The sequence below is a fragment of the Salarias fasciatus genome, assembly GCF_902148845.1.
Source record: "Salarias fasciatus chromosome 7 unlocalized genomic scaffold, fSalaFa1.1 super_scaffold_4, whole genome shotgun sequence".
NCBI lineage: Eukaryota > Metazoa > Chordata > Actinopteri > Blenniiformes > Blenniidae > Salarias > Salarias fasciatus.
Window position 1 is genome coordinate 26,697,973 of NW_021941229.1, and position 69,685 is coordinate 26,767,657.

Below are 69,685 nucleotides of genomic sequence, written 5' to 3' on the forward strand. Positions count from 1 at the left end.
AACACACAGTTTCACTTTGTCGCCTGTAGTCAGGAATTGTTTGCGGTTCCTGTAATTCGTCAGTCAGTGGTTGGGGTCATGTGACCGGGTCTCTGGGAGTCTCTCAGTCTGGTTTCCTGTCGGCTCGCTCTCTCGTCAGGATGTGATTCGTCACAGTAACTTCAGACGTTCTGCCGTTAATCGTGGTGAAGAGTTAAAGCAGAACTGTGCGAGATTTGCTTTAGCGCTCCCCCTACTGGTCTCCTGTTGAAAGCTCACCGTCATAAACGTCCTCCGCATCACCCCCCCCCCCCCCCCCCACTCCCCCACTCCCCCACCTCCGCCCCCGCGTGCAGAGAGCGTCCCACTCCCGTTTTCTTTCTTTCACTCGTTAGACAAAGTTTTTTTTCTCTGTCTTTTTGGTTCTGCCATCCGTGAGCACCTAAGGGTGGCGTTGCTAACGCTAGCTAACGCTAGCTAACGCTAGCTAACGCTAGCTAACGCTAGCGAGGGTTTCATGTTTGTTTTACGAGCTTCTTCTGCAGCGGCAGTTCCTCGCTCTGCCTGGGAACTTCCTCCGGCTGCTCCCTCTGTCGCAGACATGCCTGCCTCGCACGCTCAAACTGATTGGAAAACAAACTCACTCAGACATGCTGCTTTCAGCTCAGTGCAGCGAACTCACTCGCTCAACACACACACAATACACACACACACACACACACACACAAGCTAAAGCTCGTGTCAGAAACAGTTTTATCAAATCCGGCTGAACAGAGGCCAGATGAGGACTGAGGTCAGAGGTCAGGAGGCAGGCCGACCCCGGTGCTGACAGGACGGTGCCGTCCCTGTTCTGGGGAACGTGTCACGTTCTCCAAGGAACCAACTCCGTCCACAGAGGCGGATCCCAGCTGGACTCTGGACTGACCTCTGACCCCGTTCATGACTGACCTCTGAAGCTCATGAGTGGATCAGAACCACCTCAGGTATCTGGGTTCTCAGGTTCCGGCCCAGCGGCAGAGCTGACCTGCCGTTCGGTTTGTTTTCCTGTGAAGCTCAGAGAATCTTCACACCCGAGGCTGGAGCGACAGCGTTGGAGGAGGACTGTCCTGATCCGCCGCTCTGCTCCCGTCCCATAAACCCCGTTATCTAAGGACCGGCGTCCCGAGCAAAGGGCTGATCAGGAGACAGAGCCACGGCTCCCGTCTTCATATCAGACGTCTTGTTCGATCCTGCTGCTTCTTGAGGAGCTGCGATCGACTCAAACGCTGTTTGAAGCTTCAGGACTTCAAACCTTTTCCACTTGAAACCCGCTGAATTTGTGAGTTCGCCTGATCGGACAGGAAGGGCAGAGCGTTCTGGTTGTTCACTGGTGACGGCAGCAGACCGAAAACTAGGCGGAAATATAGATAAAACAACAAGAACGTTTTGGAAAGTTCTGCAGTGAAATCCAACCAGATCCCTGCAGCAGAGAAACCCTGATCGCTCTGCGCCAAACGATCGCTGATCACACCAGAACACTCTGGTCCTGCTCGTCAGTGAGCGTATCAACATGTTCTGCAGCAGACCGTCCTCAGAACGCTCACGCAAGAAAAACAGGTTCAATCCCTTCAGTGTTTATATACGCGGTTATCACTTCTAAAGCATCCGGGTCGGTTTCCCGCAGCCGGAAAAGACGTGGCTTCATCGGATGTGGCGCGTCAGAATGTCGGTGGGAGTTCCGTGGTCCAGCAGACCCCCCTCCTCCTCCCCCTCCTCCGGGGTAAATCAGATAATTTGTTACTGCCAGTCTGGAAATACCCGACGCTCCGTGTCGACGGTCAGTGACAAACAGCTGATTTGAAGGATGTTTCAGAATAAATGGACTTCCTGGAGAGCGACAGTCCTTCCTCCTGCTGCGTTCTTACCGACACCCATCCCGGATGCTGGATCAGTCTTAAGAGCGGACCGTAATCCTCTGCCTCACTTCCAGGACTGATCGAGTTCTGACCGATGAAACGCTTCACTGTCAGACAGACGCTGTACGTAGAGCATGTAGACCGAACCTGCAGGAGCTTCTGTCGTCTGTCAGATCAGAACTGTTCCCACGTCCTCCAGACCGCCGTCGAGTGACGGCCGTTCCAGGACGAGTCTGCCGGTTCTCACCAGACGTCTCACCGGCTCGTTTCCATCGCCTGGCGACGGAGCAGAGGACCACCTGGAGAACGGGCCCTGTAGGGAGTCCTACCCGGTCCGTCCAACCTACGTACCTGGAGGGGCTGCACAAGGAACCCAGTCCGGATCAGAACCGAGTCATTTACAGAGTCAATCAGAAAATCCAGCTGTTAGGGGTCAAGGGTCAGGTGCTCTCCCCTCACCTGGACCTCACCGCTTCTCCCGGGGTCAAAGGTCAGGTGCTCTCCCCTCACCTGGACCTCGCTGCTTCCTCAGGGCAGCCACACATTCCAGCCTGGCCTCTGGGGAAACGCCTCCACCCTGGGAAGAGGGATGGAGGTTCAGGAAAGGAGGAGGACCGTCACCCGAACAGCTGGAGGACCAGGGGCATGTGGGGCTGGGAAGTCGGGGATTTTCCGGGCAGTCCCCGAGCAAGGCATGGGGCTCACCGGGCATAACTGGGACAAATCGCACTAGAGTCGTCAGCAGCACTGGCTTCAGGTCGAGGAAGCTTCCAGAAGGCGCCGGTGGACAAAAAGACACAGGCGGAGGTCTGATCAGGTCTCCTGGAGGAGGCGGTCCATCAGACATCTAGGACCGACTCGGGACGTCCCGCCAGTCGGACCTCGACACACAGCCTCACAGATCCGTGGTCGGTAGCACAGCAGGCTTCAGGGGAATCCGACACCGCCAACCCTGTCCTCCATCACACCGGTGGGTGGAGGTGTCTCGGCCTTCCAAGTAACCGGGTCGTACTTCGTTTTTATGGGGTGGTGGAGTTCAGTTGTCTGGTCCGATTCCATCAGATCTCAGAGGCTAGGCAGGGTCGGACCTGGCCAGTAGCTGGGCGTAGACCTCCAGGGAACCCTAGGGAGCCTGCGCCAGTGGTTGGTGGGTCAACGGTGCAGAAACAGCAGCCCTGCTTCTGCCGGCTACCCCAGGCTAAGCTGTGGCTCCTCACATAGCAACAAGAGAGCGTCCAAGTGTCCAGAAAACCACTGCATCGTTCACGAAGCTTTTGAACCACCAACCAACCAAAGTGACTCATGCAGCCGTCTAGTCTGACAGGAGCTCGAGGCTTCTGGCCTTCAGCTGGACGAGACGAGGCTTCGACTGAACTGCAGGAGTTCCAGGGGCCTGTGAACTTAGCCGTGATCAATATGGCCGCTGCTCAGGTTCCTCGAGAGGAGACGATTTTCAGAGATGCATGAAAAGAGACGAAAATTCATCTGAAGCTTTTATTTAATCAGAACTCGGCAACATCCTCAGAGCCACCAGCCGCCGCCGGGCCCACAGAGCCCGCCTCGCCCGAACCGTCTTCCTCGAAGCCAGCTGGCGTCGAAACCACGGAGCCCGCCTCGCCACCCGCAGCTGCTGCGTCTGAAGCACCCGAAGCGTCTTCCTTGCCACTGGACACCGCCAAGCCTGCAGAGCCCGAAGAGTCTTCCTCGCCAACAGACGCCTCGCCCGAACCGTCGCCCTCACCGCTGGACGCCGCCATGCCTGCAGAGCCTGAAGCGGAACCATCTTTGTCCTCGCTACCTGCCGCCGTTTCTGAACCTGCATCGTCTTCGGTCTCCACGGCCGCCTCCCAGTCCGAATCATCTTCATCCGTCTCATCTTCCTCGTCAGTCTCCAGGCCTGACACAGCATCGTCATCTTCGTCCATGGTCGCCTCGTCATCCTCGTAATCCACAGTTTCTTCCAGGTCTGAAGTGTCTTCATCGTCGTCTGAAGCATCTTCATCTTCATCATCTGGGGTTGCCTCCGAGTCTGAAGCGTCTTCATCTTCGTCCAGGTCTGAAGCTTCTTCATCTTCGTCCAGGGTCGCTTCTGCGTCTGAGAAGTCCTCATCCTCATCTTCATCTGGGTCTGTAGCATCATCTTCATCATCATCTGCCTCCAAGTCTGAAGTGTCTTCATCTTCATCCTCCTCTGAGGCTGAAGAGTCCTCCTCGTCGCCCTCCGAGTCAGAGACCTCTTCATCTTCATCCTCAGAGTTGGAAACATTGGAAGGTCCTGGACCTCCGAGGTGATGGTCTCTCTCGGTTCCCGCCGTTCCGTTCAGACAGGCGGACAGCAGGACAGACGTCTCGCCAGCAGCGTCCAGAACCGTCATTTCCAAGTAGGAATCCTGTGGAAACAATGTCTCAGTTTGGGGGTGGAGCTAACGGGGGACCAGATGGCGCCTCGGGACCGTCCTTACCGTGTACGCTGCTCTGGAGATCCGAACCAGGACCGAGTCCACGGTGGTCTCGGTGCTGATCGCCGTCCCGACCACGCCGTCCTCGCCCAGAGCTTCGACCCTCTGCAGGGCGCCCCCCGCAGGCAGCTGCACCGTCACGGCCGAGGCCGTGCACCTCACCTGCGGCGCCGCCGGATCCCTAGGTGCCGCAGGGTCCCGGCAGGAGGCCACAGCCGTCACGTGGTCCTGGAGCAGGTGGTCGAAGTACCGCAGCTTCAGCCGGTGGAACTCCGTCCCGTTTGAAACCTGCAGAGAGAACCAGGCGTCAGCAGGAAGCGCCCACCGCCACCCCCAACCAGCCACCGCCCCCCCGCCTCACCCAGGATTCCACGGGGCAGCCGCTGTAGGGGAACTTCAGCAGCAGCCACGAGCCGAAGGTCTGAGACGAGGCGCCACATTTGTCCGGCAGCGACGACAACCTCCGTCCATCTGGAGACACGGGGAGCACCAGTCAGACGGAGAGCACGGTCCTGAGGAGCAGCCACTCGGGGCGAGCCGGACTCACCTTCCAGACCCGGGTCCGAGTGCCGGACCCGCCTCAGGCGAACCGACAGCCACTGGGCGCTGCAGCTGAACTGCGGTCCGCCCAGATCCGGCGCGTCTGCAGCGCCTGCAACTGAAGAACACCGTCACCCTCCACCCCCCCGATGGCCGCGCTCCAAACCTCCCAGCGATGCTACATGCTAACGAGGTTCAGCATCCAAACAGCGATGCTACATGCTAACATAACTAAAACCTGACCAGTCACTCAACAGCGTAGACCAGGGGTCTCAAACCTGCAGGTTTCCCATGTCTCCCTGCTTCGACACACCTGAATCTCATGAAGGTTCGTCACCAAGTCCAGCAGAAGCCAGATAACGAGCCTCATTGCAATCAGCTGTGTTGAAGCAGGGAGACATGGAAAACATGCAGGTTTGCGGCCCTTGAGGACCGAGTTCGAGACCCCTGGCGTAGACCGACGCTAGACGGCAACACGCAGACTGGACTGACGGAGGCCACGCAGCCTCAACACGGCGGTTCACATCAACAGTCCATCCACAGAGCAGAATCAGGCTTTCTGGCATTAATAAGGACTCAGTGGCAGCAAGTAGCTGAAGATTAAAACTTCAACAGGAAGGAAATATCTAAATAATTGGGGGTTTTTTTTAGTTATCAAAATGTCTCTTGTTCATTTATACCTTCAGAAGAAACAGCTAGAGAACACCCTTTTATTCAGAACAACAAATAATTTGATTTTAAAGGACTAGTTTCACAAGACAGGTTCAAAATAATTCCTCAAGACTGAAGTTACCAAGCCAACGGCTCGCCACAGCAGAAGCAGTAACCGAGTGGACGTCTGTACCTTTCATGAACTTCCAGACCGGCACTGGCAGGAACCCCGCCTCTCCCTGGTCCTCCGCCCCGCTGAGCCGGGCCAGAACCAGCAACCCGAGCCAAACCCCGGTCCACGTCATGCTGCGGCGTTCCTCTTTCCCGGCTGGAGAACGTGTGAAGAGCTGCTGGAGGTTCTGCACACCTGAGGCTGAAGAAGGCTCCAGCCACCAGGCGCTGCCTCCTGATTGGTTAATTAGAAGTTGAGGTGTGTGCAGGTGCAGGTCTGATTCACAGGAAGTGACGTCATCAGGAGCGTTGGTTTGGAAGGTTTGATTGCAGTCGGACTGAACCTGCGGAGGATCTGCGTCTGCGGCTCCTCACAGATTCAACTTCCTGATCATTTCAGACTTTTTAAAAAGTGTCACCATCAGATCAGCGAGATCAGATGTTTGGTTAGTTTCTCTCTGGAGAACCGAGCATCGCTGGTTTCTCTGCCCTGAATTCATCGCATCCTCACTGCGTTGATTCTCCCAGTTAATTGTGATTAATCTCATTTTGGAATTCCTGTTCAAAACTTGTTTGCTTTTCCATTTCCAGTCAGTTTTCATCCAGAACATAAATGATCAGCGTCTTGAACACAGAGAAAATTCCCCTTTTTTTAATGTTCTTTCAAAATAAAGTTACATCGACCAACTTAACGCTGGTATTAACTAGGATTAGTTTCCAGATTGGAAAAAAAAGAAAAAGCCCAAACCCTCTTTCTGTGATTAATTTCGGTTAAAACATGAATCTTTTTCCCTTAATTAATCCTGATTACTCTGATTAACCATGATTATTGTTAACCGTGTTATTATTGTCCTCTGGTCTCTGTCCTGGTCTCTGTCCTCTGGTCTCTGTCCTCTGGTTTCTCTGTCCTGGTCTCTGTCCTCTGTCCTCTGTCCTCTGTCCTCTGGTCTGTGTCCTGGTCTCTGTCCTCTGGTCTCTGTCCTCTGGTTTCTCTGTCCTGGTCTCTGTCCTCTGTCCTCTGGTCTCTGTCCTCTGGTCTCTGTCCTCTGGTCTCTGTCCTCTGGTCTCTCTCCTGGTCTTTGTCCTTTGGTCTCTGTCCTGGTCTCTGTCCTCTGGTCTCTGTCCTGGTCTCTGTCCTCTGGTCTCTGTCCTCTGGTCTCTGTGTCCCCTGAGCAGCTGATTGGCTGCTGGAGCCTCTGGAAGCTTCCGGCTGGTCTCCAGAGGACCGGCCTGGATCGGGTGTTTTCCTTCAGGTCAGAGGAACGAGGCAGAAACTGAAGCAGTCGACACTTTAATTCTCCGAACCTCAAGTTTACAGAAATTCTCCCTGATTAAAAAACAAAACAAAACGAAAACGGTTCTAACTAAAGCTTCAACACACACACCAACACACACCGACGCGTCGCTCGCCGCCGCCGTGACAGAAGAAGAATCAGCTCAGCTCAGAGCCGCACAGGGAGAATTTTACATTCATGTTATGAATGTTTACAGCTGTTTTTTTTATCTGATTAAAAAAAAAAAATTCAAAACCTCATTTTTTTCACAGATTTTAAAAATTAAGAAAAATATCTTTCTTTGTAACTTTAAAACCACAGTTTAACAAAATAAAACAAGCAGTGGTGGTTTATTTTACTTTTTAACATGTGGATTAAAAAAGCTTTTTAAAAAACAAAAAACGTTCTCGATATTTTATTGTTTACATGTTTGGTTCCACTTTTCAACTCGAAAACAAACAAACTAGAAATAAATAAATGAATATCGGACACAAACTTTTTCATGTGATTTTTGAAATAAAATGAATTTCAGTGAATTTTATGGAATTTAAATGTTTTTGTTTTTAACTGAACTTCACTTGGTGGTAAAACGAATTCACAAAACATGATCCAATAAAAAGAATTTTCCAGATTTCTGCGGAGCTGAACTGAAAATCTCTGCTTCTGTTTTCCTTTCTTCGCTTCAGTCGAACCTTCCAGAACTTTCTTCTTCTTCTTCTTCTCTGCTGAGCCGCTCGCTCACTTCCTCCGACTCTCTCGCCCTCCAACGTTCACATCGAGAAAAAAAAACCCTTCTTTTTGTATCTTTTTAAAAATTTCTGTGCGTAAATAAGTTGAACCTGCAACGCGTGTCGCCATGACGACGGACTAAAACTCTCCAGTAGCTTCAGAGTACCAGACTTCTTCTTCTAACTGAAACCCCGCCCACATCCCAGGCTCCCAGAGCAGGCCCCGCCCATCTCTGAACACCCCAGGCCCCGCCCCTCCAGGCCCCGCCCGTCTCTGAACACACCTTCATATAGAGAACACCCCTCCAGGCCCCGCCCCCTCCAGGCCCCGCCCCCAAATCAAATGGAGTCTCTTGAGTAAATTATTAGACACATTAAAAGAAAAAGATTTAAAAAATACTTCAGTTTTTCATTCCTGATGTTTCCTTAACGGGAAATTAATTGATTTTTATTTAAATTAATTTAAATACTTCTTTGTACATTTATCTCAAGTCTGAATCTATTTGGGTGAAACGTTTTAAAACTGAAATTTCAAATTTCACTGAAAATTTAAACTTAAGTCATTTTCTTCTTCAGCCGTCGTTGATTTTTCTCTTAAACATGTTTTTTTATCACATTTTTGACATTTTTCCTTCAACATAAAAACTTAAAACGGAACCAAATTCTTTCAATAAATTCAATAATTTTTGTTCAAATTCTTAAATATAATCACGTTTCTTCGAAATAAACATTATTCTAATTCTTGCACTTTTAATGTTTTTTTTTAAATGTGAAATTAGTTTGCCAAAAAAAAAAAAAAAAGAAAAATTGAAATAAATTTTGTTTGGAGTCAACTTTTCATTATTTTTTTCAAAAGTTAAATTTTTTTTCTCAATTTGAATTTTGACTAAATATTCTTTCATTTTTTTTACTTTTTAAGAAATCCTTGGCATTCCTCTGTCGTCTCATTATTTATTCATTTCATCCTAATTTTTTAAATTTACTTATTGTATTTCAAATATTGAAATATATTTCAGAAATGTAACTTTTTTCTCAATATTTGGACTTTATTAAAATGTAGTTTTCCGTCTCAATGTAAATATTTTTCACAACTTCTTTTTCCAAAAATACAATTTTTTTCTCCTTCTCTAAGATAAAAAACTTTAGAGTTTTTCCGGTTCTCTGGACGGAGCGTCGCGCTCGGCGGGTTTCGAACTCACGTTGGGGGAGGAGCTTCGGTCTGAGGCATGGCCCCGCCCCCCACAGAAATCCTGCCCACTCAGAACAGGAAGAGGAATAATAACACTCGAAGGTAACTGTGGTGGCCCCGCCCCCTCCCCGTGGCCCCGCCCCCTCATGTGGCCCAGCCCTCCGACAGCCTCATGCGCTTCACCGACGGGCTGCGGCGGCCGTCCGGCAGCAGGAAGCCCTCGTTGCCGTGGCGATCATCGCGCTCCTCGCCGCCCTCGTACGAGCCGCAGCTGGACGCGCTGTCGGCGGGGGACCGGCCCGGCCCCGGGGGGCCCCGGCCCGGATCCAGGGGGCCCAGGGGGCCCCGGCCCGGATCCAGGGGGCCCTGGCCCGTCATGGTCATTGACGCCAGGTACCCGGTGGAGGACACGCCCCCTCCCCCGAGCCCCGACCCCACCATCCCCAGGCCTCGGTCCCGCGGCGGGGAGGCCGGCTCGGACTTGATGTGCAGGTTCTGGTTCAGGTTGGAGTTCTGGCACAGGTTCCTGCAGGGACACAGAGGACGCCGTCTTTAACCTGGCTGTGGGAGGAACCTGTTCCTGCACTCCTGGCCCCGCCCACAAAACTCAGGTTCAGGCCGGAGGCTCCCAGTGGGCCTCTACAGTCGGACCGTCAGTCAGACGGAGGTTACATCATCCACAGCTGACAGTCAGACGGAGAACAGAGAACTGGAACCTGACAAGATCAGAGATAAAACAGCTTCTGATAATAAAACCATAAATAAAGTTAACTGAATAAAACCATAAATAAATAAAGTCCTCTGAATGAAGTCACTTAAAAGGGGCGTGGTCTGTCTGAAGGGGCGGGGTCTGTTTAGGAGGGCCTGAGGGACTCTGAGGAGGGACCGGTTCCTTCAGGACACTGATGTTCAAAGAGCTCCCTCTAGTGGACAGTCATGGAAATAACATTCCAGAGAGAGAGGGAGAGAGAGAGAGAGAGAGAGAGAGGGAGCGAGAGAGAGAGAGAGAGAGAGACAGAGAGAGAGAGAGAGGGAGAGAGAGGACCAGACTCACCCCATGTGTCCCAGACTCTGGATCTGCTGCTGCTGCCAGGTCGACATCGAGGAACCAAGACCGGACCCACCGAACCCTGATAGGGAGGTGAGGTCCGACCCCAGGGAGAACTCTGGGGGCCAAAGGTCATCCGTGGTTATTTTATTCTCTATTCCAAACATGCTGATCCGAAGTAAATCAACATTTTCTATTGAAATGAATCCAAATATCAATATCCATCTGGATTGGTTGATTGGAACTGTGGCCACGCCCCCCATGGCCACGCCCCCCTGCTGACCTCACCTGTGCCGAAGGAGGACAGCGCCGATGGGTATCCGTCCAGCGGCGAGACGGCCGGCGTGGAGAGAGTCTGAGCGCTCTGGGAGTGGCCGATCCTCTGGGTCTGCAGAGAGACCAGGATTAGTCTGGGCTTAGTCTGGGTTTAGTCTGAGGTTTAATCAGAGGATTAATCTGAGGATTAATTTGAGGTTTAGTCTGAGGCTTATGCTGAATCCCATTTCCCCCCTTAGCCCCCCCCCCCCCCCCCCCCCCCCCCCCCCCCCCCCCCCCCCCCCAATGGTCGGAGGGGTTTACTTTCGGCCCTACGCCTTAGCACTCCGTTTCATAAGGGGAGGGCTAGAAAGAGAAATGGGATTGGGCCTTAGCCTGAGGTTTAGTTTGAGACCTAAACTGAGGCTTAATCTGAGGTTTAATCTGAGGTTTAATAAGGAAACTTCCTGTTTTTGGGGTCAGGGGTCGAACCGGGGTTCTTTGTGAGGAGCTACTCAGAGTCCTCACACTGCAGCGTTAGAACAGAGTCAGTTAGTGGCGGCAATCGGACCGGGTTACCGGCTCGGAGCCGGTCCTGGGACTCACCGCGGCGGGGGCGGCGGCCTTGCTGGCCGGCGGCAGCAGCGTCCTCAGCTCCGGCTTGCGGTTCAGGCTCAGGCTCGGGGTCAGGCTCGGGGTCAGGCTCGGGGTCAGGCTCGGGGGATTCTTGTCCTGCAAGGTCTTGGAGACGCCTCCGGAGGGGGGCAGCAGACCGGGAGAGGGGCAGTGGCTGCTGTAGCTGCCGTTCCCTGAACAGAGAGACGACGATGGAGGACATGAGGCAGCAGAGAGAGACGAGGCCTGAAGCTGAGGATCCAGGTGTCAAATTACACCGGAGCATCAGGAGAGGACTACTACAGATCACCGTGAGTCCAACCCACCACAAGAGAACAAGGTAACTGAGTCCACAGGTAGAATGTGAAGGGTGGTTAAATAGCAGCGTGATCATGCAAATGTGATATTGATCGTGATCATGCATATATGACCTCTGACCTCTGAGAAGGCCAGGAGCAGGTCTGGAGGCCCGGGGCGGGCAGAGCCGAGAGCCCAGGGCCCCAGGGCCCACCCAGATAGCATACGGATGTGGGCCACTTCAGGCAACAGTCTGGCACTGTAGGCATTCTTCTGGGCCACAAAAAACAGATGTAAGCCTAAACTGGCCCATGTGGTAAATACTACATTTGGCCCATACCTCATAAAACAAATATGGCCCATGTTTGGCAAATACGTGGCAGAGTAGGGAATAATTATTCTGTAGGTGAACCAAGGCTGGGCCACATATGGTTCGGCACACGTGGCCCACCTTTGCTGAAACTCATTTGGGCCACTTTTGGCCGAAAGACGGCAGTCAGCATCGACTAATCTGGATGTGAGCCCAAAGTGGCCCACATATGAGAAAATGCACATGGCCCATCTTTGCTGAAACACATTTAGGAAAGTTTTGGCCGAAAGACGGCAGTCAGCATCGACTAATCTGGATGTGAGCCTAAAGTGGGCCGCATGTAACATGGTGGGGTCCTTTGTGAAGTACAAATGTTGCAGGGCAAGAAAAGACAAGAAAAGCTATGTTAGTTTGCTTCTCTCATTGAACAGCTGTCCACTGTTACTTGCTCCTAGTTGTATCTACAATTTCAATTAGCAGACACTTTTGTCCAAAGCAACGTACAACAGATATAACATACAACCATTACACTCAAGAGCTTGTGGCGGCCAAGCGTTCATAGCGACGTCGCTTTTTGATCCTTCGATGTCGGCTCTTCCTATCATTGTGAAGCAGAATTCACCAAGCGTTGGATTGTTCACCCACTAATAGGGAACGTGAGCTGGGTTTAGACCGTCGTGAGACAGGTTAGTTTTACCCTGCTGATGATGTGTTGTTGCAATAGTAATCCTCCTGGGGGGGGGGGGGGCACCCCGAGATCCAGGCCATCACAACCACCCAACCTGGAAACGGGGGTGTAGAAGGCGCCATTGCCCACTCCTCCCCCCCACTCATGAGTGTTGAAGTACATATTGATTGCGATTAAAATTGAGGGGCAGCAACCACACCGTGCCGCGAGCGAGGCCAGGCGAGGTGAACAGCCCCACCCCCGACACGCCGTGCCCAGCCCCCAGATGTGTGTTTGTATATATTTGGTCGTGTTAGATGACTCAGTGCAGTTAAGACTGAGAGGCGAGCCACCGAAGGGTGGAGTGATTGAGGCCACTCAGACAGCGGAGGAGAGCGGGGTCCGGGGATGACGTTTAGGGGGAAGAGAACTACCCCCCAGAGGGCGAACCACAGTCGGTAGAAGGTGCCCTCGTCACCCAGGAGCCCCACGACGAAGGACAGGGCCAGGAGCGCTGCCCCCCCGCCAACCGGGAACCAGGGCGAACGGCGACCATAGCCAGAGAGCCACTGACCCAAGAAGCCCCTACCCATCATGCATCAGGAGGAGGGAAGGACAGAGGCGGAGTCTTACCCATGCTGGACACCATGGAGTTGGTCAGCTCTGCTGCCATCAGTCCTGCAGAAACACAAACAGCTGCTGCTGTGAGACGGACGTGACTGACAGCGAGAGAGCCTCACTGAGGCTGCTGCTGCTGCTGCTGACACTAACGCTGCTGATGCTGCTGTTGATGCTAATGCTGCTGATGCTAACGCTGCTGCTGCTGCTGCTGATGCTAACGCTGCTGATGCTAACGCTGCTGCTGCTGTTGCTGATGCTAACGCTGCCGATTCTGCTGATGATGCTAATGCTGATGATGCTAACGCTGCTGATGATGCTAATGCTGCTGATGCTGCTGATGCTAACGCTGAAGCTAACGCTGCTGATGCTAACGCTACTGATGCTAACGCTGAAGCTCACGCTGCTGATGGCAATGCTGCTGATGCTGCTGTTGATGCTAATGCTGCTGATGCTAACGCTGAAGCTCACGCTGCTGATGCTGCTGGTGGTGCTGCTGCTGCTGCTACTGATGGTAATGCTGGAGCTAACACTTCTGATGCTGCTGGTGATGATCCTGATGCTAATGCTGAAACTAATGCTGCTGATGCTAACACTGCTGATGCTAATGCTGGTGCTAACGCAGCTTGTGCTGCAGATGATACTGGTGATGCTAAAGCTGCTGATGCTACTGCTGATGCTAATGCTGCTGGTGGTGTTCCTTATGTTAACGATGCTTATGCTAACACAGATACATGTGATCCAAATGATAATCCTGCTGCTGATGGTCCTGATGCTAACGCTTCTGATGCTAATGCTACAGACTCTGATACTGCTGGTGACGATCCTGATGCTCATGCTGCTGCTGCTTATATTGGTGATGCTAATGGTGCTGGTGATGGTTCTGATGCTAATGCCACTGATGCTAACGCTGCTGATTGCAATGTTGCTGATGCTAATACTGCTAGTGGTGGTTGCAATGCTAATGCCGCTGATGCTCATTCTGCTGGTAAGGGGAATAATGCTAGTGCTGCTGATGCTAATGCTAGCGGACCTGCGCTGCCAGTGCTGGGGGGCCTCTGGGGGGACATGCTGGTCCTCTGCAGGCCGGAGTGAGACAGCGGCAGCAGGCTGTGGCTCCCCAGGCTGCCGCCGCCGCCGCCGAGGCCCTGGTGGGAGTAGAGCAGGCCGCCGGGGGCACCGCCCGGGACCGGCACCGCCATGTCGTAGCCGGAGGGGGGCAGACCCTGCTGGACGGACAGGAGAGCCGCGTCAGTCCTCCGGACCACCGGGGACGGGCGGACAGGCGGACAGTCGGGACGACTCACGCAGAGCCGCTGCCGGCCGACCAGCAGCTCCAGGTCGTCGCTCATCTTCCGGAACTTGTCATCTGACTCGGGGCTCTGGCCGGCAGAGTCGTCCTCCAGGTCGGGGCTGTCGCAGCCGTTCAGGCCCTTCTTACGCAGCGTCTACACACACACGCACGCACGCACGCACGCACGCACGCACACACAAACCACACACACACACACACACACACACACACACACACACACACACACACACACACACAATCACCTCATCAGCATCTGGAGTTTCCCTTGAAGCACACATTTGACCACATGAGGGCGCCATCACAGCAGGTTTCCCCAGCAGAGGCTGTGAGCGCAGCACAGACGTGTGTGTGTGTGTGTGTGTGTGTGTGTGTGTGTGTGTGTGTGTGTGTGTGTGTGTGTGTGTGTGTATGTGTGTGTGTATGTCTCCCTCCACAGATCGTTATCTGGCTCTGTCAGCAGTCGTATCACAGTCCAGACATCCCAGTCATGCCCACCTGTTGGGGTTGAGAGGGGTGGGGGGTGAGTGTGAGGGTGTGTGTGTGTGTGTGTGTGTGTGTGTGTGGTGGGGGGGGGGGTGTAGGGGGGTGGGGGGAGCAGGGTGGAGGAGTGGGCGCGGCACACAGGGACGGCCGTAGAAGGCTATTTTTCACTCCAGTCACTCCTGACACTCCCTCACTATCTGACAGTCTGGACGCTGCATTAAAACACACACACACACACACACACACACACACACACACACACACACACACACACACACACACACACACACACACACACTGCCCTCCAGCTAAAGAAGCGTTTCTTATCTCAGAGTTCGACGGACCGAAGGAATCTAGAATCAAGAATCTGAATTTGTTTAGTTGTGTCACCGACAGTCACACCACCCTGACCCTGACCCTGACCCTGACCCCTGACCCCTGAGGTCAAAACCCAACCCTAACCCCTGGCTCCTGACCCTAACCCTAAGCCTGACTCCTAACCTCTGACCCCTGACCCTCACACACAGCAGAAGAACCAGAGAGTCAAGGTGTTCAGTCCCTCCATCCTCCACCTCTTATCCGGGTCCGGGTCTCAGGGCAGCAGTCTCAGCAGGCATGTCCAGACTTCCTGTCCCCGGACTTCCTGTCCCTGGACTTCCTGTCCCCAGACTTCCTGTGCCCGGACTCTTCCTCCAGCTCCTCTGGGAGGATCCCAAGACATTCCCGGTCCAGCTCGGAGACATGGTCTCTCCAGCGTGTCCTGGTCTTCCCCGGGGTCTCCTCCTGGTGGGACATGTCCAGAACTCCTCCCCAGGGGGTCCAGGAGGAGGTTCTGATCCTCATCCCCATCACTTCACACCGGGCTGCAGACCGCCCCAGTGCATGATGGTCCAGATTGGATGGAGCCAACAGGACGACATCATCTGCAAAAAGCAGAGATGAAATCCTGTGGTCCCCGAACCGGACCCCCTCTGGACCCTGGCTGCTTCTAGAAATTCTGTCCATAAAGATTTTGAGCAGAACCGGAGACAAAGTCCAGCCCTGCTGGAGTCCAGGTCTGACTTACTGCCGGCATTGTGGACCAGATTGATACTGCGGACCAGACGGCCCTGAACAAGGGGCCCCGGACGCGGTCCAACGCCTTCTCCAAGTCCACAAAACACATGTGGACTGGTTGGGTGAACTCCCACGAGCCCTCGAGAACCCTATGGAGGGTCTAGAGCTGGTCCAGGGTTCCAGGACCAGAACCAAAACACCATCGTTCCTCCTGGATCGTGGTTGGACTATCAGTTGAATCCAGGACCTGGACCAGACTGTCCCAGGGAGGCTGAGGAGTCTGACCCACCTGTAGCTGGACCGCATCCTCTGGCCCCCCTTTTTAAAGCAGAACCAGCACCCTGGTCTGCCAGTCCAGGTTTTGTCCCCGACCGCCAGGCCATGTTCCAGAGACGAGTCCACAAGCCGCTGTGGCTCAGTGGGAGACCGGTCGTCCCACAATTTGGAGGATGTGAGTTCGATTCCCGTCTCCCCCTGTCTGCATGTCGAAGTGTCCTTGAGCAAGACGCTGAGCCCCGAAATCTACCTGAACAAGTGTAGAATTGTAGAAGACAGTCCTGAACGTCCAGAGACTGAAGAGACTCAGGAGAACCTCCTCCACCCCCGGTGCCTCGAGACCCAGGAGCTGACCCACCACCTCAGAGACCTCAGTCCACCTCGGGGCCCTCAGTCCAGATCAGAGACCTCAGTCCAGCTCTGATCCCCTCTGGACCCTGGTCCCAGAACCAGACCCCCTCAGTCCACCTCAGAGACCTCAGTCCACCTCGGAGACCTCAGTCCACCTCGGAGACCACAGCCTGGGTCTCGACGGTCTGAACCAGCTCAGGGTCCCTGTTAGTGAAGAACGATCCGCCGCCGGGTGAATCGTTCAGTTCCACTTCTGAATGACGGATCATCAACAAACAGGTTAAAGAAACCAGGATCCACCGATTCACAGCGAGCAGGAGGAGCCTGCTCTGCTTAAACCTAAACCTGCTGCTGTGTTTAAACCTAAACCTGCTGCTGTGTTTAAACCTAAACCTGCCGCTCTGCTTAAACCTAAACCTGCCGCTCTGTTTAAACCTAAACCTGCCGCTCTGTTTAAACCTAAACCTGCCGCTCTGTTTAAACCTAAACCTGCCGCTCTGTTTAAACCTAAACCTGCCGCTCTGCTTAAACCTAAACCTGCTGCTGTGTTTAAACCTAAACCTGCTGCTGTGTTTAAACCTAAACCTGCCGCTCTGCTTAAACCTAAACCTGCCGCTCTGTTTAAACCTAAACCTGCCGCTCTGCTTAAACCTAAACCTGCCGCTCTGTTTAAACCTAAACCTGCCGCTCTGTTTAAACCTAAACCTGCCGTTCTGTTTAAACCTGCCGCTCTGCTTAAACCTAAACCTGCCGCTCTGCTTAAACCTAAACCTGCCGCTCTGTTTAAACCTAAACCTGCCGCTCTGTTTAAACCTGCTGCTCTGTTTAAACCTAAACCTGCCGCTCTGCTTAAACCTAAACCTGCTGCTCTGTTTAAACCTAAACCTGCCGCTCTGTTTAAACCTAAACCTGCCGTTCTGTTTAAACCTGCCGCTCTGCTTAAACCTAAACCTGCCGCTCTGCTTAAACCTAAACCTGCTGCTGTGTTTAAACCTAAACCTGCCGCTCTGTTTAAACCTAAACCTGCCGCTCTGTTTAAACCTAAACCTGCCGCTCTGCTTAAACCTAAACCTGCTGCTGTGTTTAAACCTAAACCTGCTGCTGTGTTTAAACCTAAACCTGCCGCTCTGCTTAAACCTAAACCTGCCGCTCTGTTTAAACCTAAACCTGCCGCTCTGCTTAAACCTAAACCTGCCGCTCTGTTTAAACCTAAACCTGCCGCTCTGTTTAAACCTAAACCTGCCGTTCTGTTTAAACCTGCCGCTCTGCTTAAACCTAAACCTGCCGCTCTGCTTAAACCTAAACCTGCCGCTCTGTTTAAACCTAAACCTGCCGCTCTGTTTAAACCTGCCGCTCTGCTTAAACCTAAACCTGCCGCTCTGTTTAAACCTAAACCTGCCGCTCTGTTTAAACCTGCTGCTCTGTTTAAACCTAAACCTGCCGCTCTGTTTAAACCTGCCGCTCTGTTTAAACCTGCCGCTCTGTTTAAACCTAAACCTGCCGCTCTTCCCTCTGTGAGGCTGAAAACGGCTCCTGACGTTCCGTCATTAGAATCAAGTCCCTCAAAGCGAACGTTCTGCTGCATTAGAGAACCGCAGGAGCAGCGGTGTGATCGGTTGCTTCACACTGGTGTTCTCTGACGGTGGTTCTTAAAGTGTTTGGACTGTGGCGACTGCTGACTCTGAGCTGGGACCCCCTTCAGAGGGACTGGAGGTGGTCTGGACTAGTCTGGACTGGTCTGGAGAGTCCAGGACCACATGTCCAGGGTCTGAACTGGTTCTGAACTGAACCTGCAGAGTCTGACTGTTTCTGAACTCAGACGGGAAAAACAGGAGGAGGAAGAGGATCTGAGGGGAACTCAGACTGTTACTCACACACACACACACACACACACACACACACACACACACACACACACAGGCGGACCGTCATGCTCTATTCTTAGCCTGTTCTGGACTATTTTTAGAACGCTGCTGCTTTCCAGCCATTCAGAGCAGGGAACTGAGCAACACACACACACACACACACACACACACACACACACACACACACACACACACACACACACACTGGAAATAAGGTTAGCGGAGTAAAGTGAGGAATGCGACGCGCCTCCAGATCTAAAAATAGCAGCAAGGTTCCCAGACTGAGACAATAAACTGACACACACACACACACACACACACACACACACACACACACACACACACACACACACTCCAACACAAAGGAGCCTCTCATCAACCAAATTCCTCTCTGGTAAATATTTCGTTGGAGCAGTTTTTCTTTCATCAGCATCTCGCTGTCGATAAAAAACCTCCCCCAGTCACTAAAAACCTCCACCAGTCCCTAAAAAACCTCCACCAGTCACTAAAAACCTCCACCAGTCCCTAAAAAACCTCCACCAGTCACTAAAAAACCTCCACCAGTCCCTAAAAAACCTCCACCAGTCACTAAAAAACCTCCACCAGTCACTAAAAAACCTCCACCAGTCCCTAAAAAACCTCCACCAGTCACTAAAAACCTCCACCAGTCCCTAAAAAACCTCCACCAGTCCCTAAAAAACCTCCACCAGTCACTAAAAAACCTCCACCAGTCACTAAAAACCTCCAGCAGTCCCTAAAAAACCTCCACCAGTCCCTAAAAACCTCCACCAGTCCCTAAAAAACCTCCACCAGTCCCTAAAAAACCTCCACCAGTCACTAAAAAACCTCCACCAGTCACTAAAAACCTCCACCAGTCCCTAAAAAACCTCCACCAGTCACTAAAAACCTCCACCAGTCCCTAAAAAACCTCCACCAGTCACCAAAAAACCTCCACCAGTCCCTAAAAAACCTCCACCAGTCACTAAAAACCTCCACCAGTCCCTAAAAAACCTCCACCAGTCACTAAAAAACCTCCACCAGTCACTAAAAAACCTCCACCAGTCACTAAAAAACCTCCACCAGTCACTAAAAACCTCCAGCAGTCCATAAAGAGTCAGGTTCTGGACCAGCTGGTTAACTACTAGTTAACACAGGTTAGTTTGACCAGGGTGGTCCGGGTTCTGAGTCTGGACCAGATCTGAACTGGTTTTGGACTAGTTTGTTGTGGTTCTAGATCAGTTCTGGACTGGTCTGGACTGGTTTTAGCTGGTTGTGGTTCTGGAGACGTTTGCATGATCCTGCTCTGGAATCCACACCTGTAGAACCTGGACTTGGACCGGGTCCGGTCTGGGTCGGATCATTTTCAGCTGCTTTGGGATGAGATTGAAATAAATGGCGTCACGGCGGCGTCAGGTTGGCGCCGCATGATTCGTCGATCCAGCAGACAAACAGGAAGTGTCCGTCGGTCCAGACAGGAAGCTGCTTATCACTAAAGGGAGCGAGACCCGTTTCCACGGCAACAATTTCAAGCGACAATACAGGAGCTTTCTCTGTGTCTTGGGGTTCCGTCTCTATGACAACAGGGCTCAAAACAACTGGTTCCAAAGGCTCAGACTCCGTCTCCATGGGAACGGGAGACACTGTTGTTGTTCCTGATCAGTTCCTCTGACTGTTCACACCACATGTACAGGCGGTTTCCATGGAAACAGGGCAAACAAGACTCCCTGGATATGTGCCGAAGCCGTCTCCGTGGAAACGGAACTTTTCCTCAACTCTCATCCTGGATCTTCCTTTCAGAAAGGACATGAAAACAAAGGGTTTTCACCTGTCACCGTGGAAACGAGGCCTCGGGGTCGAGACTGTTAACCAGGGGTCATAGGTCAGGGGTCAGGAGTCATGGTGGGTCAAGGTGTGTGTTGGAGCTCCGATTACAGAGACCAGCTAAACGGGATTTATTGGGATTTATTCAACACACACACACACACACACACACACACACACACACACACACACACACACACACAAGGCTCCTCCTCTTTCAGTAACTCTCACTCAGGAGTAGGGGTGGGCGATATGGCAAAAATGTCATGTCACGATTTTTTAAAATCAATATCACGATCACAATTTTATCATGATTCTTTTTTATATTGATTTTTCTAGACTAATTTGTAAGTTTGACCATTTTTTCCCCAATGTTAAACATATAAAACGTATAAAATGTATTTAAACATGTCAAACCCTCAAAGAAAAAAAAAGAAAATTTAAACTAAAGAAACTGGATTTAATTCAAATAGTACAAGTTTTTTTCGAATCAAAATGTGCAATGAACACAAACATGAGTGCACTTTTGTAACACAAAAACTAAACACACCAAATAGATTATAAAAAAGGGTCAATAAAAATGCAAACTTAGCTGGTAACCCCTTAAGGGCAACAATTTAGAACAAAAACAATTTAACTTTAATATCTATAACCTGAGTGAAGAATACAGCTGCTTGAGAACAATTTTTTGTTCAGAGATCTGAGCTTTTATCTCCTTTTAAAAATGAGGTAAAAGATAATGAACAATAAAGTTACTTTTGCAACACAAAAATCTAAACACATCAAATAGCTTTTTAGCAGTTTTAATGGGATAAAGTTTTAATAGTTGCGCTATCTGACCACTAGAGGGCTCTGCCTCCATTGAAATGCAGCCCCTCATCATCCGTTAAACCAAAGACGTTCCACTACTGATCAGACTAAAGGTTCATTTCAGCTGTTAACTTGATGGTTTGTTCACTCAGTGTCTTTTCACATTTCTGTGATTTGTTGTATATAAAATCCCTCATGCTAGCTTGTGAACTGCTAGCGGTAGCTCGCTAGCTAGCGTTAGCATCAGTGCTCGCTTCAGCGTCTCTCCCTCCAACTTTTCGGGGTGTTTCTCTATGGCGGCTGGTCTCTTGATCTCCCGTCCTGCTGCTGTAAACCAGCTCTGCCTGACCCAGCCTCCACCCAGTCTCCACCAGCCTCCACCAGCCTCCACCAGCCTCCACCCAGCCTCCACCAGCCTCCACCCAGCCTCCACCCAGCCTCCACCAGCCTCCACCCAGCCTCCACCAGCCTCTACCCAGCCTCCACCCAGCCTCCACCAGCCTCCACCAGCCTCCACCAGCCTCCACCCAGCCTCCACACAGCCTCCACCAGCCTCCACCCAGCCTCCACCCAGCCTCCACACAGCCTCCACCCAGCCTCCACCCAGCCTCCACCAGCCTCCACCCAGCCTCCACCAGCCTCCACCCAGTCTCCACCAGCCTCCACCCAGCCTCCACCAGCCTCCACCCAGCCTCCACCCAGCCTCCACCAGCCTCCACCCAGCCTCCACCCAGCTTCCACCAGCCTCCACCCAGCCTCCACCAGCCTCCACCAGCCTCCACCCAGCCTCCACCAGCCTCCACCAGCCTCCACCCAGCCTCCACCCAGCCTCCACCAGCCTCCACCCAGCCTCCACCCAGTCTCCACCAGCCTCCACCAGCCTCCACCCAGCCTCCACCAGCCTCCACCAGCCTCCACCCAGCCTCCACCCAGCCTCTACCCAGCCTCCACCCAGCCTCCACCAGCCTCCACCAGCCTCCACCAGCCTCCACCCAGCCTCCACACAGCCTCCACCAGCCTCCACCCAGCCTCCACCCAGCCTCCACCAGCCTCCACCCAGCCTCCACCAGCCTCCACCCAGTCTCCACCAGCCTCCACCCAGCCTCCACCAGCCTCCACCCAGCCTCCACCCAGCCTCCACCAGCCTCCACCCAGCCTCCACCCAGCTTCCACCAGCCTCCACCCAGCCTCCACCAGCCTCCACCAGCCTCCACCCAGCCTCCACCAGCCTCCACCAGCCTCCACCCAGCCTCCACCCAGCCTCCACCAGCCTCCACACAGCCTCCACCAGCCTCCACCCAGCCTCCACCAGCCTCCACCAGCCTCCACCCAGCCTCCACCCAGCCTCCACCAGCCTCCACCAGCCTCTACCCAGCCTCCACCCAGCCTCCACCAGCCTCCACCAGCCTCCACCAGCCTCCACCCAGCCTCCACCAGCCTCCACCAGCCTCCACCCAGCCTCCACCCAGCCTCCACCAGCCTCCACCAGCCTCTACCCAGCCTCCACCCAGCCTCTACCAGCCTCCACCAGCCTCCACCCAGCCTCCACCCAGCAGCAGCTCCAGGCAGAGAAGCTCCACAGCGCTCTGCTCGCTGTTAGCTGCCTTCACGTCCCTGAACGCAGCGCTGGCTGTGGCTGCGTTTTTTTTTTCCATCATCATTAATGTTGCTCCGCATGTATCTATTATGTATGTGGATAACTGCACTAGAGGGAATATTTAGTTGATATTATCTGAAGCTTTCAGGTAACATCATCACTCCAAAAAAATATTATATACAGGTGAAAAAAGAACGAGGAGGAGAACGTGCCCGACGATTTAACGATCTTTCTGATTTATGAGATCGTCTCGACGTTAAAATCCTTAACGATCTTATATCGTCATATCGCACACCCCTACTCAGGAGGAAAATCGATCCGTCAAAAAGTTTTCATTCCGTCAAACATCCGAGTTTCAGAGATGATACGGAGACAGAGCTGGAGCTGCGATGGACGAGCATCCAATCAGAGAGCAGAGTCAGACAAACCAGCGTCCAATCAGAGAACAGAGTCAGTCACACACATCCAATCAGAGAGCAGAGCCAGTCACACACATCCAATCAGAGAGCAGAGCCAGTCACACACATCCAATCAGAGAGCAGAGCCAGTCACACACATCAAAACATCCACAGGCGGCCTGATTCATCCCGAGGTCGTCCAAGGTCACCACAGGCGGCCGTCTGGCCTGAGGTGGTGAGATTCAGCCCCAGGCGGCGACCTGAGGCGACCTGAGGCGACCTGAGGTGACCTGAGGTGACCTGAGGTGACCTGAGGCGACCTGAGGCGGCCTGAGGCGACCTGAGGCGACCTGAGGCGGCCTGAGGCGACCTGAGGCGACCTGAGGCGGCCTGAGGTGACCTGAGGCGACCTGAGGCGACCTGAGGCGACCTGAGGCGGCCTGAGGCGACCTGAGGCGACCTGAGGTGACCTGAGGTGACCTGAGGTGACATGCGGTGGCGCGCGGCGGCGGCGGCGGGCGGGGCGTCCACTCACGTCCAGGATGTCGGCGTTGGTGCGGCTCTCGTGCGGCTCGTTGTACTCGGTGTACTTGAGCAGCACCTTGTCCATGTCGGTGCTGGCGTACTGGAACAGCCGGTTGGCGCTGTTGAAGACGATGAGCGCGATCTCACAGTCGCACAGCACGCTCAGCTCGTACGCCTTCTTCATCAGCCCGAACTTCCGCTTGGTGAACGTCACCTGCCGGGGCACCACCGAAGAAGAACCGTCACACACAACACACACACACACCACCGAGAAGAACCGTCACACACAACACACACACACACCACCGAGAAGAACCGTCACACACAACACACACACCACCGAGAAGAACCGTCACACACAACACACACACCACTGAAGAAGAACCGTCAGACACAACACACACACCACCGAAGAAGAACCATCACACACAACACACACACCACTGAAGAAGAACCGTCACACACAACACACACACCACCGAAGAAGAACCGTCACACACAACACACACACCACCGAGAAGAACCGTCACACACAACACACACACACACCACCGAGAAGAACCGTCACACACAACACACACACCACCGAAGAAGAACCGTCAGACACAACACACACACCACCGAAGAAGAACCGTCAGACACAACACACACACCACCGAAGAAGAACCGTCAGACACAACACACACACCACCGAAGAAGAACCGTCACACACAACACACACACCACCGAAGAAGAACCGTCAGACACAACACACACACCACCGAAGAAGAACCGTCAGACACAACACACACACCACTGAGAAGAACCGTCACACACAAACCACCGCTTGGACTCAGTGACACCTCTGAACACCATGGCCTGAGGACACTTGCGTCCCCTGCTGGTGAGCAGCGCTGTGGCCCGTCTGGACCTGCTGGTCCCCTGTCTGGGGACGGTCTGCCGTCCAGCGCCGGGGACAGACTGAACATGGAGGACGAGTCTCAGCGAGCCCAGAGCTTGACGTGTCCACGCCGAGCAGTTCCAGACGTTCTCCTGTTAGAACCCGGCCGGGACTTACGTGTCGGTTCCGTTCATCCATGATCCGAGCGATCTGGATCTTCTTCCTCCCCATCTTAATTCTCCTTGGTTCTCCTCCTCAGTTCTCCTCGGTTCTCCTCGGTTCTCCTCCTCGGTTCTCCTCCGGAACGTCTTCTGCAGGTTCTCCTGTCTTTCTGCTGCTTCAGTTATTGCAAGGTTCCGTCGTCACGTCTCAGGAGCCAACTGCTGGACGGGACCTAAAGAACCAACAGAACCACACGGAACGTCAGCCTGAAGAACCAACAGAACCAACAGAACCACACGGAACGTCAGCCTGAAGAACCAACAGAACCACACGGAGGAGAGAACTTGGTGGAACCAGCCCAAAACGCGCATGAGCTTGGATCTGAATCTAGTCTGAACCAGTGTGAACCAGTCACAGCCAGTTCCAAACCACTTCACATCAAAGTGTGATCATGGTTTCAAACCAGTCTGAACCGGATCCAGAACCAGGTCTGAGTCCGGTTCAGAGCCGGTCTCAGAGTCCAGTCTGAACCGGACCCAGAACCAGGCCTGAGCTGATCTCAGAGTCCAGGTGAGTCCAGCTGAACTGGGTCAGCCGGACGGTGAGACAAAAAAATGACAGTGTGAAAAGGTTCCGCCTCCGTTGTTGTGGAAACGGGAAATTGCTCAGCTCAGCAGGAAAGCGAGGCGTTGTCATGGAAACGGGGCCGGAGGAACCCGGAGGACATGGGGACGTCTGTCCTCATCTGCTCTTCTGCAGCTGATTGGACGATGCCTGGTCCCGGCTCCGCCCATCAGGACACGCCCACTACTGAGTCGACCAATCACATCGACAGTTGATGTTTTACTGCCTCATATCGCACACACACACACACACACACACACACACACACACAGGAGGCTGTTGGCAGCGTAGCCAGAGGAGTGATGGACTGATGAAGATGATGATGATGATGAAGGTGTGCTTGCTAATAGGAGGAAAATGTGGGCGGAGCTTCATTCTGTCAGTCCTTTTAATCAACTTCATTATTCAACATGTAGCATGTAGCATGTAGCATGTAGCATGTAGCGTGTAGCATGTAGCATGGCTGGGAGTAAGGTCCCTTCGACCAGCTGTTTTCCACCATCAAACCCGAGACCGACGCAAAACCAAGACTTTAACAAAGACTGAGTCAAGACCCAGACCAAGACCTGAAGGCACCCAGACCGGGTCCAGACCGGGTCCAGACTGGGTCCAGACCACAGCTGCTCTGGTCTGGAGCTCTGTCAGCAGCTCGTCCTGAGACCCAGCAAGATCTGCAGAGAGAGTGACCAGGCCTGAGAACACCGCTCCACCCAGGACAACACCAACAGGACAACACCGACAGGACAACACCAACAGGACAACGCCGACAGGACAACGCTGACAGGACAACACCGACAGGACAACAGCGTCAGGACAACACCGACAGGACAACACCAACAGGACAACAGCGTCAGGACAACACCATCAGGACAACACCGACAGGACAACAGCGTCAGGACAACACCATCAGGACAACACCGACAGGACAACAGCGTCACGACAACACCGTCAAGACAACAGCGTCAGGACAACAGCATCAGGACAACACCGACAGGACAACAGCGTCAGGACAACACCGACAGGACAACAGCGTCACGACAACACCGACAGGACAACAGCGTCAAGACAACAGCGTCAGGACAACAGCATCAGGACAACACCGACAGGACAACAGCGTCAGGACAACACCGACAGGACAACACCAACAGCACAACACCGACAGGACAACAGCGTCAGGACAACACTGACAGGACAAAAGCGTCAGGACAACAGCGTCAGGACAAAAGCGTCAGGACAACACCGTCAGGACAACACCGTCAGGACAACACCGACAGGACAACAGCGTCACGACAACACCGACAGGACAACAGCATCAAGACAACAGCGTCAGGACAACAGCATCAGGACAACACCGACAGGACAACAGCGTTTAAATTCAGAGCCTCGCTCAGGAGGAGGGAGTTTTCATCAGGAAATCAAAAATCAGGAAGCAGCGTCTCTCTCACACACACACACACACACACACACACACACACACACACACACACACACACACACACACACACACACACACACACACACACACACACACACACACACACACACCGGCTACTTCCAGCCTCTGGTGTAAAACAGAACTCCAAAATTAAAAGTTGAACTTTTGACCCCGAGCAGCAGACAGAGCAGTGACTGTCTCTCTTTCTCTCCTCAGCTGCTCCCTCGCTCGCCCCAGGCGTCGTTTCCACGGCAACACTTCAGGAGGAAACACAGCGTTTTTACGTGTTTGTCTCAGAAAAGATTCACTTTCACACGGCAACACCGAGAAAACCAGGTCTGTTTCCATGGAAACGTCAGAAACACCGAAAACCACGGAGGTGGTGGATGTTCTCAACTGAGCAGGACACCAGGACCAGGACCAGGACCAGTATCAGGATCAGGACCAGGATCAGGACCAGAGTTTAAACCATCATTAAGGAGACAGAAGTTGAGTGTTTTCCAGAAGTTCCAGACTGGCCCCTCAGGAGAACCGCATCGTTTCTGACTGAAGGTGGAGGAAGGTGGAGGAGTGTCAGGCTAATGGAGGGTGGAGGTTCTTCAGGTCTTCTGAATGGATGAAAGTTTAACCAGCAGAAGATGACACCACAGAGATGTGTCCTCGCCCCCCTCCTGTCCTCTCTGCAGCCCCGTCCACTCCACCAGCACCATGATCTAGTTTGCCGAGGACTCCACCGTCGTAGGACTCGTCGTAGGACTCGTCGTAGGACTCGTCGTAGGACTCATCGCAGACGAGAAGTCGGCCGAAAGGGACGAGGTCCAGCTCCTGGTTCCAGGGTGTCTCAGTAACAGCCTGGACCTGAACACCAGCAAGACCAAGGAACTTTTTTTGGACTTCAGGAGGACCAAACACCCGGAGCGCCCCGTCCTCTGCAGGACAGGAAGTAGAGACGGGCAGAGGTTCAGATCCACCTGGCTGTTACCACCTCCTGCCATGAGGGGGCGGCGCAGCAAAGACCGGACGTCCTCAGGAAGCTGAAGGAGGCTCGCCTGTCCCCATGGAGAGTCTCCTGAGACAGCAGACTCACTCCTCTGGACTCACTCCATCACTCCTCCTCTGGACTCACTCCTTCACTCCTCTGGACTCACTCCTTCACTCCTCTGGACTCACTCCTTCACTCCTCCTCTGGACTCACTCCTTCACTCCTCTGGACTCACTCCTCCACTCCTCCTCTGGACTCACTCCTCCACTCCTCCTCTGGACTCACTCCTTCACTCCTCCTCTGGACTCACTCCTCCACTCCTCCTCTGGACTCACTCCTTCACTCCTCTGGACTCACTCCTTCACTCCCCCTCTGGACTCACTCCTTCACTCCTCCTCTGGACTCACTCCTCCACTCCTCTGGACTCACTCCTCCACTCCTCCTCTGGACTCACTCCTTCACTCCTCCTCTGGACTCACTCCTTCTGGACTCACTCTTTCACTCCTCTGGACTCACTCCTCCACTCCTCCTCTGGACTCACTCCTTCACTCCTCTGGACTCACTCCTTCACTCCTCCTCTGGACTCACTCCTTCACTCCTCCTCTGGACTCACTCCTTCTGGACTCACTCTTTCAGTCCTCTGGACTCACTCCTCCACTCCTCCTCTGGACTCACTCCTTCACTCCTCCTCTGGACTCACTCCTTCACTCCTCTGGACTCACTCCTCCTCTGGACTCACTCCTCCACTCCTCCTCTGGACTCACTCCGTCACTCCTCCTCTGGACTCACTCTTTAACTCCTCTGGACTCACTCCTTCACTCCTCCTTTGGACTCACTCCTTCACTCCTCTGGACTCACTCCTTCACTCCTCCTCTGGACTCACTCCTTCACTCCTCCTCTGGACTCACTCCTTCACTCCTCCTCTGGACTCAGTCTTTCACTCCTCTGGACTCAGTCCTCCACTTGACTCACTCTTTCACTCCTCTGGACTCACTCCTTCACTCCTCCTCTGGACTCACTCCTTCACTCCTCCTCTGGACTCACTCCTTCACTCCTCTGGACTCACTCCTTCACTCCTCCTCTGGACTCACTCCTTCACTCCTCCTCTGGACTCACTCCTCCACTCCTCCTCTGGACTCACTCTTTCACTCCTCTGGACTCACTCCTTCACTCCTCTGGACTCACTCCTCCACTCCTCCTTTGTACTCGCTCCTTCACTCCTCTGGACTCACTCTGTCACTCCTCCTCTGGACTTACTTTTTCACTCCTCTGGACTCACTCCTTCACTCCTCCTCTGGACTCACTCCTTCACTCCTCCTTTGGACTCACTCCTTCACTCCTCCTCTGGACTCACTCCTTCACTCCTCCTCTGGACTCACTCCTTCACTCCTCTGGACTCACTCCTCCTCTGGAATCACTCCTCCACTCCTCCTCTGGACTCAGTCTTTCACTCCTCTGGACTCAGTCCTCCACTTGACTCACTCTTTCACTCCTCTGGACTCACTCCTTCACTCCTCCTCTGGACTCACTCCTTCACTCCTCTGGACTCACTCCTTCACTCCTCCTCTGGACTCACTCCTTCACTCCTCCTCTGGACTCACTCCTCCACTCCTCCTCTGGACTCACTCTTTCACTCCTCTGGACTCACTCCTTCACTCCTCTGGACTCACTCCTCCTCTGGACTCACTCCTTCACTCCTCCTTTGTACTCGCTCCTTCACTCCACCTCTGGACTCACTCCTTCACTCCTCTGGACTCACTCTTTCACTCCTCTGGACTCACTCCTCCACTCCTTTGGACTCACTCCTTCACTCCTCCTCTGGACTCACTCCTTCACTCCTCTGGACTCACTCCTCCACTCCTCCTCTGGACTCACTCTTTCACTCCTCTGGACTCACTCCTCCACTCCTTTGGACTCACTCCTTCACTCCTCCTCTGGACTCACTCCTTCACTCCTCTGGACTCACTCTGTCACTCCTCCTCTGGACTTACTTTTTCACTCCTCTGGACTCACTCCTTCACTCCTCCTCTGGACTCACTCCTTCACTCCTCCTTTGGACTCACTCCTTCACTCCTCCTCTGGACTCACTCCTTCACTCCTCCTCTGGACTCACTCCTCCACTCCTCTGGACTCACTCCTCCACTCCTCCTCTGGACTCACTCCTTCACTCCTCCTCTGGACTCACTCCTTCTGGACTCACTCTTTCACTCCTCTGGACTCACTCCTCCACTCCTCCTCTGGACTCACTCCTTCACTCCTCTGGACTCACTCCTTCACTCCTCCTCTGGACTCACTCCTTCACTCCTCCTCTGGACTCACTCCTTCTGGACTCACTCTTTCAGTCCTCTGGACTCACTCCTCCACTCCTCCTCTGGACTCACTCCTCCACTCCTCTGGACTCACTCCTTTTGACTCACTCCTTCACTGCTCCTCTGGACTCACTCCTTCTGGACTCACTCTTTCACTCCTCTGGACTCACTCCTTCACTCCTCCTCTGGACTCACTAGTTCACTCCTCCTCTGGACTCACTCCTTCACTTCTCTGGACTCACTCCTCCACTCCTCCTCTGGACTCACTCCTTCACTCCTCCTCTGGACTCACTCCTTCTGGACTCACTCTTTCAGTCCTCTGGACTCACTCCTCCACTCCTCCTCTGGACTCACTCCTCCACTCCTCTGGACTCACTCCTTTTGACTCACTCCTTCACTGCTCCTCTGGACTCACTCCTTCTGGACTCACTCTTTCACTCCTCTGGACTCACTCCTCCACTCCTCCTCTGGACTCACTCCTTCACTCCTCCTCTGGACTCACTCCTTCACTCCTCTGGACTCACTCCTCCTCTGGACTCACTCCGTCACTCCTCCTCTGGACTCACTCTTTAACTCCTCTGGACTCACTCCTTCACTCCTCCTTTGGACTCACTCCTTCACTCCTCTGGACTCACTCCTTCACTCCTCCTCTGGACTCACTCCTTCACTCCTCCTCTGGACTCACTCCTTCACTCCTCCTCTGGACTCAGTCTTTCACTCCTCTGGACTCAGTCCTCCACTTGACTCACTCTTTCACTCCTCTGGACTCACTCCTTCACTCCTCCTCTGGACTCACTCCTTCACTCCTCCTCTGGACTCACTCCTTCACTCCTCTGGACTCACTCCTTCACTCCTCCTCTGGACTCACTCCTTCACTCCTCCTCTGGACTCACTCCTCCACTCCTCCTCTGGACTCACTCTTTCACTCCTCTGGACTCACTCCTTCACTCCTCTGGACTCACTCCTCCACTCCTCCTTTGTACTCGCTCCTTCACTCCTCTGGACTCACTCTGTCACTCCTCCTCTGGACTTACTTTTTCACTCCTCTGGACTCACTCCTTCACTCCTCCTCTGGACTCACTCCTTCACTCCTCCTTTGGACTCACTCCTTCACTCCTCCTCTGGACTCACTCCTTCACTCCTCCTCTGGACTCACTCCTTCACTCCTCTGGACTCACTCCTCCTCTGGAATCACTCCTCCACTCCTCCTCTGGACTCAGTCTTTCACTCCTCTGGACTCAGTCCTCCACTTGACTCACTCTTTCACTCCTCTGGACTCACTCCTTCACTCCTCCTCTGGACTCACTCCTTCACTCCTCTGGACTCACTCCTTCACTCCTCCTCTGGACTCACTCCTTCACTCCTCCTCTGGACTCACTCCTCCACTCCTCCTCTGGACTCACTCTTTCACTCCTCTGGACTCACTCCTTCACTCCTCTGGACTCACTCCTCCTCTGGACTCACTCCTTCACTCCTCCTTTGTACTCGCTCCTTCACTCCACCTCTGGACTCACTCCTTCACTCCTCTGGACTCACTCTTTCACTCCTCTGGACTCACTCCTCCACTCCTTTGGACTCACTCCTTCACTCCTCCTCTGGACTCACTCCTTCACTCCTCTGGACTCACTCCTCCACTCCTCCTCTGGACTCACTCTTTCACTCCTCTGGACTCACTCCTCCACTCCTTTGGACTCACTCCTTCACTCCTCCTCTGGACTCACTCCTTCACTCCTCTGGACTCACTCTGTCACTCCTCCTCTGGACTTACTTTTTCACTCCTCTGGACTCACTCCTTCACTCCTCCTCTGGACTCACTCCTTCACTCCTCCTTTGGACTCACTCCTTCACTCCTCCTCTGGACTCACTCTGTCACTCCTCCTCTGGACTTACTTTTTCACTCCTCTGGACTCACTCCTTCACTCCTCCTCTGGACTCACTCCTTCACTCCTCCTCTGGACTCACTCCTTCACCGCAGGACGTCTCTCACCCAGTCAAAGTAAACAGTTTCTCCACATCAGGAAATCAACGAGTAAGATTTTCAAAATAAAACATTTCAGATTTAAAAAGTAGCGACACACAGATTCCACTTTAATTATCATATTATTATACTTATTGTGTGTGTGTGTGTGTGTGTGTGTGTGTGTGTGTGTGTGTTTGATACATTATTTTGCAATCATTTAAAACTTCTGAATTCACTAGAAAAATTAACTCCAGAAAAATGTAGAAGTATCGTATAATTTCTGTAAAACTGATTCAAAACGTCTCAAAAATCTTAGAATTCAGGGTTTTCCCCAGAAAACTTGCTAAGCCCGGTGGTTGGACTGCTGGCGAAGCCCACCGTGTTTATGTTAAAAAAAAAGTTTTGTGTTATTGTAAGCATTTATTAATATTACTTAAACGCAGAGTCTTACAAAAAGGCATAATCTTAAATAAGGCTTTAACAAACACAAAAATACAATTAAAAAAATATCAATTGTTTTCAATTAAGTTAAATCCTAATGCATCTTAAAACAAGGCATTGCTGTTCACATTTAAAGGTAAAATAAATTAACAAAAATAAAAAAGTGTAAACATGATCAAGGTGTAAAAACAGGGACTCAGAGGCTGAAGAGGTATCTGCTGGACTGTCTGACCTCGTCTACTTTTTGAATGGAAAACAAAAGAAAAATGATTAGATTGCTTACAGTTAATAATATTCTTATGTTCTTTACGTATTTGTTGTTTAGATGGAGTTCACAGCAGTGCAGCAGTCCAGCAGTACCTCCTTCAGTCCAGCAGAGGGCGCAGTGTTACAGTTAGATGTATAGTGCAGTGTGAAGCAGTAGAAGAAGAATGTGTACTAATGGAATCCCCCAGACTGATGAAGCATGTTGTTCGTTCTGCTTCATTAAACAGAAGCACCGCAGTTCCACCGTCTGGACAGTGAATCATTCTGAGGATAGAACACGAACCATTTTGTATTAAATCCGCTAGTTTGATGTTTACCAACGCGACTCACAGAAGGCTGCTGTGGCGACGTGCTAGCATCCATGCTAGCCCCCACCGGCTCTGATGAAAACACGCCTCACCTCTGACCCCTGTGTGTTCACGTATCGACCAGAAGGTGTCGCCATTGCAACCGTATCACCAGATGCCATTAAAAGCTCCAGAGACCGTCTTTGGTGTCGCTGTTTTGGCTCATAAAAAAAAAAAAACATATTTACGAAAAAAAAAACAAAAAACACCGACGCTTAGCCTGGCGGGGGGGGGGGGGGGGGGGGGGGGCAAGTAAAGCCTGGCGGAAGCTCTGAGGGAAACCCTGTAGAACTGTTTAAAAAAGTAGCAAAGATCTGAGCAGCTGGAGGAATCCAGAACGTCAGACTATAATCCACCAAAACTTCAGACTATAATCCAGAACATCAGACTATAATCCAGAACGTCAGACTATAATCCACCAGAACTTCAGACTATAATCCAGAACATCAGACTATAATCCTGAACTTCAGACTATAATCCAGAACTTCAGACTATAATCCAGAACATCAGACTATAATCCACCAGAATGTCAGACTAGAATCCAGAACGTCAGACTATAATCCAGAACGTCAGACTAGAATCCACCAGAACTTCAGACTATAATCCAGAACGTCAGACTATAATCCAGAACATCAGACTATAATCCAGAACTTCAGACTATAATCCACCAGAATGTCAGACTAGAATCCAGAACGTCAGACTAGAATCCAGAACGTCAGACTAGAATCCACCAGAACTTCAGACTATAATCCAGAACGTCAGACTATAATCCACCAGAACTTCAGACTATAATCCAGAACTTCAGACTATAATCCACCAGAATGTCAGACTATAATCCAGAACGTCAGACTAGAATCCAGAACGTCAGACTAGAATACACCAGAACTTCAGACTATAATCCAGAACGTCAGACTATAATCCAGAACATCAGACTATAATCCTGAACTTCAGACTATAATCCAGAACATCAGACTATAATCCAGAACATCAGACTATAATCCACCAGAATGTCAGACTAGAATCCAGAACGTCAGACTAGAATCCAGAACGTCAGACTAGAATCCACCAGAACTTCAGACTATAATCCAGAACGTCAGACTATAATCCAGAACATCAGACTATAATCCAGAACTTCAGACTATAATCCACCAGAATGTCAGACTAGAATCCAGAACGTCAGACTAGAATCCAGAACGTCAGACTAGAATCCACCAGAACTTCAGACTATAATCCAGAACTTCAGACTATAATCCACCAGAACTTCAGACTATAATCCACCAGAACTTCAGACTATAATCCAGAACATCAGACTATAATCCACCAGAATGTCAGACTATAATCCAGAACGTCAGACTAGAATCCAGAACGTCAGACTATAATCCACCAGAACGTCAGACTATAATCCACCAGAACTTCAGACTATAATCCAGAATGTCAGACTATGATCCAGAACATCAGACTATAATCCAGAACTTCAGACTATAATCCACCAGAATGTCAGACTATAATCCAGAACGTCAGACTAGAATCCAGAACGTCAGACTATAATCCACCAGAACTTCAGATTAAATGAGTCTGAAAACGTCCTGGAAATCTCAAGTGAAGTTCAGGAGAGAGGAACCAGTTTAAAAACAAAAGCTGAAAAAGGAAACGCATCATCAGAGGGTTTAAAACCTGCGGCGGCGGCCCTCACACTGGGACCAGGTCTTGGTTCCGTCTCTGGCTGGAGTCTGCATGTTCTCCCTGAGCGTCTGGGTTCCTCTGAGAACAGACCTGCTGACGCTCTCTGCCCGCTACTGGTAAAGCCGCCAGAGAAGAAGAAGAGCTGCACTTCCTGCTTCCTGTTCAGCCCTGAATGGATCCACTTCCTGTTCGGATCTGGATAGACCCACTTCCTGTTTGCCCCTGAATAGATCCACTTCCTGTCCGTCCAGCAGAGAGGATCTGAATGGACCCGGTTCCTGCCGAGTCCGGATCAGACCGTCACTGCTCCAGACCAGCTGAGTCTCCATCAGGAGGATCACTGGATCACTGATCAGATTCCAGCGGATCAGTGGATCAGATCCACCCAGGTGTTTACATGACACCTTTACAATCTAATTAGAACGCTAACGACCCCCCTCCTGTCACCCAGTCCATCCCCTGCTGTCCCCCCGTCCCCCCCTTCCTGTCCCCTCCTGTCCCCCGTCCCCCCCCTTCCTGTCCCCCGTCCCCTCCTGTCCCCTCCTATCCCCCTGTCTGTCCCCCGTCTCCCCCTCCTGTCCCCCTGTCCCCCCTCCTGTCCCCCCATCCTTTCCTGTCCCCCTGTCTGCCCCCCCTCCCCTCCTGTCCCCCGTCCCCCCTTCCCATCCCCTCCTGGCCCCCCGTCCCCCCTCCTGCCCCCCCACCCCTCCTGTCCCCCGTCCCCCTCCCCTCCTGTCCCCCCCCCCTCCCCTCTGGACCAGACCAGAAGATAAAGTTATAAAATCAACATTAAGGTTTGTTTTTTCATGTTTTCAGAGACTGAAGCTCCAGAACCTGGACTCCAGTCCGGATCCTGAAGGATCCAGGTCCAGACAGGAACCAGGATCCAGGCTGGGGGGGTAATTACAGCAGATATCTTCCCCGGCCCAGGGGCCCCCCGGAGGGTTCCAGGGTTTGATTCCCCTCCTCTAAAACTTTCTTACCGCTGCTGGACCGGGACGTCGCGGTTCCGGTTCTCCTCCCTCACCCGGACCGGCGCGGAGATCCGTTTCCATCAGAGGAGCGCGAGCTGTCCGAGCTCACCGGCTCTCTCCGGGTCCGGGTCTCTCCGGGTCCGGACCCAGCGGCGCTCCGGTCTCCGGTCCCGGGACGAGTCGCGCGTAAAAGCCGTGCGTAAAGTCCGAGAGCCGCGAGACGGAAAACGAGCCGCTGCTGCTCGTGAGTGTTTATCACCGCGTCTAACTCGCACGCGCACACAGACACGCTTCTCCACGCAGGCAGGCGCGCGCACACGCACACACACACACCCTCCTTACCTCCGCGTGCTCGATCCCGCGCGTCCCGCTGTGTGATCCGTCCCGCGGTTCAGTCCATCCGCTGCAGAGCGCGAGCACCTGCACGTCAGGCACGCACGCGCACGCACGCACACAGAGAAAATGAAATGTTTCCTGTTTAAACAAGTGAGTGAGAAAGAAAACATGAAGAACAGAGGAGAGAACAGAGGAGAGAACAGAGGAGAGAACAGAGGAGAGAACAGAGGACAGAACAGAGAGGTTCTCCAGGTTTCAACAAGTTTCCAGACTGCTGGAGGCGGACCGGCGCCCCCCAGCGGACACTGCAGGAACTGCTCTGACTGCCGCACAGTCTGCACGTTCCACCCGAAACACACAAAACACACAACACGACAGCAAAAAACACACAAGACAACACAAACAACACATCAAAAACATACAAACAAGACAAAAAAACACACAACAAGACAACAGAGACACGAGGAGGACGGAGGAAAAGACACAATGATGAGAGTAAGACACACAACACAACAAAAACACACAAGCAACCAACAAAACAAAAAGACACAAAACCAACAAGACAACAAAACGACACAAACATCCCACAAACAGAACAGACAACCAACACAACAACAAAAACACAACCAGCGAGACAACAATCATGAAAGAACCAGAGGAAACACCATGAAACCAGAGAGAGACCCACAAACGACACAAAACAGGCAAAACAGAAAAGACACAAGACGACCACACACACACACACACACGACACAGATTCCCAGACACACACAGTGAAAATCTGATTGTTGATCAAAATCACCTAAAATGTTGATTAAAAAACAACGAGACAAAAGAACAACAACAGCAGACCGATTACTACACTAATGATGACAACAGTCACTGATTCTACAGCTGGTCGACTGACTGTATCCTGGCTGGAATCCACTGGACTCTGACTGTATTCTGACTGTATTCTGACTGTATTCTGACTGGAATCCACTGTACTCTGACTGCGTTCTGACTGCGTTCTGACTGTGTTCAGTGGTTGTTCTAAAGTGTTTTCTGAATAAAGTGGAGTTTTCCGTCTGCATTCCGGCTGTTATACTTGTATTCTGACTGTATCTTAACTGTGATTGTACTCTGACTGTATTCTGACTGTATTCTGACTGTATTCTGACTGGAATCCACTGTACTCTGACTGCGTTCTGACTGTGTTCAGTGGTTGTTCTAAAGTGTTTTCTGAATAAAGTGGAGTTTTCCGTCTGCATTCCGGCTGTTATACTTGTATTCTGACTGTATCTTAACTGTGATTGTACTCTGACTGTATTTTGCAACTGTTGTAACTGTATTTTGACAGTGTTGCAGCTGTATTTGGGCTGTGTTCTGACTGTAATGTTTTTGTGCTCTGATATTATTCTGACTGTGACCTGGCTGTATTCTGACATCAGTCTGACTGTGATCTGATTGCGTCTGACTGTATTTAGAGTGTTCTACCATCTGTGTTCTGACTGTATTTTTTACCGTCTTCTTTTTGTATTTTGATTGTATTCTTAATGTCTTTGGACTCACTTCTGATTGTATTTTGGCTGTATCCTGTCTGTCTTATTGTAATCTGACTGTTGTCACTGTATTTTGACTGCATTCCAGCTGTATTCTGATTGTAATTTGATTCTAATTGAATTCTGACTGTATTTCAGCTGTCATCTTATTGTAATTTGACTGTGTTCTAGTTGTATTCTGTCTTCTTAATGTATTTAGTCCTTGTTCTGACTGTATTCTGACTGTATTTTGAGGCTGTCCTCACTGTATTGTGATCATAATAAAACACACTCAGAGGGAACAGCTGCAGGCTTCGGGTCTTCTGAACGTTCTGAAGTTAAATCTGATTTCTTCTAAAATAATCCTAAAAAACAGAAACCACAAAAAATTCACTTTCAAATCTAGATTTAGTCTTAAAACCCGAGTCTGGTTCCGTCAGAGGTTCCGTCTGGACCCTGGTTCCGTCTGGACCAGTGATCCCGGGTCCAGCCAGACCCGCCTGACAGAAGCAGCTCTGCCACTTTTCAAAGTGACTCCTCAGAAATGCGGTTCTCCGGAGAACAGCGACCACTCACCAGCTCGGCGGTCTCCACCTGAGGGACGGCGTCTCCCAGCAGATCCAGCTGTGGGACCTGGTCCTGCAGTCCCCCGTGTCAAACCGGTCCGGATTCCTCCAACAAAAACCCAAAAACCCAGAAACCAGGAACCAGAAAGCCTCGGTAAGCCAGACCAGCTGGCTTAGAGCAGACCCGGCAGAGGGGCAGCGCTGGGGTCTGAGCTGCTGGGCTCCGGCGGCAGAGGTCGTCTTACCCACCCCCCCACCCCCCCTCCCCCCTCCAGACCCCCCTCCACCCCCCCGCCCTGCCTCACACCCTGTGACCCCCCACCGGGTCCCGCTGCAGCCTGTAGACCGGCTCGCTCACCTGTCGCTGCTGCTTCAAGTATATTTAGACCCCGAGCTGTCAGAGGGTGTGTGTGTGTGTGTGTGTGTGTGTGTGTGTGTGTGTTGAAATGTGTTGCCGACACTCAGGAGGGTCTGAAAGCTTCGCTGTGAGACTCCAGAGACCCTCCAGACCCTCCAGACCCGGCTTGTCACTGAGGGGCTGCTCATTACGGTTCTAAAACCCAGAACCCCAACGCTGGGGTTCTAGTGGGTTCTGGGGTTCTAGTGGGTTCTGGGGTTCTGGGGTTCTAGTGGGTTCTGGGGTTCTGGGGTTCTGGGGTTCTGGGGTTCGGGCTAACGGTTCATCTGGTCAGCGTTCAGGCCTCTGAGGACCAGAATGACTGAAACAGGCTCTCAAACAGACCCTCACAGTCTGGACCTGAAGCCCCGCCTCCTTCCTGAAGCTACTTCCTGTTTGGGAGGAGCTTCTGGAATGAGTCCAACACCAGTTCAGTCAGACCAGCTCCCAGGGTGGACCGGTCCGGTCCTCTTCCCGTCCGGTCCACCTCCTGTCCAGTCCACGTCCTGAGGGTGTGTGTGTGTGTGTGTGTGTGTGTGTGTGTGTGTGTGTGTGTGTGTGTGTGTGTGTGTGTGTGTGTGTGTGTTCATGCAGTTGTGTCTCGTCCCTCAGATCAAGTTACCCTGAAGTCTTGGGTCTGTCCTCACCAGAAGACTCCAGGTTCTCAGCAGAACCTCGGTTCTCGGCCTGTTTACGGGAGAACTCTGGTGTTCTGGTGTCAGAACGGTTGTTCTCGTCACACGGTGACATTTTGAGAACAGCGCCATCTCCAGGTTCGCCTCTGCTTTCCCTGTTTTCGTTTGTAAATCGAAAACTGATTCAGATTCCTGACGGACAGTGACGTCACGGTGCGTTCAGGGACATCACGGACATCGGGACGTCACGTCTTCACTTCCTGTCCACTGGGGTTCCGGGTCCGATCAGAACCTGCGGGTCTCTGGGGACTCTCCGCATGCCGGTCATTCCCAGAGAGCATTGCGGCCGACGGCGGCCGCGCAGGTCGGGGTCATGCTAACGGGCGGGGTCAAAGGTCACGGCCTCCACCTGGACGCCAATGTCTCCTGTCCAAATGACGTCCAGAGCCGAGGATGTTTCAGGACCCGGCGCTGCGGGGTCTCGGGGGTTTCTGGGTTCCACTGGTCGGTTTCTTTGAGAGAAACTTGGGTCAGGTGTCGTCAGTGTTGATGGTTTCTGGTAGTTTTTGGTCATTTGTGTGTGTGTGTGTGTGTGTGTGTGTGTGTGTGTGTGTGTGTGTGTGTGTGTGTTTGTACCCGTATTTCTATCCTTGTGGGGTCCAAATGTCCCCACAAGGATAGGAAAACCTGGAACGATGTGCCTTGTGGGACCTTCTTCCGGTCCTAATGAGGGAAACAGTGCTTTCTTGACCATGTTGTTACTGAAAACAGTCAAAGGTCAAAAACATTTCTGTAGGCTGTGCGCATGTGTGTGTGTGTGTGTGTGTGCGTGTGTGCGTGTGTGTGTGTGTGTGTGTGTGTGTGCGCACGCGCCACCAGGGGGCGTCTTGAAGTGTGTATCTGGGGATAAAGTGTGTGTGGCTATTTCTGGTTCCCAGACAACAGCTGAGCATCTGAGGCAGTGAGGATGAGGAGGAGGAGGAAGAGGAGGAGGAGGAAGAGGAGGAAGATTAGGAAGAGGAAGAGGAGGAGGAGGTGAAGCGGGTCTCAGACTCCACTTTATCAGTCATTGAAGGGCCTGTTCGGAGCAGCGGCGCCCCCTGGCGGCCGGCTGACAGGCAGCAGCAGGCAGCAGGCAGCAGGCGGACCAGGAGCAGCAGGACACCGGTGTTCTGGACCGAGTGGAGACGTCATAAAACGGCGACACGTTTCAAACGTTTATCAGCGGAAATGAGCTGAAAGGTTCAAGTTTAAGTCACAAGAAGAAAAACTGCCTGAAAAACCCGAGACCTTAAAATCATTTCAACTCAACAAGTGAGTCAGACGGTCAGGAGAAGTTCTGAAATCAGGAGAAGCAAACGGCATGCTGGGAGGGAAACCGTCTCAGGAAACTCAAACCTGTCAGAGAATAAAGAGACGTTTGAAGAGAGACGGAGCCAGGAGGGGGCGGAGCCAACACAACTTTATTTTAATACAAAATAAATAGAGAATCAAACTGAATCAGGACAGGAAACAGGAAGTGACCCGGCGCCGAGTCCTCCAGACAGGAAGTGACTCAGGGCCCAGTCCTCCAGACAGGAAGTGACCTGGCGCCCAGTCCTCCAGACAGGAAGTGACCTGGCGCCAAGTTCTCCAGACAGGAAGTGACCCGGCGCCGAGTCCTCCAGACAGGAAGTGACTCGGCGCCGAGTCCTCCAGACAGGAAGTGACTCGGCGCCGAGTCCTCCAGACAGGAAGTGACCCGGAACCGAGTCTTCCAGACAGGAAATGACCAAGTCCTCCAGACAGGAAGTGACCCGGGGCCCAGTCTTCCAGACAGGAAGTGACCCAGCACCGTGTCCTCCAGACAGGAAGTGACCTGGACCAAGTCCTCCAGACAGGAAGTGACCAAGTCCTCCAGACAGGAAGTGACCTGGGACCAAGTAGTCCAGACAGGAAGTGACCCGGGGCCCAGTCCTCCAGACAGGACGCTTTCTCACAGGAACGTCCACGACGCTTTGTTCCGTTTCAAGAATCCAGCCTCCAGGCTTCAGGACCAACAGACCCCGAGCGAGTCCCGGTTCTCCAACAGTCCACAGCTTTGAGCGAAATCTGATTCCCAGGAGACGAACCGAGTCCAGCGAGTCTGGAGTCCTCCGACTGGTCCCGGGGCTGGAGCCGGGTCAGGAGTCTCCGGTCATGATGGCCAGGAACTCGTCCTGGTTTACTGAAATCAGATCCAGAGGCAGGCTTCAGTCTCAGGACTCGGTTCACTGTGAGTCACATCAAACGCTTTCCGGAGCGAAGCTGAAGCTGAACCTCAAACTTTAACAGAAACTTGATAAATCCAGGCGCCCTCTGCTGGTAAAACACGAAGATCACACTGAAGAGCAGAAAAGCTGTAATTCTGGAGGAATTCCAGCAGGGGGCGAAGATGCTGGTTTAAAGAGTCCTGGTCTCAAAAGAACCCATTAGAACCCATTAGAACCCATTAGAACCCATTCAGAAATGGTGATTTTCAGAGTGTAAATAAACACTTTAAGCTCCTGGTTCCAGACCGGGTTCTGGTCTCTGGCTCTGGTTCTTCTGGACCAGACTCTGATTTTCACGTCAATCTTCTGTTGATTTGATTTCAGGGGTTAAAGTTCAGCATCAATCAGCCAATCACAGCTCCTCCTCTGTCCAGGTGACGTGGTCATGTGACCGACTGGACCAATCACATTACACCTGGTTTACAGAGTCCAGTATGGAGACCACCTGCTGGAAGCTTCAGGACGCCACGTTAGCCCCGCCCACCGCACGTTGGCCCCGCCCTCTTCATATTAGCCCCGCCCACCTTTATATACAGTCAGTGGATAACATTCTAAAACTAAAAATTAGCCGACAGACTTTCATGTTAAAGGTGTAATACAACATTTTGATTTCCGGGTGGATCACCTAAATAACTGGTGGGTCTGTTTGTCAATCATTCTGACGAGCTGCTTTCGTAAGGCGGTTCTCCGTGCTTGCGCCCAATCACCCTTTTGCGCATTCAGAGTGTTTATGTAGCCGGTGAGCTTCTGAGCTCGTACTGACCGATGGCGAGTCTGACATAATGAAACTGTAACTGTTTCGGAAAAAATAGCTTTATTTATGAGCGAGGCGGATCGCAGAAACTGTAAACAGAGCCGTGCACGCCGGAGAAGAGGAGATCGCGCTCGTACACTTCCGCGTTTCCTGGGAGAAGCAGGAGAGCCGGGCGACAGTCTGGCGCATGGCGTTGTTCAAAAAGTGAGTAACAGACGTTTGGCTTCGTCTTTTCGAGAAAATTGTGTATTAGACCTTTAAATAAGTTTCAATTCACGAACATTAAAGCCTCGTTTCCACGGCGACACTTCAGGCCGCAACGCTCAGTGTTAACGTTCTACTGTACTGTTCTCCGTGTTCTCAGTGTTAACGTCTTTGTGCTTTCACTTCACACGTTGATATGGTTTGTTTTCCTGTTCCGCCTTGGGGGCGTGGCCTTGCACAACAGCCAATAGAAACACTGCCCTGTATCTCTAAGCCCCGCCCCTTCCCTGTACCGGTCAGTCTATAGAAGTGTTTTCTGGCCCGGTGCTCTTTGGGACTCGAACCGAGCGGCGGCGCGGCGGGACTCACTCTCTCCGTCGCCGTCGCCGTCGAACTCGTCGATCATGCTGCGCAGCTCCTCGTCGCTCACGTCCTCGCCGAGCTCGCGGGCGACGCGCCGCAGGTTCCGCAGGCTGATCCGGCCCGACTCGTCGTCGTCGAACAGCCGGAAGGCCTTGAGCACCTCCTCCCGGGGGTCCCGGTCCAGGATACGCTCCGTCACTGCGGGGGGGGAGGAGGGGGAGGGGGGAGGAGGGGGAGGGGCGTCGTCAGGACGCCGCCACTTCCTGTCTGCGGCGGCGGCGGCCACGCCCACTCACCCACTTCGCTGAAATCCTCGAAGGTGATCTTCCCGTTGCCCTCCCGGTCGTAGTCCTTCAGGATCTTCAGGACGTCCACCTTCTTCACCTCGAACCCGAGCGCACGCATCGCCACCTGGGGGTCAAAGGGCACCAAGACCTGACCTCTGGAGGACCAGGGTCACCCTGACCTGACCTCTGGAGGACCGGGGTCACCCTGACCTGACCTCTGGAGGACCGGGGTCACCCTGACCTGATCTCTGGAGGACCGGGGTCACCCTGACCTGACCTCTGGAGGACCAGGTCGCTCTGACCTGACCTCTGGAGGACCAGGGTCACCCTGACCTGACCTCTGGAGGACCAGGTCGCTCTGACCTGACCTCTGGAGGACCAGGTCGCTCTGACCTGACCTCTGGAGGACCAGGTCGCTCTGACCTGACCTCCACTTCCTGCTGGCTGTGGTGGGACTGGTTCTGATCTCAGGAACCTCCTGGTTTAGAACCAGAACCTTCTCCAGGCTGAGGAGAGACCAGCACTGATCCCAGCTGCTGCTCTACGGCATTCAGCACTGTTAGCACGCTAGCATCCGTTAGCACGCTAGCATCCGTTAGCACGCTAGCATCCAGTAACAAATGAACATTTAGTACTACATAAAGGCACAAAGTAGTGAAAACTGGTACCGATACCGATTCCCAGGTACGGGTTCTGGAACCGTATCGGTCCAAATGTGAGCGGTAGACGTCCTTAGCGGTGGATCTCTGGTCACATGACCCGATGACCGACCTCCAGCTGGTCATGTGACCCGCCTCCAGCCTCCCGCCGGTCATGTGACCCGCCTCCAGCCTCCCGCCGGTCATGTGACCCGCCTCCAGCCTCCCGCCGGTCATGTGACCCGCCTCCCGCCGGTCATGTGACCCGCCTCCAGCCTCCCGCCGGTCATGTGACCCGCCTCCAGCCGGTCATGTGACCCGCCTCCCGCCGGTCATGTGACCCGCCTCCCGCCGGTCATGTGACCCGCCTCCCGCCGGTCATGTGACCCGCCTCCAGCCGGTCATGTGACCCGCCTCCAGCCTCCCGCCGGTCATGTGACCCGCCTCCCGCCGGTCATGTGACCCGCCTCCAGCCTCCCGCCGGTCATGTGACCCGCCTCCAGCCTCCCGCCTCCCGCCGGTCATGTGACCCGCCTCCAGCCTCCCGCCTCCCGCCGGTCATGTGACCCGCCTCCAGCCGGTCATGTGACCCGCCTCCAGCCTCTCGCCGGTCATGTGACCCACCTTCAGCTCGTGGTAGTCGATCTCTTTGTCTTTGTCGGTGTCGAACAGCTCGAACGCTTCTTTGATCTCATGTTTCTGCTCCTCCGTCAGCTCCTTCCTCTTCTTACGCTTGGTCCTGTCGGCTGCTGGGTCTGGTCTGAACACACACACACACACACACACACACACACACACACACACACACACACACACACACACAGGCTTCAGAAATATGACTTTAACCTTTAAATTCCTGATTTTATTATTTATATGATTAATGAACCCAGCATGAGGGAGAGCTAGTGGACAAGCTGGAGGATGAACAGCAGCAGGGAGGACACACGCGCACACACGTACGCCTGTGACGCAGTAAAAACAGCAGATGCCTATTGGCTGAAAACCCGGAAGCTGCTCTACATCTCACGAAAGAGCGACATAATTTTCCATTTTTCTGGTTTTGAATTAATCCCAACTTCTCCCGCCCCGGAGCTCTGGAGGAACCAGAGGAGCGTCGCCGGTTTGCGGCTCAGCAGGAGGAGAAACCTGCAGCACGAGCCGAACAAGAGCCCGGTGTGCTAACAGCTAACAGCCGCTAGCCCGGCCGAGCTAACCGCAGTTCCAGCGCGTTAGAGCTTGACTTCAGAGCGGGTGTTCGCGCGGTGGCGGTGCGGGGCGGTGCGGGGGGGGCTCACCTCAGGGACAGACTCATGGTGCGGGGCCGTGAAGATCCTTCAAACCCGCGTTATCCTGCAGAAAGCAGCGCAGAGCTCATCCGGCAGCGCCGACAGTCGGTTTATCCGCGCTCACACGGAGACAGCTGATTGGACGCTGGTCGCTGGGCAACAGCACGGCGCGCTCTGATTGGCTCATATAATACACACAGTCTTCTGCTGTGCTGCCACCTGCTGGCGAGACGCAGCAGTACAGAGAGAGTGATTTATTCAGTCCTCGCCCTCCTGACAGAAATCTGTTCTTGAGGAAAACAAGTAAAAAGTTTGAGGTTTTTCTTCACAGAACAGAGACTGTAATAAAGTCAAAGTTGAAGAAAACAAGTTAATTTAATAAAGAAGCACAACGTTACATGTTTTTCTGAATAGTGGATCTGTTTCACTGATCATGGTGCAACAGGAAACATTAACATGGCGAGAAAAGAGAAAACATGAATGTTGTGTTTTTCTATTCTATTCTATTCTATTAATATCAGAACAAGTTTCAGTCAGAGAAACACTGAAAATGGCTCTCCAGTTTTAAAAATCATGCGTGCACACACACACACACACACACACACACACACACACACACGTTTGTACTTCAATAGGTGTGAGGACACTTATTGACACAATGCATGTCCTCGCCCCTCACCCTCACCCTAACCATCAAACTAAATGCCTAACCCTGACCTGAGCCCTGAACCTCACCTAAACCCGACTGTAACCCGAAACCAGAAATCAAGCCTGACCCTCAAAAAGGCCTAAAAAGGTCTGTGGAATCGTGAGGACCGGCTGAAAGGTCCTCACTCTGCTGGTTAAGGACTAATCCTGGCCCTTACTGTTGAGTATGTACAAGAACACACACACACACACACACACACACACACACACACACACACACACACACACACACACACACACACACACACACACACACACACACACACACACAGCAGCTGGAGCCGTGGCTCTCCTGTTATCTGGAGCAGCGTCTCCTGCCTCACATGTGTCCTCTGAGATAGACGGGACGGTATCTGAGGACAGGAAGAGGACGGAGACAGGGTGGAGACAGGGTGGAGGGAGACACCAGGAGACACCAGGAGACATCAGGAGACAAACCGCAGGCTGCTGGAGCCTCGTGAGACGGGGACATGGGAAAGTTCCACCTGGGAAAAGAGTTCTGAACGCTCAAATGAAAAGATCTGAGGAGAACCTGGATCTGGATCTGGATCAGAAGACTGAATCTGGATCAGAGTGACTGCACTTCTTTAGCGCTCTTCCTCTGCATTAGCAGAGCCCAAAGCACTTCACACTGCATTAACACATTCACCCATTCACACTCACACTCACACACCAGAGGACGCGGCCGCCACGCAAGGCGCTCAGTCCGTCCACCGGGGGCAGTTCAGGGTTCAGCGTCTTGCCCAAGGACACTTCGATATGCAGACAGGGGGACACAGGAATCGAACTAACAACCCTCCCGATGGCAGGGCGACTGCCCTCCCCGCTGCCCCACAGCCGCCGGACCCACAGTCAACCAGAAGCAATCAGCCTGCGGAGGAGGACGAGGCGCTGAGGGGGAACCGAGGATTTCCAGACGGAAGCAAACGGAACAGGAAGTTTCTTCAAGCTGAACGTCGTCCTGGAAGCTTCAGAGTTCCTGAAACAAACAGAATCCTGAAGAGACGAAGAGCGAGGAGGAGAAATGCTGAATGAGCCGCAACGTTGAGAAACCGGACCGAAAACCAACATACTGGAGTTAGCTTTAGCATTAGCTTTAGCATTAGCATGTCTCCTCTGTGGTTAGCATGTTTCAACAGCAGTTAGTCCAGACCAGACCAGTCCAGTCCGGTCCAGACCAGTCCAGACCAGACCAGACCAGGACAGACTAGTCCAGACCAGTCCAGTCCAGTCCAGTCCAGTCCAGTCCAGTCCAGGACAGACCAGACCAGTCCAGACCAGACCAGGACAGACTAGTCCAGACCAGTCCAGTCCATTCCAGACCAGGACAGACTAGTCCAGACCAGTCCAGTCCAGTCCAGTCCAGGACAGACCAGACCAGTCCAGACCAGACCAGGACAGACCAGACCAGGACAGACCAGGACAGACCAGACCAGTCCACCCCAGGACAGACCAGGATAGACAAGTCCAGTCCAGACCAGTCCGGTCCAGTCCAGACCAGTCCGGTCCAGACCAGACCAGTCCAGTCCAGACCAGGACAGACCAAACCAGTCCAGACCAGGACAGACCAGACCAGACCAGTCCAGACCAGGAGAGACCAGACCAGTCAAGTCCAGTCCAGACCAGACCAGTCCAGGACAGACCAGTCCAGACCAGTCCAGGACAGACCAGACCAGTCCAGACCAGACCAGTCCAGACCAGTCCAGACCAGTCCAGACTAGGACAGACCAGTCCAGACCAGTCCAGACCAGACCAGGACAGACTGAGGACTGGGAGCCCACCTCATGAATGATGAATGGAGAACGGGTGGAGCTGCTGTGTTTGTGTCATTAGGCTGAGTTTCCTCTGAGCCCCACCCTGGAGGCACAAAGACCCCCTGTTCGAACCCCCCCCCCCCCCCCCCCCCACCCCCACCTGGAGCCGGAGGACCGGGAACATGTCCTCCACTGGATCTGAGGACCAGACGGTCCAGAGACCTGAACGTCTGATGTGTCCCAGAAAAGACTTGGACCAGATCCCTCTGAGGAGGAACCGGGTCTGGAACCTCAGAACCAGGACCCGGTCTCTCTGGTCCAGAACAGGACCGGTTTCCCAGGAAACCAGCGGATCTCAGAGACTCTGCTGGAACAGCAGGAAACGCTCTGACTGTCCGTCACCGCTGGACTCCCGCAACAGCCGAAATGTGAAGCGTCTGGATCCGTCTCCCTCGGGACAGGGACCCCGGTTCGAGTCCCGAGCGCCCACTCCACTCCGTCCGCTCACCGTGCCACGTCCTGCGGTTCCAGAGTCTTTCAGGTCAGATGGTCCGGCCGCCTCCTCGACCCACCGCCAAATCCACCGCAGGTCTGGAGAACCGGGTGGAGAACCGGGTCACGGGGCCGGCAGCTGGAGAACCGGGTGGAGAACCGAGTGGAGAACCGGGTCACGGGGCCGGCAGCTGGAGAACCGGGTGGAGAACCGAGTGGAGAACCGGGTCACGGGGCCGGCAGCTGGAGAACCGAGTGGAGAACCGGGTCACAGGGCCGGCAGCTGGAGAACCAGCTGGAGAACCGGGTGGAGAACCGGGTCACGGGGCCGGCAGCTGGAAAACCAGCTGGAGAACCGGGTGGAGAACCGGGTCACGGGGCCGGCAGCTGGAAAACCAGCTGGAGAACCGGGTGGAGAACCGGGTCACAGGGCCGGCAGCTGGAGAACCGGGTGGAGAACCGGCTGGAGAACCGGGTCACGGGGCCGGCAGCTGGAGAACCAGCTGGAGAACCGGGTCACGGGGTCGGCAGCTGGAGAACCGGCTGGAGAACCGGCTGGAGAACCGGGTCACGTGACCAGCAGCTTGTTAAGTCCGGCTGTGATTGACTCCCCTCCTCGCCGACCGCTGACCTTCACGGCGTTTTACAGCCTGAAGCTCGCTGACCGGGGAGGACGGAGCCGGAACGCCGCGCTGCTCCGGGTTCAGCAGTTAACCCCTGAAAGACCACCTTCTTCTGGTCCAGGACCAGGACCTGGGACCTGGAGGAGCTGATCCTGCAAACCGCCCCCTGATGTTCCAGAGACGAGTCAACAAGACAGTCCTGAACGTCCAGAGACTGAAGGGACTCAGGAGAACCTGATCCACCCCCGGTGCCTCGAGACCCAGGAGCTGACCCACCACCTCCGAGGCCTCAGTCCACCTCCTAGACCTCAGTCCAGCTCAGAGACCTCAGTCCAGCTCAGAGACCTCAGTCCACCTCAGAGACCTCAGTCCATCTCAGAGACCTCAGACTGGTTCCTCCATGGCGGCGGGACTGAGGAGGTCCTGGAAGTCTTCCTTGGTGTCCTTGTGGACCCCCCTGTGCTGGAACATGGTGCTGGTTCTGGACAAGCTGTGCCTGAACAGAAGTCCAACAACAGAACCCCACTGGGTTCAGATCAGGGACCCCCCTCCAGGTCTCCCTGTTCGGCCCGTAAGCCAAGACAAGTGAGGACCCGGTCCCCGACCCGGAGGACCAGGGTCCAGACCCTCTGGTTCTCTGGGAGAACTTGAGACATGGTGCTGAGCTGTGGGGCTGTAAGAGAGCCAGACCAGACCAGACCAGACCAGACCACCACCTGTCACCACGGCAACGCCAGAGAGGAGGAGAGTCCAGGTCCTCTGGAGGGGTGGGGGTCCAGAGTCCAGGCTGGGTGGAGGTGAGCCGGACTACGGACTAGATCCATCCGGTTCCTGTCAGCCTCCCTCCTCAGCACCCGCTCGGTTCTGCTCCCACCGGGTGCACCCGCTGGGTCCGGGCTCCAGGGTGGGGTCCTGCTCCAGGGTGGGGTCTTGCTGAGCCACACTGGGCCTTAGTCTCAGTCTGGACCGTCACCAGGACCTGGTTGCCATGGGAGACCGTACCAGGAACCCTCCACGGCGTTGAGGGGGGGTCGGGGGGGCTCGACGTCGTCATTCTGTCGTTTCTGTGGAAAAGCGAAGTGGAACCAGTCTGTGGTGTAGAGAACGCGGTGGAGCCTCCGGTTCCGGTCCGGTTCCGGTCCGGTTCCGGTCCGGTTCCGGTCCGGTTCCGGTCCGGGCCGATGAAGTTAAACCGCCGCCGTCCTTCATTTCAATCGTAAACATGAACAAACCAAAACGCGGAGCGAGGGCGGAGCAGGTTCTCCAGAGAACCCGACCTTCACTCTGGTTCTGAGGACAGCAGAACCCGTCAGAACCCTCCTCTCAGAACTCCGTCACCATGGCAACAGGACACGCAGGAAGCATGTCTCCACAGGGACTGCTGAAATAGTTACATTTAGTTACCTTCAGGTACCATTAGTTACATTTAGTTACCTTTACAGTCATTTACCTCATTAGTAACCTGTAGTTACCTTTAGTTACCCTTACCGTTACCTGCCTGGCTGCAGGACCGGGTTCGGGTTCGGGACCCGCAGCGTCTCTCAGCAGCCTGACCGGAGTTGTGCGTCATGACGCACGGACGCGTCCCCCCCTCGTGCGCGCCCCCCTCCAGCGGACCTCCTGCTTCCTCTCGGATCCGTGCGCGTTTCACCTGCACGCACACGCAGAAGAGGAGGGGGAGGCACGCGCGCGCCCGGCGGTATAAAGCGCGCTGCGCGCGGACGGGCGGCGCATTGGAGAGCAGCTGCTGCGGCGCGGGACGCGGACGGCGCGTGCAGGTACAGACTCCCGAACACATCTGGCTGCCCGCGCGGCGCGCACGCGCTTCAAGTGCTTCAGCACCAGAGAGTTCTGAATGTGAGTACCAGAACCGGGACTCTACAGAACCCGGACGGTCCGGCCGCGGGTCTCGAGCTCAGAGAGAGAAATTCTGTTTCCGGTTCAGAAGTTTGGTTTTTACCGAACTCCTGCTGAAAGCTCGGTTCTGCTTCCACCGGGTTCTCCTGGGTTCTCCTGGGTTCTCCTGGGTTCTCCTGGGTTCCAGGGAGAACTTCTGATGCTTCCGTGTCGTTTTGGTTCATTGATGAAGTGAAGGAACCTGGTTCCGGATTCAGTCCTCAGTCCGGCTCAGATGGGAGAACTCAGTGGTTCTGCTGGAGTTCTGAGGGTTCCAGCTTCCTTCTACCTGAGGAACCTGAGGAACCTGAGGGAGAACATGCAGTTTCAGGGGGTCCGGGTCAGTCTGGGGTTTTTCTGACGGACCTTTAGAACAGAACAGACGTGGTTCTGGACCCATGAGGTCTCCAGAAGGTTCTGGATCGGCTGCAGGTTGACGTGTTCCATTGGTTCTGGGAGGTTCTGGGAGGTTCTGGGAGGTTCCAGCAGTTCAGCACCCGGTGCTGGTTTTGGACCGGTGACGGTTTCAGATGGTTCTGGGTCTCAGTGGGTTGTCATGTTTTGGAGGCTCAGGTTCTGGTGGTTCTGGATCTCTGAGGACTTCAGTTTGTTTCCACATCAGAACCGTTCTGCTGAGAACAGGAAGGACGGAGGAGGACGGGGTCTGGACCGGTCCCCCTGTCCTCCAGAGTCCACAGCAGGGGCCGGGACGGGGACCGGGATGTCCCCCAGGGTCTTCAGAGTCTTCAGGGTCTCTGTTCCACCCCCCCCCCCCCCCCCCCCCCACGGTCTTCAGAGTCTTCAGGGTCTCTGTTCCCCCCCCCCCCCCCCCACAGGAACAGGGGCTCCTTCACTCGACCATCAGGAAACAAACAGCTCCGAGTGTTTTCAGCCATGAATCAGTGTGTGTGTGTGTGTGTGTGTGTGTGTGTGTATGTGTGTGTGTGTGTTCTCGTATTTCTATCCTTGTCGGGGCCAAATGTCCCCACAAGGACAGCAAAACGTGAAACGACGTGCCTTGTGGGGACCTTTTTCCGGTCCTAAGTAGGAGAAACAGTGTTTTCTTGACCATGTTGTTGTTACTGAAAAAAGTAAAAGTGCAAAAATATTTCTTTAGGGTTCGGCTTTGTTGTGGTGTGGGTTAGGGTAAGGGTCAGGGTTAGGGGCTAGACATGAATGGGAGTCAATGGACGGTCCCCACAAGGATAGAAATACAAGACAGTGTGTGTGTGTGTGTGTGTGTGTGTGTGTGTTGGGGGGGGGGGGGTAGAAATATGAATGAATGGGTAAACAAAGGCTTGGTTCACAGGTGGAACTGTTCCTGGTCCAGAGCCGGTCCTGGTTCCCCGCGGTTCCGACCCGGTTCAGTAGAACCTTCTGCTGCTCTTCATCATGTTTGTTACTGAAGGAGAACGTTTCCATGACGACGTTATCAAGACCCCCAGTCCAGAGTCTCCTGGTCCTGCCGATGCTGGTGCTGGTCCATGTTGTCCTGGTTGTGGTCCTGGTCCTGGTCCTGGTCCCGGTCCACTGGATGTCCTCTGTCTTCCAGGAATCGTCTCATAAACCTTGTTTACGATGTTTTCAGGTTGTTTACCCGGTGAGCCTGTGACCTTTGACCTTTAGCATGTGAGGCGGTGAGCTCATCTTCCAGGAGCCGGTGAACTTAACCTTTGACCCTGGGAAAGCTCAGCAGGGGGGGTCGTGTACCCCCCGCACCCGAGCTGCCTGGCGCTTCAGTGGGGCGTCGAACCGGAGACCAGAGAGCTGAGAGCTGATTGGCTGTTCATGTCGACAACCACCGGGCCGAGCAGGGGCTAACCTGGACCTGGACCTGGACCTGGACCTGGACCTGGACCTGGACTAACCTGACCAGGAACTCTTCAGCATTTAGCATGTAGCATGTAGCATCTAGCATGACCTGCAGCCACATCGTGGTTGATTAGGTTGTTGGTTAAGCTGCCGGTTAAGCTGCTGGTTAAGCTGCCGGTTAAGCTGCTGGTTAAGCTGCCGGTTAAGCTGCTGGTTAAGCTGCTGGTTAAGCTGCTGGTTAAGCTGCCGGTTAAGCTGCTGGTTAAGCTGCCGGTTAAGTTGTTGGTTAAGGATGCTGGTTAAGCTGCCGGTTAAGCTGCTGGTTAAGGTGCTGGTGAAGCTGCCGGTTAAGTTGTTGGTTAAGCTGCTGGTTAAGTTGTTGGTTAAGCTGCCGGTTAAGCTGCCGGTTAAGCTGCTGGTTAAGCTGCTGGTTAAGTTGTTGGTTAAGTTGCCGGTTAAGCTGCTGGTGTTGTATGAACCGACTTCCTCCTGGTGGGTCAGGTCCTCTCCTCAGTCTCAGGTGTCTAAAGGTGAAGAAGTTAATGGCCGAGCCGCGGCGCCGAGGCTGGACCAGATGTTTCCAAACACCGGATGTCGGCCTCCTCTCCGGTCCGAAGGCAGCGTCCTCATTGGCCGCCACCGCCCCAGAGCCTCCATCACTGCCCCACTGTGCGCCGCACTGAGGAGCCTTTGTAGCGGCGGCGGCGTGACGCCGGCGTGGACCGGTTTGAACTCACCACGGCAGGAAGCTATTTTTGAGTGTGTGGAGTGTGTGTAGCATGTGTGGCGTGTATGTGGAGTGTGTGTCAGGTAAACACCCCGCCCGCCTCACCGCGGCTTTTCCAGCGGCTGGAATTAGCATCACTTCCTGTCAGAACATCCTGGAAACAAACGGAGAGTTCAGACTGAAACCTGCTGGATGACATCATCCTGGATGACATCATCCTGAGGTGTTTCTATTTTTACCCTCAACCTGCCGCCATTGGCCCGTTTACTGGAGGAACGCTAGCATTAGCCTGTGATTAGCATTCGCTAGAGCATCTTCCTCCTCTAGCATCAGATTATAGAGCATTTTCCTCCTCTGGCATCAGATTATAGAGCATCTTCCTCCTCTAGCATCAGATTATAGAGCATCTTCCTCCTCTAGCATCAGATTATAGAACATCTTCCTCCTCTGACATCAGATTATAGAGCATCTTCCTCCTCTAGCATCAGATTAAAGGGCATCTTCCTCCTCTGACATCAGATTATAGAGCATCTTCCTCCTCTAGCATCAGATTATAGAGCATCTTCCTCCTCTGACATCAGATTATAGAGCATCTTCCTCCTCTGACGTCAGATTATAGAGCATCTTCCTCCTCTAGCATCAGATTATAGAGCATCTTCCTCCTCTAGCATCAGATTATAGAACATCTTCCTCCTCTGACATCAGATTATAGAGCATCTTCCTCCTCTAGCATCAGATTATAGAGCATCTTCCTCCCCGTTTCTCCTGTTCTTCCTTTACTTCAGTTTTTTCTGGATTTCCTCCAGATTTGGATCAAGCTTTTAAAATCACAGCTCTCAGGTTGTTTGGTTCCGTTCTGTCAGTTTCTTCCGTTTGTGTTCTTCTCTAAACGTTCATGTTCTCTCGGTGTTTCTTCCAGCGGCTGAATGTTTTGTTTCTCGGTGTTTGTTTGGCGACGCCCTCGGTTCTCTGGGTCTCGGGTTCTTGGGTCAGGGCCGGGTTGTTTATCGCCGCCCTGATGAAGTATCTCTGAAACCGGATCCAGCTCCACATGTTGTTTCAGTAAATCAGTGCTAATAGGAAACAGACGCACGACTTCCCACTGCTCCACAGGAGACGAGTCCGACTGTCCCCTCAGAACCCTCAGAACCCTCAGAACCCTCAGAACCCTCAGAACCCTCAGAACCTCTGGACAGACCTGTCAGCTGGCCTGTCAGTCTGAACGCTCTGAGCAGGACCAGTCAGTCCTTCAGTCAGTCCGTCTGTCTCCTCTGTGTCCAGCAGGACAGACGTCTTCGTCTCCTGACTCTGGTTCTCTGTGACTGATTCGTTGATTCAGTGAAACCATCAGGTTCTGCTGTTCCAGGGTTCTGCTGCAGAGCAGCTGGTTCCGGTTCTGACCAGGAACCCAGGAAGGTTCTGGCAGAACTCTGATCCTGGGGAGGAGAACCGGCTGGTCTCGGTGAGCCGAGGTTCCTCCGACGCTGTGAGGCTTCCCGAGGTTCCACTCCTGACGTTCTCCTCGGAACAGGCCGTAAATATCCAGAACGTGTTCCTGGAAGGTTGAGAACATGAGGTCTCATGGGAACGTCCCTGAAAACAGACACCAGGCGGGGGGATGGCAGAGTCCGGGGAACGTCTGGAGAACCCCCTGGTCTCAGCAGAACCCCCTGGTCTCAGCAGATCCCCCGGGTCTCTGGAGAACCCCCTGGTCTCAGCAGAACCCCCTGGTCTCAGCAGAACCCCCGGGTCTCAGCAGAACCCCCTGGTCTCAGCAGAACCCCCGGGTCTCTGGAGAACCCCCTGGTCTCAGCAGAACCCCCTGGTCTCAGCAGAACCCCCGGGTCTCAGCAGAACCCCCGGGTCTCAGCAGAACCCCCGGGTCTCAGCAGAACCCCCGGGTCTCAGCAGAACCTCACTCTTCACTCGGATGATTTGGTGGAAAACACTGAATTTGATCTCATTTCCGGATGGTTTTCCAGATTTGAGATCTAGAACATGACAAACGTTCCGTCATGGTTTATTTTCTCTGTAGAAAAAACGAAGCGTTTTTATGCAGAATATTCGGTTAAAGGTGCATTAAGGAGTTTTTCAACTTTAAAAATACTTATTTTCCACCATAAATATGTTACACATTTTAATGCTGTGTCCAGTGAGTCCTGACAGATTCATTACCAGAACCTCTAACAGGCTAAACTGTCACTTGAAAGTCACAGTGCCGGTCCGGCTCCAGAGTTTTTTTGGGAGAATTTGAAAGGAATGAGGTAATGCACGCTCCAGCTGGCCTGATTAGTTAGGTTTGGTTTTGTCCGCCATTACTCCGCCAGATGCTTAGTGAGCAACAGCTGATCAGGATCTTCCAGGAAGTCAGAACAGCCTGGCTTCTAGCACTGCAGCTCCACACTGACTCCACCAGGGAGAAGACACTGACATCTTACTGCAGCACTACTGAAAGAGTGAAGACGGAGTTCCCTTCTTCCGTGCACGTGAGCCACAGGGACGGGTGTTTCACTAAGCTGCATTACGCCCAAAGCCTGCAGGGGGCGCTGTTTCGCATAAAACGTGCAAACTCCTTAAGGCACCTTTAAAGGTTCTCCTCGTCTTTCTGACTCTGCTCTGGTCTGGCTTGGACCCTCTGCTGCCCTCTGCTGGTCTGATGTGGTCCTACACCCGCTGAACCCTGTTCAGAACCCGGGTCTACACTATGATGGCCTTTCTATAGGAAGACCTCGGGAGTCCCAGACCTGATCCAGGATTCTTGTTTTGGTTCTGGTGGTTCATTTACTTTAGAACCGCTGAACGTTTTCTCCTCCTCTTCCTCCTCCTCCTCTTCCTCCTCCTCCTCTTCCTCCTCCTGCTGAGAATGAACTTCTGTTCCTCGTCACTGTCTTCACCCTCATGCTCCGCCCACTTACTCCAGACCGCAGCCCCCCCCCCCCCCCACCCATCATAATGACCGTGTGCAGCGAGAGAGAGGGGTGCTCAGCAGTGTGTGTGTGTGTGTGTGTGTGTGTGTGTGTGTGTGTGTGTGTGTGTGCGCTGCAGTCATTCTGCTGACTGCAGGAGCTCCACCTGGCGGGGGGGGGGGCGGGGGGGGGGGGGGGGGGCAGCAGTGCATCAGCAGTTCAGGATGAAGTGAATGAAGATAAGCAGGAGGGGGAATCGATCTAAATTACTAGACTTGCACACACACACACACACACACACACACACACACACACACACACACACACACACACACACACACACACACACACACACAGAGGCTGCTGTTGTGCAGGCTGACTCTACCAGGCTCTTCTCTCTCACCTGGAGTCGGATCAGTCGGAGTTTATCTCAGTTTTTAAAACACGTCGCTTTATTTTCAAGTCAGCTTCATCAGACCAGAGCAGGTCCTCCAAGGTCAGCAGCTGGGGGGGGGTGAGGAGGGGGGGTGAGAGGGTGAGGACTGTCCCGGGTCTCTCATCCTTTGATTTTGTGTCAGCGTGGGTGAGCACGGTACCTGCCCCCCCCCCCTCTCCCTCCCTCCCTCCCCACACTCTCTCTCCCCCCCCTCTTTCACTCTCTCTCTCTCCCTCTCTCCCCTCCCTCCCTCCCTCCCTCTCTCTCTCTCTCTCTCTCTCTCTCTCCCCCCCCCCCCCCCCCCCCTCTCTCTGCAGCAGCAGCTCCTCTCGGACGTCCGGTCAGTCTCTCCGTTTCTCTCAGTGACTCAGTTTAAACTTTACAGAGAGACGAGGACAGAGAGGGAGAGAGAGACACAGAGGGAGAGAGAGGGACAGAGACGAGGACAGAGAGGGACACAGAGAGAGAGGGACTGAGGGACAGAGGGACACAGGGAGAGAGAGGGACAGAGGGACAGAGAGGGACACAGTGAGACGTGGAGGGCCGCTGTGAGATGTAAACAACCGCGACGTGGAGCTGTGAGCGCTGCAGCGTCCAGCTGCTGGGGTCTTCTGTGTCTCTGGTGGTCCTCCGTGTCTCTGAGGGTCCTCTGGTGGTCCTCTGTGTCTCTGGTGGTCCTCCGTGTCTCTGAGGGTCCTCTGGTGGTCCTCTGTGTCTCTGGTGGTCCTCTGTGTCTCTGGTGGTCCTCTGTGTCTCTGGTGGTCTTCTGTGTCTCTGGTGGTCCTCCGTGTCTCTGACGGTCCTGTCCCGTCCCGTCTGTCCCTGCAGTTCCAGACCCCCGGTGTTCTGAGTGAAGATGGTTCCTGAGCTGTTCTGGGTCCTGGTCTTGGTGAGCTCTGCTGCCAGCGACCTGGACTCCCTGTTCCCGGACCTGGACCACTCCAGGACCATCTATGTGACAGGTGAGTCCCCCGCCGGGTCCACGCCCCCCCCCCCGGTCCCCCCGGTCCCCCCGGTCCCCGTTCCTGACGCTGTGCAGAACCGTTCCGTCACCGGGGTTATCGGCCGCCGGGCTGATAAGACGCTAAGAGAGGAACCGGCTCAGATAGTCTATCAGACCTGAGCGGGACTGGAACCGGGACTCAGACCTGACCGGGACTTCTGGAAAGGTTCTCGATTAGTTTACAGAACATTCTAAAAAAAGGCCTGTTTCCATGGAAACGACAGAAACGCTGCAGCAGCCTGCTGCTTCTCCAGGAGACGCTGAGAACAGCCACACCGTTCTTGTTCCAGCTGGGATTTTGGGTGTTCTCCCGGTGTTCTCCTGGTGTTCTCCCGGTGTTCTCCTGGTGTTCTCCCGGTGTTCTCCTGGTGTTCTCCTGGTGTTCTCCGGGTGTTCTCCCGGTGTTCTCCCGGTGTTCTCCCGGTGTTCTCCCGGTGTTCTCCCGGTGTTCTCCCGGTGTTTCCTGTTTTGGTGTTCTCGGTGTCCCAGTTCTCCCAGGTGTTCCTACTGTTTTTGGGGCCCCTGCTGTTGGATTGGGTGTTTCTTGTATTTCTGTTGTTTGTGGTGTTCTCAGTGTTCCTGGTGTTCCCTGTTTTTTTGTGGTTCCTACTGTTTCTTTGTGTTTTTGGTGTTTTGTTGTTCTTGCTGTTTGCACTGTTTATGTTGTTTCCTATTTATGGTGTTTCTTGGATTTCTTTTGTTTCTGGTGTTCATAGTAATCTTGTTGTTTAAGCTGTTGTTTCTGACGTTCTTGTTGTTTGTTATGTTGCCGTTTGTGTGACGTGTCGGGTGTTCTTGTATCTTATCTTCTGATTTCTGATGTCCTTGTTTGTTACGTTATTTCTGATGTTCTTGTTGTTTCTGACATTGTTGTTTATGACGTTGTTTCTGATGTACTCATGTCTGACAATGTTGTTTGATATTCCTGTTGTTTCTGATGTTCTTGTTGTTTGTGACATTGTTTCTGATGTTCCTGCTGTTTCTGATGTTTTTGTTTGTGACGTTGTTGTTTCTGATGTTCTTGTTGTTTTTAATGTTCTCGTTGTTTGTGACGTTATTGTTTCTGATGTTCTTGTGTGTGACGTTGTTGTTTCTGGTGTTCCTGTTGTCTGTGACGTTGTTGTTCTCCAGATGTTCCTAGAGATGTTCTTGTTTGTGATATTGTTGTTTCTGGTGTTCCTGTTGTCTGTGACGTTGTTGTTCTCCAGATGTTCCCAGAGATGTTCTTGTTTGTGATGTTGTTGTTTCTGGTGTTCCTGTTGTTTGTGACGTTGTTGTTGTCTGGATGTTCCCAGAGAACGGCCCGCGGCTGTCGGTGGTGGCCGAACAGTCGAAGGTGGTGTCGGTCCGAGGCGGGAACGCTACGTTACCCTGTCGGATCCAGCGTGACCAATCCCTGGCTCCGGGCCGCAAGATGAGGATCAAGTGGACCAAGCTGACCTCGGACTTCCTGAAAGAGGTGCGGAACGGTTCTCCGTCACTCAGCCAGTCATCGCCACGGAAACAAACGTTCCTCCGCCATGAGAACACGAGAACCGGGTCGGCTGGAATCAAACCGCCGTCCGGTTCTCAGAGCCACGTTCCAGATCGCTAAACCGTCTTAATCAGACCATTTTGGACCGAAGAGCGACGTTCTGTTTCATGGCTGAACCGTTAGAACGGCGTCGGTCCGGTGGGATTCAATCCTGATCTGAACCGCTGAAGCTGATCCAGTTCTCATTTTAAACCAACACGTTACCATGGCAACCGGAACCGTCGTCAAACAATGAAATGTCTCTGAGGACATCAGGACGGAGGTGGAACACGGATCATCTCAGGTTCTAATGAACCGGGCTTCAGGACGAGGTGCAAAGTCATTTTAGTCCAAAAGTTTTCTGGAGGGAAAAACTCTTTCAAACTAATGGCTGAATGGAGAACGGTTCCGCTGGACTCCATGTTGGACTGAGGCCTTTAGAACCTCCTGAGGGCGAAGACTGTTCTCTACCTGGTAACTTGACTCCTCAGCCTTGAATGAAGACGCCGCTCTCGCCCCTCTGCTTCCTCCAGTTGTTCCTTAACGCCGCATTTAGAACATCCTGACGGTGGAACTGTTCCGACTGAGACGCAACTTCTGGATAAACGTCAGCGTAAATTCAGAGGCTTCATAATTCCACTTTATAGTCATTCAGTTCAAGATGGCGTCCAAAACGGCGAGAACAGGAGGTTCTAAATACCTCAGACCACATGAATGCAGTGGAGCGGTGTGATGCTTTTATTCTGAAAGGGCCATGATGAAATCATTTTTGGAGCGAAAATGCCTTCGCCGCATTTCTAGTTGATTGAAGGAGCCGCTAAAGATTAACCTCCCTGGTTTATTATTTTTTTCTTCATTGTGACATTTTTAACATTCTATTCAATGTGATCGTATATTTTCCTGAGTTTGCAGCTGATGTTTAAAAGGTTCTGAGGTTCTGTGGCTGCTGGACCGGTTCGGTCCGGCAGACGCGACTCTATGCTGATGACTCCACTTCCTGCCCGTCTGTCGCTCAGGAAATCTTCTTTTTATCTCAAAATTTGTCAAAGTTCAGAAGTTTCATTGTTTCAGAATCGCGTTAACATGGAATCAGTTTGATTAAATGTGAAAAAAAAAAATTTTTTAAGATGAAGTGAATCCTGTGAATAATCTCTGAACGAGCAGAACCGAACCGCCGCAGAACCCACAGCCGATCGTACCTGTTTCTGCCTGCAGCTGGACGTGTTCGTCGCCATGGATACCCACCGCCGGAGCTACGGCAGCTTCCACGGCCGGGTGCAGCTGCGAGGCTCCGCCCCCCTGGACGCCTCGCTGGTCATCACGGACATCACCCTGGAGGATTATGGGAGATATAAATGTGAAGTGATCGACGGGCTGGAGGACGGGACGGCGGTCGTGGCTCTGGACCTGCAAGGTACGATGGAACCTGACCTCACGGTGACCCCTAGGGGTCAGGGGGGCGGGGGCGTCACAGCTGCAGAGTGAATGTGACGGTGTGAATGTGACAGTGTGAATGTGACAGTGTGAACGTGACAGTGTGAACGTGACGGTGTGAACGTGACAGTGTGAACGTGACGGTGTGAATGTCACAGTGTGAACGTGACGGTGTGAGTGTGACAGTGTGAGTGTGACAGTGTGAATGTGACAGTGTGAATTAGAGTTGTTCTGATTCCGATACCAGTATCGGAAATTGCGTCGATACTGCTGAAAATGCTGCATCGGTATCGGCAAGTCCTGGAGTCCAGGAACCGATCCGAGACCACGTCATTAATTAAGTTAGTAATCTATTTACTGTTCCGCTCCGTTAGCTCCCTCAGCTCCGTTAGCACTGACACTTCTTCTTCTTCTACTGTAAGAAGAGCAGCAGCCTGCATCCCGTTGGCTGCACTACCGCCACCTGCTGGTCGTTAGCTCTGACACAGTTCATTGCCGCTGCTGCAGCTGCTGTTCTTGAGAAGAAGAAGAACGGATCACGTGACAGACGCACAGCGCCGTTAAGGAAGCCTATTTTTTTGTTTTGGGTGCAGCTTCTGCTCTTTGGATTTTTATCTTTTGAATGCGACTTCATAGGTTGGTTTTGGACGAAAACATTTTGAAAAGTAATCTTTTAAGTTGCTGTTGAACTATTTTTTGCTGTTCTGTTTAAACTCCCTGTTCATTTTACTGTTATGTTTGCACCCTAATTAAAACAAACATTTCTAGATTTATTTATTAAGTTACTGTTGCACTACTGTTATTTATACTGTTTTATCTAAATGCCTTCATTTTACAGTATTGTGTCTGCACTTTAATTTAAAAATGCAACAACATATATTCCTAGATTTATTTAAGTTGTTGTTGCTCTACTGTTTCATATTGTTCTATTTAAATTCCCTTTTAATTTAAAAATATTGGGGCTGCACTTTAAGTTATTGAAAATAATTATTCCTAGATTGATTTAGTTCAGTTGCATTTGCACTATAAAGTTTTTATACTGTTTTATTTAAAAATAAATGGCTTGAATTTGCTGTATGGATTCATGTTAGAAGGTTTAACCTGAGCCAGGCCTCACCACAGCGATGATCATGTGACAGTCCTGCAGGCGAGGCCTGCTGTTATTTTATAATATACTGGTATCGGATCGATACTCGGTATCGGCTGATACCAACTGTAAAAGTATCGGAATCGGTATCGGGAGGCAAAAAAGGGTATCGGAACATCTCTAGTGTGAACATGATGATGTGACTGTGACGGTGTGAACGTGACAGTGTGAACGTGACGGTGTGAACGTGACAGTGTGAACATGATGATATGAATGTGACGGTGTGAATGAGACGGTGTGAATGTGACGGTGTGAATGAGACGGTGTGAACGTGACAGTGTGAACATGATGATGTGACTGTGACGGTGTGAATGTGACGGTGTGAATGTGACGGTGTGAATGTGACGGTGTGAATGTGACGGTGTGAACGTGACAGTGTGAACATGATGATGTGACTGTGACGGTGTGAATGTGACGGTGTGAATGAGACGGCGTGAACGTGACAGTGTGAACATGATGATGTGACTGTGACGGTGTGAATGTGACGGTGTGAATGTGACGGTGTGAACGTGACGGTGTGAACATGATGATGTGACTGTGACGGTGTGAATGTGACGGTGTGAACGTGACGGTGTGAACATGATGATGTGAATGTGACGGTGTGAATGAGACGGTGTGAACGTCCCGTAGCGGTGTTGCCGCTGCAGCTCTGACTGTAGCTGGGAGGTGAAGCTGCTCGTTGAACGTCGGGATCGATCCGTCAGCAGAACGTTCATCAGTGTCAGAACCGTTCGGCTCAGAACTGCTGGAGCAGACGGCGAGGCGCGCTGACGCAGTAACTCCACCCCCCCTCCACCCCCAGGCGTCGTCTTCCCGTACTTCCCCCGCCTCGGCCGCTACAACCTCAACTTCTACGACGCGGAGCGCGCCTGCCGGGACCAGGACGCCGTCGTGGCGTCCTTCGACCAGCTGTACGACGCCTGGCGGGCCGGCATGGACTGGTGCAACGCCGGCTGGCTGAGCGACGGCTCGGTGCAGTACCCCATCAACACCCCCCGGGAACCCTGCGGGGGCAAGAACACGGTGCCGGGGGTCCGCAACTACGGCCTGAGGGACAAGGACAAGAACCAGTACGACGTGTTCTGCTTCACCTCCCAGTACCAAGGTACCAGGTCAACAACCGGGTCGACTTCTTCATTAACCAGGTCGCCGTGGTAACCACCATGGAACCAGGTCACCACCATCATTTAACCTGCTAACTATGGTGACCATTTAAGCCAGGTCACCATGGTAACCTTCATTAAAGCTGGTGTCCGGAGTTTCGGTTCGTTTCCAGCGTATGTATCATTTTTCAACAGAGCTTCAATGTGTCAGTCTGGTTCCAAACTACAATATAATATCAGCATAAAGCAAGATAAACATTTATTTATGAGCCCCGCCTTCGTCTCATAGACCCCCATGTTATCCGAAAAAGCGCCGGTCAGCGTCAGCCAATAGATTTCGAGCTTCCTCATTCTCGTGCTGTCAGTCAAAGTGTGGAGCAGCCAGAGAGCACGTCGCTCGCCCAGCAGAGGAGAGTTAGCTCTGCAGCAGATATATCCCCCGTCTGCTGAACATCCACCGGAAACAGCTCAACATGGAGGATGCTGCAGGACTGGAGGCTCTCATTTTCACCCGACAGATAATTCGTGTGCACAATTAAAGGGGCGTGGCTTGGTCGCTCACGAAAGCAGAGGGAGGGCGGAGCCTCAAGGCATTGGATTAAAAAAAACTCATTCTTTCGAAACTCCGGACACGAGCTTTAAACCAGGTCACCATGGTAACCATCTTTTCACCAGGTCACTATGGTAACCTCCATGGAACTAGGTCACCATGGTAACCATCTCCATGGTAACCATCATTTAAACAGGGCACCATGGTACCCTCCATGGAACCAGGTCAACAATGGTAACCATTTAAACCAGGTTGCCACGGTACCCATCACGTAACCATGGTGATGACGGCCACGTGTCTCTGCGCTCCGCAGGCCGGTTCTACTACCTGATCCACCCGTCCAAGCTGACGTACGACGAGGCGGTCCGGGCCTGCCAGAAGGACGGCGCTCAGATCGCCAAAGTGGGCCAGATGTTCGCCGCCTGGAAGCTGAGGGGCTTCGACCGCTGCGACGCCGGCTGGCTCGCCGACGGCAGCGTGCGCTACCCCATCGCCACCCCGCGGCGGCGCTGCAGCCCCACCGAGGCCGCCGTGCGCTTCAACGGCTTCCCCGACAAGAAGCACAGGCTGTACGGAGTGTACTGCTTCAAGGGACACAACTGAGACAGACAGACACACACACACACAGACACACAGACACACACACACACACACACACACGCACACACACACACCTTCATGGAAACCTTTGGACAAACTCATGTTGTTACTTTGTACCTTCAACCAGGAAGTTTACACATATTTAAGGTTCTTATTGTTTAATCAAAGTCTTTAAAGGGTGGGGGCGGGGCTTACGGGGCGGGGCTTATGGGAGCGGGTCTTATGGGGGATATGGAGGGGTACTGTGGGTTTAGAACTTCTCGTTTAGGCCACACTGTCATCCAGAAGCAGAGGAGATGCGTACAAGATGGAAAGAAACTGAAACAACACAGCTAGCTTGATCTGAAACATCTGAAACAGGACGAATGTTCACGAGGTTTTCCTTCCCCCGACGTAGAAACCAGACGACCGTTAGCTTCCTGTTTTGTGACGTAGAAACCAGACGAAAGTTAGCTTCCTGTAGCTTCCTGTCGCTGACGTCGGAAACAGAAGAAACTTAGCTTCCTTTTCTGTGACGTTGAAAAACAGACGAACGTTAGCTTCCTGTTCGTGACGTAGAAACCACGCCAAAATTACCTTACTACCAGACGAACGTTAGCGAAGTTTACCGTCCCGTGACGTAGAAACACAAGTTGAGCACAACTCCGTTTCCTCTGCCGTCCGATCATAACAAGGTGCTACGACCGGTGCTTCGAGCTTCATTCAGCCGTCCAGTGTTTTACGTTTTTGTACCGATGTTTTGGACCAAATGTCCGTCCTGTCCGTCCCCCAGTCCGATAATCTGCAAATGTACCTTTGTTTTTCTGAATTTTTTGAACTACAGTAACTTCTGTTTACAACATTCTAACCCACGTTGACTGTTAGAGTTGCACCTGCAGACTTCTGCTGAGCTGAATCAGGTGGTTTCCAGCGTTAGCATCACGTAGCGCCGCGTGACACGCTAACACAAACGCAACGTCCTGTTTGTTAGCCATCATCCTGAATCAGGTTTTATCAGTGTTTGCTAACGTCACATTACATGCTAACATGAAAGCAGCCGAACTTTTCATAAATGCCCAGATTTCAATCAGTGTTAGCGTAGCATAGCATCTACATGAAATGCTAACTCGAAAACAGCTTCTTTTTTTAAAATAAATGTTTGGCGCAGCTCCTTAAAAACAGTTTCATTTTTGCTGTTAGTGTAGCCAAGCAAGACGCTGATGTTACACAGGACCATCTTTTAACAAATGTTGGCTATTATAGCTAGTTAGCATAGCATAACAGTCACACAATCAAAGTAGCTCATATTGAAAAAGATTATCTGCTGGAATGTAAGATAAGTTCTCTTATCAGTGTTAGCTAGCATGAAGTCAGATCGTGTTTTATAGACGTTGGCTACAATTATTGAATCTGGTTTTAATCAGTGTCAGCTAGCTAGCATAGCATTGCATCCACGCAAACGTAGAAGCGTCTTCAAAATAAAATAACTTAAAGACAGTGTCTGCTTGAACTTAAAGCAAAAATTGATGATATGATTAGCATCTAGCTGTTAGCATTTTTTTCTTTTCTAGTAGGTATAATGAGAATCTATGGATGTATGCTAATGACTATTTTTTTTATATATTATAGAAATGTTTATTGGCTCTTTGGTTTATAATAAACTCACAGTAACGATGGATTTTAAAGCTTCGAGAGGATGGAGGTGTGTATTCATTTTGAAAAACACGAATAAAGAAGAGTTCTTCTGCTCGGCCTGAAAATTCACCTCTACAAACTGGTTTTGGTACGAACGCTGCTTTCTCTGCATCAACCCAAGAGGAACAAAACATTTTACCGGTAATGCAGCTGCAGGGCGGCGTTTCCATGGTTACATCGATGTCCAATCAGCTTCCTCAGTGCCAAAGTGTGTCTGAAACTTTATTTTGCATTAAAGACCTGAGTGACGAGCTCAGGGTGAAGAACTCACTTCGTCTGTTCATTATGAAATATTCACTAATGTCACAATCTGAGAGGAGGAAGATGCTCTATAATCTGATGCTAGAGGAGGAAGATGTTCTATAATCTGATGCTAGAGGAGGAAGATGTTCTATAATCTGATGCTAGAGGAGGAAGATGTTCTATAATCTGATGTCAGAGGAGAAAGATGCTCTATAATCTGATGCTAGAGGAGGAAGATGCTCTATAATCTGATGCTAGAGGAGGAAGATGTTCTATAATCTGATGCTAGAGGAGGAAGATGCTCTATAATCTGGATAACAGAAAACAGATATAAAGAAAGAGGAAAACATCTCATCTAATCTAACAGATGTTAGCACGAGAAGCTAACTGCTATTCCAGCATGCTAATCACATGCTAATGCTAATAAAAGCGTTTCTCACTGGATCTGAGCAACGTTCTGACAGACGAGGCGTTCTACCTGCAGAGGGTCCAGAGTTCCTGATCTGATGAGGGTGGAGGTGGAGAACGTCACATGTAGAACTCGGTTCCTCTTCACCACCACAGTCCAGAACCGAGGCCATCCTCAGAACCTCGTCCACCTGGGAGCAGCTCGTCCTCCCTGGACGTCTGTCCTCGTCGTGCAGCGTCTCTCTCGTGTTGGGTGGAGGACGTTCCTCACTGATCCAGAGTGTCGGTTCTTCAGACGTTCTCCACCTGGAGGGGAACCGCAGCGGATCGGAGGGGGACGGCAGCAGAACCTGGGACCCGGGCCGAGTTTCAGAGGTCTTGGGGAACCAGGAAGGTTCTGAGGCCAGGTGCAGAACGTCTCGAGAGAACCTGACATTCAATCGCTCATGTTCTGTCTGGAACATCCAGCAACATCAACCGACGTTCTGAAGACAGGAAGTTCTGGTCTTCTGTCAGTGGTTAGAAGTAATCAGATTACTCAGAGGCCTGTGTTTGGGAACGTTGCTGCAGAGTGTGACGGGGTGGAGTTCCTGACGGATGCAGTAATGTGTGTGTAAGGGGGAGGGGCGGTGTGTGTGTGTGTGTGTGTGGGGGGGGGGGGGGGGCGGGGGGGGGGGGGGGGCGGGGGGGCGGGGGACGCTTCGGAACAGAGAAGGTTCTCTTTCTGAAATCATTTAAATAAACACAGAGAGGCTGAGATCAGCGCAGTGAGCCTGCCGGGCCAGCAGGTGGAACCAGAGAACAACACACTCTGTCAAGCTGTGTTTTCAGTCACACTCAGAGCAGCGTCGCCGTGGAAACTGACACCAAAAACACTTCAAACTGTTGCCTTGGAAACCAGGCTTAGATCAGTACTATAACCATGAGCCATCAATACAGAAGTTCTTCAGGATGACACGCTGAATTAACAGGAAGAGGAACCAGGAAGTAGAGACGAGCTGCAGGAACCAGGAAGTAGAGACGAGCTGCAGGAACCAGGAGGTAGAGACGAGCTGCAGGAACCAGGAGGTAGCGAGGGGCTGCAGGAACCAGGAGGTAGCGAGGGGCTGAAGGCAGGAACCAGGAAGCAGGAAATTGTCAAGCCCCGCCCATGGAAGATGTTCCTCAGTTCTGAATACAAACTTGACTGAGACATTGTGGACGGAGAAGACAGACAGTTAAAGGGAATGTTTCCTTAGTGTTTCACCTTTAAGACGAGAGATTTATGTTTGACAACAGTTAAAAAAATCAAAGATTTCTGTGCTGGAAAAGATCTTCTCGTATTTAAACATGAGATTTTACAATAGTTTCATGTTCTTTACCAGGAACACGGGAAGGGACAGCCTCCAGTTTGCCGAGTCCACAGAGAAAGAACCAATCCCAGAGCTGTTGGAGAACGTGGTTTTATTTGACACAGCGGCGGCAGAACCGTGGAGAGAAAGGATTACATGAAACACGAGAAGCTACAACAGAAGCAGTCCAACAATCAGAGGAACAGAGAAACGCTGAGAACCTGGAACAGCTTCAGGAACCACAGCGCTTCGGTTCCCAGGAGCTGGAACCAACACCACAGCGCCCTCTGGTGGTGCAATAAGTTAAATTCATATGGCTTTATTATTTCTTCAAATCCTCCGCTCGTCTTCCCAACTTTACATCTTTAAACAAAGAAATGGTTTTTGTACTAAAATGTACTCGTGAAAAATGAGTAGAAACACCCAAAACTACAAAGCCTGCGTCTCCTGAAGCAAACACCAGAGTGGCTGTAGGTAACCCGGAGGAACGTTCTCCAAAACATTCACGTTTCCATGTCTGAACGGTTCCTATCAGGCGAGAGCTGCAGAGGTGAACCGAAAAACAGCCGAAGATCACGACCGCCCTAGCAACCGTTGCTGAGCAGAAGATCACGACCGCCCTAGCAACCGTTGCTGAGCAGAAGATCACGACCGCCCTAGCAACCGTTGCTGAGCAGAAGATCACGACCGCCCTAGCAACCGTTGCTGAGCAGAAGATCACGACCGCCCGAGCAACCGTTGCTGAGCAGAAGATCACGACCGCCCGAGCAACCGTTGCTGAGCAGAAGATCACGACCGCCCGAGCAACCGTTGCTGAGCAGAAGATCACGGCTGCCCTAGCAACCGTTGCTGAGCAGAAGATCACGGCTGCCCTAGCAACCGTCACTGAGCAGAAGATCACAGCAGCCCTAGCAACCATTGCTAAGCAGAAGATCATGGCCGCCCTAGCAACCGTTGCTAAGCAGGAGCGAGACTGAAGGTTAAAAAGCTACAACATCGAACCCTGTCCTCACAAATCACCACGTTTTAATACTGAAACAGTTTAAATCAGCCGAGGACTGCAGGAGAAACAGGACGGAAAATGGATGTAGTCGGCGGCGGCGGCTAATTCTCAGCTAGCTTTGTACGCGTTGTCGACTGACTGCTACGTTCAGACTGCAGGCTGAAGTGACCCAAATCCGATTTTTTTTTGCCCCTATACAACTTGTATCGGATCTTTTCATGACAGTCTGAACAACACAGATCCGATTTTTTCAAATGCGACCCAGGCCACTTGGATATGTGGTCCTAAATCCGATACGTCTCTGATCTTTTGCCATGCGACTTCAGTCTGAACGGCCAGGTTGCATTTTTCCGACCTACACGTCACGATATGGGGCACCAAAGACGTGTGTCTTGCTGTGAGTGTTAAAAAACGGCGCTCGCAGATGTACATAAAGGTAGTTCTTGTCATCCGAAAATTATTATTGAACTCCGTATCATTAAAGCCTCTCACATCACTGCCCCACCACTCCTGGCTGCGTTTCTCTGGATGGACGTTGCTGCCACTGCCCCACAAAACACCATGGCCAAAAACTCGGCTCTCTTCCTTCTCAAACTTCTTCTTAAAATCAGGCTGTAAATGTTTTGCTCCGGCTGGACAACAACGTCAGAATGGTAAAATACGCTGCACCGCTATCGTCCATGTTTACTTACGCAAACACTGAAGCTTCTTCTTCTTTGGAATAATGGCGGGTGGCGGCCAACAGCTTAGGTACATACCGGCACCTGCTGTATCTCTTGGTGAATGTAAATGTCCTGTTCTGCGCATGCGGGACACTTTTGGGTGGTATTTCAGCTCAGACGGGAGATCACATGCAAGTCGCGTTTAATTATAAATGTGAACGAACTCGCAAAAAAATCGGATTTCACAAAAAAAATCCGAATTGAGCATTAAGCCCTGCAGTCTGAACGTAGCCTTAGTCAGCCTTGGGCCGGAGTTTACTCGCGATTCATGCTGGTTTTGGACTGGGAGTGGCTTGGTGCTGGTTTCAGACTGGGAGTGGCTTGGTGCTGGTTTCGGAATGGGAGTGGTTTGGTGCTGGTTTCGGACTGGGAGTGGCTTGGTGCTGGTTTCAGACTGGGAGTGGCTTGGTGCTGGTTTCAGACTGGGAGTGGCTTGGTGCTGGTTTCGGACCGGCAGATTGACTGAAGTGATTTCTTGGTGCTGATCTGGTTTCTCTGGTTTCTCGGCTGGTTCTGTCGAGGTCTTGGCGAGCTCTGGAATAAATTTAAGCTGTTCCAGGACTAGCCGTTGGGTCGTCCTCGGCTACCGGTTTCAGGATAGCTTTGAAAGGATGGGAGACTGGTTTCATTCTTTGAACTGGACTAGTTGGACTACTGCTGGACTACTTGTTGGGTTTCAACAGATTGGAGTTTCTGGTCTAAATTTTGTCGATTTGTTGAGACTTTGGTCAAAAAGTAGCCAAAACACAAGTGAACAAGGAATTCCCAGCATTCCAGGGTCCAGACGGAAGGCTGGAAGGAGTCACCACTGAAACGCAACGTCTGAAATCAGGGATCTCTGAAAAGACATCAGGTCTACGTCCAGAACAGGTCCTAAAGGGGTCCAGGCTTAGTCTGAACGAGTCAAGGTATCCAAAAGGAACCGAAGAAGAAGTCAGGATCAAGAAACCCAAACACGTCTGGATTTGAAATGGAGGTCTGAGTCCAGAAGGAGCCACACCGGAGGCTCCATGAGTCGAACGTCCAGAACAAAGCAGATCCAAGAGGTCAAAGGCCAGAGACACTC

At 52.5% G+C, this 69,685-nt stretch overlaps 4 protein-coding genes across 7 annotated transcripts in view; 1 reads left to right on the plus strand and 3 right to left on the minus strand.

The window, feature by feature from the left end:
* Window positions 1-8,624: 8,624 nt before the first annotated feature.
* Window positions 8,625-37,864, minus strand: LOC115383254 (myocyte-specific enhancer factor 2C-like). Of its 3 annotated transcripts, none has more exons than XM_030085380.1 (11): window positions 37,690-37,864; window positions 35,600-35,677; window positions 24,251-24,467; window positions 23,204-23,407; window positions 14,004-14,144; window positions 13,730-13,922; window positions 12,712-12,756; window positions 10,796-10,998; window positions 10,223-10,322; window positions 9,941-10,052; window positions 8,625-9,412 (listed from the first exon to the last, which is right to left on the minus strand). In XM_030085380.1, the coding sequence occupies exons 3-11, from the start codon at window positions 24,302-24,304 to the stop codon at window positions 9,031-9,033; spliced, it is 1,434 nt and encodes a 477-aa protein (XP_029941240.1). In that variant the 5' UTR covers window positions 24,305-24,467; window positions 35,600-35,677; window positions 37,690-37,864; the 3' UTR covers window positions 8,625-9,030. The 3 variants fall into 3 exon arrangements, with proteins under 3 accessions (XP_029941240.1, XP_029941238.1, XP_029941239.1); XM_030085378.1 differs by having other exon boundaries at window positions 13,730-13,925; XM_030085379.1 differs by lacking the exons at window positions 35,600-35,677; window positions 37,690-37,864 and adding an exon at window positions 35,267-35,386 and having other exon boundaries at window positions 13,730-13,925.
* Window positions 37,865-40,327: 2,463 nt separating this feature from the next.
* Window positions 40,328-44,674, minus strand: cetn3 (centrin 3). 2 transcript variants are annotated; one of them, XR_003930602.1, is made up of 6 exons: window positions 44,544-44,674; window positions 43,873-44,008; window positions 42,620-42,734; window positions 42,330-42,521; window positions 40,681-40,917; window positions 40,605-40,623 (listed from the first exon to the last, which is right to left on the minus strand). XR_003930602.1 is itself a non-coding variant. In XM_030084871.1 (5 exons), the coding sequence occupies exons 1-5, from the start codon at window positions 44,558-44,560 to the stop codon at window positions 40,874-40,876; spliced, it is 504 nt and encodes a 167-aa protein (XP_029940731.1). In that variant the 5' UTR covers window positions 44,561-44,674; the 3' UTR covers window positions 40,328-40,873. The 2 variants fall into 2 exon arrangements, 1 of the variants encoding a protein (XP_029940731.1); XM_030084871.1 differs by having other exon boundaries at window positions 40,328-40,917.
* Window positions 44,675-49,855: 5,181 nt separating this feature from the next.
* Window positions 49,856-63,414, plus strand: hapln1b (hyaluronan and proteoglycan link protein 1b). Its single transcript, XM_030084821.1, has 6 exons — window positions 49,856-49,968; window positions 56,717-56,850; window positions 58,187-58,350; window positions 59,620-59,818; window positions 61,788-62,090; window positions 62,952-63,414. Exons 2-6 carry the CDS (start codon window positions 56,745-56,747, stop codon window positions 63,239-63,241), a joined length of 1,062 nt encoding a protein of 353 aa, XP_029940681.1. The 5' UTR covers window positions 49,856-49,968; window positions 56,717-56,744; the 3' UTR covers window positions 63,242-63,414.
* Window positions 63,415-66,999: 3,585 nt separating this feature from the next.
* LOC115382473 (versican core protein-like) overlaps window positions 67,000-69,685 on the minus strand; it is a 21,714-nt gene continuing 19,028 nt past the window's right edge. Inside the window, exon 16 of the mRNA XM_030084209.1 lies at window positions 67,000-69,685. This exon is cut by the window's right edge and continues 704 nt beyond it. The gene's annotated coding sequence lies outside the window, so the exon portion shown is untranslated.

Excerpts from the sequence above, each read along its gene's own strand:
- LOC115383254 (XM_030085378.1), bottom strand. The coding sequence starts at position 24,304 with ATGGGGAGGAAGAAGATCCAGATCGCTCGGATCATGGATGAACGGAAC. Across the intron at positions 23,408-24,250 it reads TGGATGAACGGAACCGACAC|GTGACGTTCACCAAGCGGAA; the intron begins GTAAGTCCCGGC and ends GTGCCCCGGCAG. Across the intron at positions 10,323-10,795 it reads AGGCCGCCGCCCCCGCCGCG|ACCCAGAGGATCGGCCACTC; the intron begins GTGAGTCCCAGG and ends GTCTCTCTGCAG.
- cetn3 (XM_030084871.1), bottom strand. Across the intron at positions 42,735-43,872 it reads TCGACTACCACGAGCTGAAG|GTGGCGATGCGTGCGCTCGG; the intron begins GTGGGTCACATG and ends TTTGACCCCCAG. Across the intron at positions 40,918-42,329 it reads CGGCGACGGCGACGGAGAGA|TAAACCAGGACGAGTTCCTG; the intron begins GTGAGTCCCGCC and ends ATCTGATTTCAG.
- hapln1b (XM_030084821.1), top strand. The coding sequence starts at position 56,745 with ATGGTTCCTGAGCTGTTCTGGGTCCTGGTCTTGGTGAGCTCTGCTGCC. Across the intron at positions 56,851-58,186 it reads CAGGACCATCTATGTGACAG|AGAACGGCCCGCGGCTGTCG; the intron begins GTGAGTCCCCCG and ends GGATGTTCCCAG. Across the intron at positions 59,819-61,787 it reads CGTGGCTCTGGACCTGCAAG|GCGTCGTCTTCCCGTACTTC; the intron begins GTACGATGGAAC and ends CTCCACCCCCAG.